Genomic DNA, 72,089 nt, shown 5'->3' on the forward strand with positions numbered 1-72,089 from the left:
CTCTCCTGGACAAGAAAAGAAAGTATTATTACTCAGAAGTTGAGAATGCTAGGAGAAACAAGAGATTGAGGGAGGTTAGATGGTCTGAATATTCTTTCATGCAACCTGAGAGACAAGGTACTTCAAGGAGAAATTTGCATGGAAGCTCAAGTACAAAAAGAGAATTGCCATCTCCCAACCCTCCACGAAGAAATCTAAGGGAGAGTATAAGTATGAGAAGAGAGATGGCAGTGCCTAATGCTGAAGTGGAAAGAAATGGCAGGATTGCAAACATTGGTTACAATAAGAGAAGTGCCACTTTTACATTGAAAAATTCTGAAGGAAAAGTTTTAGGAATTAATAAAAATGACTCAGAGCTGGAGTTTATACATATTAGAGATCCCATAGACATCAAAGAATGGGAGATACCACTAGATCACCCAGACCATGCTGAATTAGATATGTTCCAGCAAAGAGCTACAGCAGTACGAAACAGGAAGATAAACGGGACTAAGAGACATGAACAATGGTAAGGTTACAAGTATCATACTGAAATGATCACTTGAATATTGCTTGTAATTTTGTCTTACTCTTTAATTTTTATGCTTTCTGTACTTGATGTGTAATGCCCTTGAGGCCAAATTTGCTTATGTAATGTAATGAAATTTGATTTTAGTTTGAAATTTGATGTGTATTTAAACAAAGTGTAGGTAATACAGGTTTTTTTTGGTGCATGTGAGCTTGTTCCAATCTAGGGGGAGATTGTTGGACCAGAAAATTAACAAGGAAGATTGGAATCTTCTCAACCTCCTCAGAAAATGGCTAAGTATGGAACTCGAGCAAGCTTGGACCTTCGAACATGACTTCTATTAGCTCAAGCACGATATCTTACTCGCGTAAGGTTATCTTCTAGAAATTCTTCTAAGTGTTTTAAGCTTCAAGCAAGCTACACTTCATGAAGCAAGGATATTCTTCATCAAGCACAGTTTGCTATTCAAGCAAACACTTGATTTATCCAAGCTTAAACCAAGATTACAAGTGTTTTGGTTGAGCATGGATATAATAAAGGATGATCTCAAGAATGTTCTAAGTAAAATTACGAGCATAGTTCAATCTCGAGCAAGCTTCAGTACCCGAGTATACTGGAATTGTTCTCAATAAACCTTAGTGAAGATTGAAGAGATCAAAAAGAATATGTTTGCTCGTGGGATTTGTCCGAGCAAAGTTGGGATAAGTTATGAAGAATGAAGTTTGCTGGAGTAAAATATTTTCTAAGAAAAATATTCTAAGTAAAGTTTACTCAAAGAAATACTTCGAGCATACTCAAGGTTACATGTCTACTCGACAGAGATAAATCATACTCGAAGACCTAAATTTACACTTATGCTTATTTTTATTGTATTTTGTAATCATTAGGGTTTCTAAAAGGAACTCATATGAGCCTATATAAAGGATACTAGGGTTATATCATTGGTACGCGTGCATAAACGATTAATGAGAAACTAAGACCTTATCCCATGCAAACCTAGTACGTCAGCCGTCATTAAGAAAAACCCTAGACGTTCCATGCAACAACCCTAAAAAGCTTTCTTGAGTGAATATTCTAATATATATTGAAAATCTTTTGAGTGAATTGTGTGTGTTATAACTACAATCATACTGCTATACCAACATCCTGATTATATCTGATTCTGCTGGATATTTTCAGTGGGTCTTTACAAACCGATCTCGTGTTTATTCTTGTCAACTGTTTGTGTTGCACGAGATCCTCGTCCTGACAAATTTGTTGGTAGAAATCTAACTATATTATTAAAGCAACAAGTTGTCCACATCGCATTTAACTAGGCACTCCACATAGAATGCCAAGTAGATGCCTTGTCACTATTTCCTATTATATTATGACCAATGATTCGTTTTCCTATTATAACCCATGACCCGTAAGGCTTTATAAAATTTTGAAAAATTAGTCATTGTGTGATAGGGGTTTCGAACCCAAGACCTCATGTTTCAAACTAAATGTGCTTACCAACTCCACTAAAATGGTAATTGTGTCTAATATATAAATGTGATTTCTTTTCAAGTATAAACCAAAATTATATTTAATTGTTAACATTTTTATAATTCACAATATCATGTTGTCTTCTCATATCTTTTTAACACAATTATTTAAGACTGCTCATCGTTTCTCTCTTTATTTCAAGATTTGAGTTTCAACTTAAAATTATAGTGCATAATATATCACTAACTTAATAGAAAAAGTCATAAATAAAAATTATTATACGAAACAATTGAATTTATGTATTACGTATAATATTTTTTTTAGTATATTTTTCAACCGTGTGAAACTCGGGCTCTAACCTAGTTTATATATAGATAGATATATAGATGTGTATGTAAGAAGGGCCCACCCTTCTTGTCCGCACCATTGTTTACATAAACAAACTTCTCCACCCAGACCTTGGCACCCTAATACGGACTTCTTGCTTCCACGTCCGTTGCATCGACACATCACCACGGATATTGGGCATTAAGGCACGTTGTGATGCTTTTAAATACATTAATATATTATTATACTAGGTTAGGTACCCGTATAGAACACGGGCTAGAATTAATAAATTTATTTAAATAATAATACAATGCATGTGAAATATAAAAAAATACGTTCAACATATAAAAAATATATATATGGTAGAATAAATTATACAATACACAATATGAAAATAAAAAGCTGAAAATTCATAAATCTTTAAATACTTCTTTGTATACAATATTTGTAATTTAATTTGTAACTTTATCTTTCATATTAAAATTTGTATTTTCACTTTGTTTTTGGTTTCAACTATAAATAATGGAACACATAACTGACCATGCGTTTAAACATGTTATCTAAAAAAAATAAACAAACCATTTAAAGCGATTGCCTTAGATTTTATTAATTTTCATTGCAAAACATACATTAAGTGAAAATTTCTTTCTTTGAAATTTGAAATTAATTATTTTATCTAAATCAACGTGAAAATTCGTTACTAATAAAAGCTTAATATTAATAACTAATAAAATATATTTATGTAAAACTAAATTGTATATTTATGTTGATATTAAATTTTTTAAACCATTAAATAATTATTAAAAGAGAAAATAACAAACCAAATAGAAAAAAGAATAAAATATCAAACTATTAATAAGAAAAAGAAATATATATTTAATATGAGAGAGAGGTTGAAGAATTTTGTAAGAATCACTTACATGTAATAACATATGGCATTAAGACCCGTGTAGAACATGGGTTATAATAAATAAATTATTTAAATAATAACACATGTGAAATACAAAAAAATTTGTTCAAAACATATAAAGATATAATATATGGCAGAATAAATTACACATGACACAATATGGAAATAAATAGTTGAATATTCATAAATCTCTAAAATATTTTTTTGTATACAATATTTGTAATTTTAACCTCTATACCAAAATTAATAGCTTTTTTGGTTTTTGTTTTCAACTTTAGATAATAACACACATAACTTACCATGCGTTAAAACAGGTTGTCCAAAAAACAAATCAACCATCTATAGTGATTGGTCTTAGTTTTATTAATCTTTATTGCAAAACAAACATAAAATGAAAATTTCTTTATTTGAAATTTGAAATTAATTATGTTATTTAAATCAACATGAAATTTTTCATTACTTATAAAAGCTTAATATTAATAACTAATACAATATATTTATATAAAACTAAATAATATATTTATGCTGTATTAAATTTTTTATATCAAAAAATAATTATTAAAAAGAAAAAATAATAGATTAAAAGGAAAAAAAATTAAATATAAACTATTAATAAGAAAGAAAATTGCATTTAATAAGAGAGAGAGGTGGGAAAATTTTGTAAGAAGTTATTTTGTGTGATGTCATGTGTCATTGACAAAACTTTATTTATTATATAGTATAGATTATATTTTTAAATTTTGTTTTTGAACAACTAATATTTATTTTCCACTAATTTTGCTTCTTGTAAGACTTGAATTGTAGTTTTTGATAGGTAACACCAACACCTTTATCGCAACATCAAAGAAGCGAGACATATTATACATTTTAACTAAAGTAACAACTTAAAATATATATAATTTTTAAACCGGGGGGGGGGGGGAGGGGGCATTGCATTAATTCATATAATAATTTCCTTCCTTGAAACAAACGCATAAAGACACGAATAATAATCAAACAAACCATTTAAATTCAAATTTAACGTGGTCCATTTGAACATAGCCTATAGCCGTTAAATATCTCTTTATTATAATTTTTTTTTTTATTCCACCCTTTTACTTTATTCGTATTCACCAAACAAACCCTAACCCAAATTCAAATACTTAAAACCGCCACAACGTTACACCCAATTTCAAATCCCATTTTCACAAAGTCAAACACTGCACCATAAAACATGGATTATTGTTGTTGTTGTTGTCTGCATTTGCCATCAATACAATAATTCGAGCCCTAATTTGAGTGAGTAAGTGACTTCTGGATCAGCATCCATTGATTCGATCGTTTTCGATAACAAATTGAGCTCAAATCTATGAAACACAACCGTTCGATTCGATAAAACAATTTCAGGAGTTGGTGCTAGATTCGGAATAATATTTCTCACTTCATCAGTCAGGTATGCATCCGATGTCTTTCGTTTACTTTCGATTGCTTATTACTTGTTTCGGTTACTCATTTAGTTTCAATTTGAATCAGAATGTTGCGAGATTACAAGTTTTCGCGTCGGAGTTCGGGTAAAAGCCCTGATTTAGACGAACCGGAAAATGTACCGGTAAATGTGAAGGTTCGTGAGGTATCGGTATCTCAGACAAGTTCGGATTCGTCGTCTAGGCCTCCGTTGAATGCAATTCAAGAAGCTGTGCAAAATCCTAGCAAAGTTAATAGGACACCGACTAAGGTCGATGGCGGTAGGCATTCGGAGTCCGTGATGCCGATGAGAACTCCGGAAAAGCAAGGGGGTTTGGGAACGAGTAGGTATGGGTGGGGTTCGGATTCGAGGAATGTGAATGTGAATTTGAATATGAATGTGAATACTCCTAGGTCGTGTAGAACGGTTGGGAGAGCTCCGAGTTCGGGTTATTCGGAGGTTAATTCTACACAGAATACACCTACAAAGAGTGTGAATAAGCCTCCGAATCCAGGGCTGCTTCATGGCGGTAGTTTGAAGCCGCCTGCTGGTGGAAGTGCTCGTGGTTACGGAAGTGTTGCAGCTTTGTCTAGAGGGTCTCCGAGTACTTACACTACTGTAAATACAGTTGAGGTACCGCATTTTGACCTCAAAGAAGATCCATCATTCTGGATGGATCATAATGTACAAGTGAGTTTCATTTTCAACATGATTACATTTGTAATGATTACAAAATAATTTGATGTAAATAAGATTTAACTCATGTTATTTGACTTTTTTCTTAGGTTTTGATACGAATTCGTCCACTTAACAACATGGAGCTTAGTACTCATGGTTATAACCGGTGCTTAAAACAAGAAAGTGCACAAAGCGTGACCTTTGTAGGGCATCCGGAAACAAGATTTACCTTTGACCATGTTGCATGCGAAACTATTGACCAGGTTTTTATTGTACACTGGCACGGTTTTTTCAACTGCACTATGCTCACATTAAGTCATGAATTGTATATTTGTGCAGGAAACACTTTTCCGGATGGCAGGTCTGCCAATGGTAGAGAATTGCTTGTCAGGTTATAATAGTTGTATCTTTGCGTATGGGCAGGTAATTTGATATGCAATTGGTTATAATTAGATAATAATATATCATAAAACTTATAGTCTGGAAACAGATATAACTCTGTACATGCGTACTGAATTACTCGTTTACTCATGTAGACAGGAAGTGGAAAAACACACACCATGCTTGGTGAAATAAATGAGCTTGAAGTTAAACCTAGTCCATATCGGGGAATGACTCCACGAATGTTTGAGTTCTTGTTTGCTAGAATAATTGCGGTAATTTTCCAATACTATTGATAAAAACAGATTTTTGGTCACACACTTCATAAGCAATTTTACCTTAAACTTCATTTTTCCACATATGTACAGGAAGAGGAAAGCCGTGTAGATGAAAGATTAACATATAATTGCAAGTGTTCATTTCTAGAGATATACAACGAGCAAATTACTGATCTACTTGACCCTTCATCTACAAATTTGCAAGTAAGTTTAATCCTTTAGTGAGCTTACAAGTATTCTAATAAGATGTTGTTTCTTGTGCTAACCTTTTCTTTTCAGCTACGAGAAGATGTTAAGAAGGGTGTTTATGTGGAAAATTTGACCGAAATTGAAGTTCACACTGTGGGTGATATCCTGAGGCTTCTAAGTCGGGTACTCTATGATCTCCTATATAAGTGGATTACTTTGCTATCTTTACTTTTTCTCTGATCACTATGTTATTTTACAGGGTTCTGCAAATAGGAGAGTTGCTGCAACAAATATGAACAGAGAAAGCAGTCGTTCTCATTGTGTTTTCACGTTTGTAATTGAAAGTAGGTGGGATAAAGATTCAACTTCCAACCTACGATTTGCAAGGCTGAACCTCGTTGATCTAGCTGGTTCAGAAAGGTGTTGCATATGAATTTGACCAGTATTAATCTTACTTATTGTTTTTATTATGCCTTTTTGTGATCTGGCTTATCTTCTCCTAACAGGCAAAAAACTTCGGGTGCTGAAGGTGAGCGTTTAAAGGAGGCTGCAAACATAAACAAATCGTTATCCACTCTAGGGTATGAAAATCTTACATGGTGTTTTCTTCTTGTTATGTTGAGGTGGCTAGATGGACATGTCGGGTAATGGGTCAATCTAGTAACTTACGTGTCAGGGAGAGTAACAACTCTTTTTTGTGTATAATTTTTATTTGATAATAGATGGTTAGTGTGTTAAATAGGATTATAAATTGAGTTAGTAATGTTTTTTAGCAAACCCATGCTAGAGCTTTTTGACATGTTTGCATTTTTGCTAACTTTTTTTTTTATTTTACTTGTCTGATGACCCATTAGAGATGTAGGGTAAGCCAAATCAAACCATTTATAAACAGATGGTCAAAAGTCCACCTCTACTATTTTGTGTTCCCATTTTGTAATCATAAATTCACTTGTCTAGGCATGTAATAATGGTTCTAGTAGACGGTGCTCATGCAAGGACACGACATATTCCTTATAGAGACTCAAGACTGACGTTTCTTCTACAGGTATTACATAAGACCTACCTTTTCTATTTATGGTGAAATTTGGACTTCTTTTAATTTGCTAATGCTTACAAAATATATTCTGCAGGACTCACTAGGTGGAAATTCGAAAACAATGATAATTGCTAATGTCAGTCCCTCCATATGGTATGTTTGTACTTTGTATGTCTTATTTTTTGTACTTGTGTTCAGAACCTTTAACTAACTTTTTTTGTTTTTTGGATTTGCCAGTTCTGCCACTGAAACGTTAAACACTCTAAAGTTTGCGCAGCGTGCAAAACTTATTCAGAACAATGTAAGCGTTATAATAATTTGTAAAGAGTGATTATATTTGCACATTTATTCATCTCAGTTTTAATATTTTCATCTTGTTTTGTCATCTCAAAGGCTGTGGTAAATGAAGATGCCTCAGGAGATGTCATGGCACTTCAACACCAGATACAACTTCTAAAGGCAAATCTTTTTTTTTTTTTTTGTTGTGACTGAATTCAATAAGATTAGACAATTCTATATCAAATAAACTGTTTTTTTTATTTAACAGGAAGAGCTTTCTGTCCTTAAGAGGCAGAATGTATCCAGATCTTTAACATTTGGTCCAAAACTCATTGAAGAGACCAGGCAAGAACACGAAAGTGATTTCGATAATACGATTGGACACGAGAACAAAACAATGAGGGTTTCCTCTAAACAGGTATATTAAGTTTCATTTTTTTGTTTCTCAACTAAAAATTATAATTTTAGTGAATGCATGTTTTGATTAAAAGACATAAAAAAGTAGTGACTTTGTGTCAGTATGAAAAAAAGTGAGTTTGGTAATTGATATACAACATTGTAGAGTGATTAAAAAACTTGCAAACAAATTGCATTCTGTTATATATTTTTGTATACCTGTGTAGTGCTTTTAATTTACTTTTATTCATTATGTTCCTCAGCTAAAATCTTTAGAGACCTCTTTGACTGGAGCATTGAGGAGAGAGCAAATGTCAGAAACTGCTATTAAACAGCTTGAAGCAGAAATAGAACAGTTAAACCATCTTGTAAGTATTGTTTCTCCTTTATGTGTAATCAAACATTCAGAATTTATATTTGGTGCATATGGGTTTTGGTATTTAAAACGAAATTTGTGTGCAGGTTCGTCAAAGGGAAGAGGACAATAAGTGCACCAAGATGATGTTGAAGTTTAGAGAAGTTAAAATTCAAAGGATGGAGTCTGTTGTTTCTGGATCAATACCTGCTGACTCATACTTGCTAGAAGAAAATAAGATGCTTATTGAAGAAATTCAGATGCTTCGTGCCAAAGTTGATAGGAATCCAGAAGTTACACGATTTGCTTTGGAAAACATTAGGCTTCTTGAACAAGTTAGAAGGTAAATTAAACAAAGAACAAAATTTTTACAACAAAAGAATAAAAGTATGTTGTTGTACTCATCACTCATGCATTGCATTTCAATTTTAGATTGCAAGACTTTTACGAAGAAGGTGAGAGAGAAATGCTGTTAACTGAAATATCTGAACTGAGGAATCAGGTACTTGTACATGTGCATTTTATTTCAAAACTCTTGATTCTGCTGTATTGTATTCTTAGTAACTAAAATTGTTTGGCAATTGGTTCTTGCTCTTGATGAGAATTCCAAGCAAGATGATCATACACAAAAGGTAAGATATAAAAATTTTGATTTTTAACTTATCTATCATGTTTAGACTTTAGACACTCATACATTATTTGATAATGGATACAGGAAGCTGCACATGGCACTAAAGAAAACATCTCTCTTCAATTGGAGGTTGCACTATCTTTTCTTGATAAGTTATGAAAACTTGTCATCTATTTAATGTTGGATTTTCTATCTGATTTCAGTTGGAAAGGAGCCATGAAGAGCTAGAGAAATGCAGGAACAACCTAAATTCTTGCTTAGAGCAAAATGTGAAGCTCCGTAGGGAAATTGAGGATCTAAATGCTTTACTAAGAAACCAGAAATCTGCAGTGCATGAGCATGATGATGGTATTGAGGTCATAAAGGTAACCTTTAGTTATCATAAGAAACGATTATTGTGCAATACATTATACGCAATTATGATCTGTCTTGACGATAGGTTCTTTTGGTAAGTACTAAGCAGTATAAGATGTTTTTTAGGAGCCCATTTTGGAAGCTTCTTCTGTAGATAATCGGTCATTCCATATAACCCAAAAGACATCTGAAACTCATGTGGAGCATCCTGAAGAAGATATGGATATGCAATTGGACGTAAGTTTTCTATTTATTATTAACTGAATTTTCATTAATTGTAAATTGTAATGATCTGATGTCAGATATTAGTAAAAATAGGCAACAATGGTATTTCCTTATTCAAAATAAAAGGCAATAACTATAGCATAATCAAAACATGTAGCTCTACAGAAACGAATCAATAGAAGTTAAGTAGCATATTTGATTTGATTGGATTATTATATATTGGTTGAATCGAGACCCTCCATAGTCATTTATATATGATATTGTTTCAGGGGTCCATACAGTTGTCTCATACACTTCTAAAGAACAATGAGGATCCTGCAAAGTACATTGAAGAAGTCATTAATCTTCAACTGAGAGTAGACATTCTAGAGACGAGTTTAAAGGAAGAGAGCTCGTCTTGTAAGGAAATTGAGGAAAAATATGTCTTAGTAATGGAACAATATAAAGATTTGAAGGAAGAGCTTGAGGAAGCAAGATCTGTAATCGAGGCTCTTGAGACTCAACAACTAATGTCTATCAACGAGCTTGAAGATCTTAGAAACAATAATAACATATTTTCTCAAGAACTGCATGAAAAAGAACTTCAAATCAAATCTTTGAATGATAAGATTCTTATTCAAGAGTCAATGCACTTGCCACCATCATCAAATGAAGCTGACCGTGTTCAAGAAAAGATGATCAAGATGCAGGATTCTCTTGAAAAAGCTAGGAGAACAAATAAATGGTACAAAACTGAACGTGAATGTAATGCTGTTAATGAAGAAGAAATGGATGAAGTGAGGAAACAAGTCGAGGCTGAAACTGCTGAGGTCATCGTTTGTTTGCAAGAAGAAATAAGCAGTCTTCAGGAGCAACTGCTTGACAGTAGCACTAAAGAAACCGAGCTCAAACAAGAGTTGCACGTTTTGCAAGCGAAGTTGACTACCATGACTGAATGCAATGAAGCTTTAAGGGAAAGCTATGAAGAAAAAGAAAGAGAACTGAACCTGTTGACTAATGAGATCCAGGAGGTTCTTACTATGGGTCACGAGGCACTTGAAGATGCCTTGAATGATCTTGACGATATTACTATCAGTGAGCAATTACAAATGATCACAAAAAACATCTTTGAAAAAGATTCAAGAATAAAGGAACTAAATTTGTGTTTAGAAGACGCGAAAAACAAAGGTACCGAAATGGAGGGCATGCTAAGGTCATTAAAAGGGGCAACTTTAGTTATGTCAGAAGCACACCAACAAGATTGCAATGAAAAAGAGAAAGTAATCTTTCAGCTGTCATCACGGTTGAGTGAAAAAAGTTGCGTGATAGATCAGTTAAATCATGCAATTAAAGAAAAAGAACAGCAAATCAAGAAGATATAACATTGTGCAACGGGTGCATTTGTGATCGTGGACAGGCTCTCTGAGATTAAAGACGGATTTCAAACGACATTGACACAGAAAGAAGCGGAGCTTGAAGAATTAAAAAAAACTCACATGGTAACATTTTTAACAAACTGATTAGATATATTGCTTTAAGTTTCAAGTTTCAAGTTTTAGTATTGTGCTTATGAAACATTTATAGGTTCAGACTTGCAGGAGTTCAAGAGATGTGAGTCGCAGGGATGACACCATTAGTCTTTTGAAGAAGGAGCTTGAGACTGCACTCAAGAGTCTTGATGGAGTGAAAGCCGAGATGGCTAGACTACGTTCTGAGAAAGAAGTAATTAGGCTTTCCGAGAAACAGAGTCGCCAAAGTATTGAAGTCCTTGTGCCACATGTTCTTGCATTACAAACTACTGTAGACAGCTTTGAAAAACAAACTGAAGTAGCAATGGTTTCTTTGGATCACAAGATTCAAACTGTTGAAGGAATTTTACAGGAATCATGCAAATCCTGCCACCAGAAAAGAAAGGTACATCTCCTTTACATATAATGCTGAAATTTATTCACGCCAAGAAATTGTAACATTTGTTGCTCGTTATTTTTAGTAGGAATGTAGGATGTAAGATAGAGGTGCACATCGAAACAATTTGGGATCCGAAACCATTTCCTAAACCAAAACTGATCTGACCCAGAAATCAGGTTGAAACTGGTTATATCTCGGTTTTTAATATGTTTGAGAACTCATCCGTTGAAAGCAGTTTGAAACAGTTAAACTCAATCCAATTCGGTTTAAAAATCGGTTTCAAACAGATCTGATCCTTTTCCCCTTATAAACTGGTTGGGGCCAAACTGGTTTTGTGCATCTCTATGTAGAGGTTTCAAAATAGGCAGGTAACATGAGTTTGGAAATGAATCAAATTGAGTTGGGCTGATCCAGAAAACCTTTTTGTCCAATTTATTTTCTTTTTCTATAAATGTCTAATTTATCAGATATGATTATAAAGGATTAAAAGTTCTATAATATCATTAGTAATCTATAATTATATTAAAATGATTTAGGATTTTTTTGCATTAAAGTACCTTGGACTACTTAGTGATCAAATATAACCAAAATAATTCATTGAGCATAACCTCTAGATGTATAAAGTAGCAGAACATGTCTCAACAATTCATGTGTTTTACTTCTATCCATTTTCTCCATTGAGGCATTTTTCCAAAGTGACTGATATTTTTAATGCACACAGCTTTACGAGCATGAACTTATGGACGCCAAGGTGAATGCAGCAGAATCATCTTGTATCTATGCCAAATTTGCAGAGGCCCAATACACCATCAAAGAAGCAGGTGTTTTACTTCTATCCATTTTCTCCATTGAGGCATTTTTCCAAAGTGACTGATATTTTTAATGCACACAGCTTTACGAGCATGAACTTATGGACGCCAAGGTGAATGCAGCAGAATCATCTTGTATCTATGCCAAATTTGCAGAGGCCCAATACACCATCAAAGAAGCAGATGTTATGATCAACGAGCTACTGATTGCAAATGAATCCATGAAGCTTGACATTGAATCTCTGAAGAAAAAAGAGGTTATTTTAATGAATGAGAGGGATATGATTTTGCAACAGTTTGAAGCTGATACTATGGGAATGAAGAAAGAAATAGAGGAGCTTGAGGGTATGATTTTTCAGACCCATTGTGTTGTAGATCAAGATCTGATTCCAATAGCCTCTGATTTTCTGTGCATCAAGTCTCAAATTCAAGACTCTAGCAAGTTAATTCAGTCATGGATTGAAGACATATGGTCTGAGATAATTGCAAAAGACTGCGTTGTCTCTGTTTTACGTGTCTGTCACATGGGAATACTTCTGGAAATGGTAGCTGGATTAAATGCAGAGAACGGGCTCCTTAACCACGGGTTATGCGAGTCAAGTTCTCTAGTGTCACAATTAAGGGAACACAATTCCAAGTCAAGAAATGAGCTAGAAATGTGCAGAAAAATTCAAGGGAAGTTATTGGCTGACATCAAGAATAGTTTCGATCGTGTATCAAAGGGTACAGAGGAAACTGATATTCTTTCTGTCAAGCTAGCAACTTTTGAGGAAAAGATACTAAATTTACAGGCTCAAGAAGAAGCAATGGTGGAAAGATCAAAATGCATGGGATCTGAGCTTTCTGCTCTAGTGAAGGAATTAAATGCCATGGATAAAGATGAAGAGCTTAGATTTCTTGAAGAAACGTTCATGGTAGATTTGCTAGAGAAAGACATCAGGCTCATTATTCTGTCAGCAAAACTGAAAGAAGAAGATTCACAAATAAAGGATCTTGAGAGAGAGAATAAAAACCTGTGTATGGTTATTGAGAAGTTTAAGGAGGACATGATTACATCCGATATGGATATCCAATCGAAAGATTCCATCTTGTTAGACAAAGAGGCCGAGGTTGCCTCTTTGCACACAGAAATTAAGGAAAAAGAAAGTCAAATGCTTGAAAAAAGTCACAGTATTGAAGTGTTGTCATGCAAATTCAAAGAGGAGTTGGAAATTAAAGATAAGGAGCTGAGGAACACGACGCTACGTGAGGAGAATTTAAAATCTGCCATCAGACAACGTGAAGCGTCTAATGATTTGCACGCAAAAGAGTGTGTTAATTTGTTGAGTACTATGGATAAGAAGACTAACAAAGTGTTCAGTTTATTAAGTGAGAAAATTGTATCACTTGAGCAAAATTTTGAAGAAATTAGTGGGAGTACTGAACAGACGAGTATGTATATAGAAGAACTCAAGTGTTTAGAAAGCCATGCTAAATATTTGATTTCTGAATACTTGAATCTTCAAAGTGAGATGGACATGAAGGAGGAAGTTCTTGAAAGTTTGAAAGCTTCTTTGGAGGTTTTAGAGGATGAGCTACGGTTGTTGAAGGAATTCTCATCTAATAAACAGGATCAGAAAGGTGAAATTGAAGAACTTAAAGCTTCCTTTGAAGTTTTAAAGGATGAGCTAAATAAGAGTGATGTAAAAAGCAAAGTGCTTGAATCTCAACTAAAGGTGAAAGCTGCAACAATTACCATGCTTGAAGCAGATGTTTCAAGAGAGAGTGATTTGGTAAAATCACTATTTTCTGAGATTGAGAAACTGACAGAAAGTGTTAAAGATGCTTTGAAAGCAAAAGAGATGTGCGAAATGGAGTTGGTTGAAGCAAAGGAAGTTAATGAGAGCTTGGAAATGGAGTTGGCTCAGTTGAAATCTGATCTTTCTGAAATGAATAAACTGGTTGAATTAAGAACCATTGATCTAAAAAGTGTTGGTTGTAAAAGAGATAATCTCCACAACCAACTTCTTGAAGTAAGAAAGGAGTTAGAGATGGCACAAGCTCTTGCTGAAGAAAATGAAGCAATTGCTACAGAAGCCTTACAGGTAGTTTATTTTAGTATTATTCAAGACTTAGACTGATAGCTCTTTAAATTGAAAAATCTCATTTATTTTATATTTTTTATTTAAACCGTTTAGATGGCTGAGACGAGTAGACTGCATGCTGAAGAGAAAGATGAAGAGGTGAAGTTATATGAGAAATCTGTTGAAGAGCTTGAGTTTATTGTGAATGCCCTCGAGAGCCAGGTGAGCGTTAATTTATAATTCAACATTTTTTGGGGGGAACTTTACAGTTTACATAATCTCTTTCAATGTTATCATGATGGTACTGATTTGTTGTATGTTTAGGTTGACATGGTCAAAGGAGAGGCTGAAAGGCAACGATTGCAACGTGAGGAGCTAGAAGTAGAGTTTCAAGCTTTTAAACAGCAGATTCACATGGTCCAAAGTAATGACTCGGACATAAAAAGGTTCGATAACATAATACTGAAATGACATTATGATATAAGCAAAAAGTATATTAATTGCTTACTTTTTCTGACACATGAATTTTGAGTCTTACAGGCTTCTAGATGAAAAGGAGAAGTGTCTTCAGGAGGTCCTTCAACATGTCCAAATTCTGGAGAAGGAGATTGCGACCAAGGATACAGAGGTGCATGCTCTTCCATGTTTCTTTTTAAGCTTTTTGCTTAAGCATTTGTATAGATTTATGTCATAACTGCTTTCTTGTTTTCCATTTTTGTAGATTCTCCAACATAAAGCTCACATCAGTGAGCTCAATCTGCATGCTGAAGCTCAAGCTAGAGAGTATAAACAAACGGTAAATGAAAGATTGCCCAAAGTTCTAATATTTTGGGAATTAGAAGATAATTTTCTCATGTTTTTTAATATTTTGTGTTATCTTGATTCTGGAAAACAGTTTAAGACACTGGAGGCAATGGCTGATCAAGTTAAATCTGATAATCCTGCTCCACTAATCTCAAATTCGCCATCAAAGAAGCTTGAAAAGAATGCATCAAGAACAAGGGGTTCTGGTTCTCCTTTTAAATGCATTGGTATAGGTTTAGTACAACAAATGAAGTCTGAGAGAGACGAAGAGCTTGCAGCTGCAAAACGTAAAATTGAAGAACTTGAAACATTGGCTGCAGATCGGCAAAAAGAGGCATAGTTTTTTCAACACTTATAGAAAAATTCCATCTTTTTGTTGGTTTCATGTCTTATATGCATTTTTATTTTCAGATATTCGCATTGAACGCAAAGTTGGCTATGTCTGGGAGCATGACTCATGATGTGTTGCGTGATTTATTGGGCATAAAGAAGGACATGACTACTTATTCGGTATAAAGCCATAAACTTGTTTCTTTTTATACTCCAATGCAAAATGTGTTTTTGGGTTTTTAAGGTTAATCCTTAACCCCTCGTGGTATGTTTGTGTTTAATGACAGTCTTTAGTAAACGGCCACCAAATTGAGGAAGTAAATGAAAAGGTTCAGATTCATAATGCTGAGGTAAAATTCAAGGTATACTCTTCTTCTTACAAAATATTTAATGTTTTTATCCCGTGGGTCATTATATGACCCGAGAAAATGGTATATATGAGTTGTTAGAGATATCTATTTGTAGAATAATGTTTGATGTAGGGCATTAAAAGAACCGAACGGACCCTCGTTCACGTTCGCTCATTTAGCGGACAAACGAACGGTTCATGAACACGGACTTAACGGAATTTATTGTTTGTGTGGTTCGTTAAGATTTTGTTCGTGTTCGTTCGCTAATTTCTTGAACGAACATAAACAAGCAAACAAACACAAACCATTCAACACTCTCAAAACTCAAGTATTAAACATTATCACCCAAAATATATTTAAATTGAAGTACTAGGTTTTTAGTATAAAAGTTAGCATGATAAACTAATAAAAATTAAAAAAGATATACACAAAACCTTTAATTACCGAATATAAACAAATGAATATGAACAAACGTAAATGAGCGTAAATGAACGAGCATAAACGAACACAACAAAATGAGCGTGCCTTCTATTCATGTTCGTTCATTTAATTAACCGAATGGAATTTCTTGTTTATGTTCATTCATTTAAATGAACGAACGTAAATCAACTTCCAGCTTGTTAAGCGTTTGTCATCTACAGCCTTGATTGATGGTATCGTACTGTTAGTTGTATTAGTACTTTATTTAGCACATCCTTGGATATAATGAGGTCACTCAAAAGTTATATTCCTGAAATTCAGTTTATGTAACATCATTGACGTTTCTTTATTATTACAGGAAGAGGAGGTTATCAAGCTTAAGAAACAACTGAATGAATTAGTCATTGAACGAAAAGGGTAAATTAGGCATTTCAGTAACAGTGTTTTATTTGAGGACATTAGCATTAACATGGCTATTTTGTATAACTAGGTGGCTGGAGGAAATTGAAAGAAAACAAGGTGAGATGATTGCAGCACAGGTGGCGTTAGAACAACTCCGTCAAAGGGATCGATTACTTTCAACTGAAAACAACATGTTCAAGGTTCGAAATCCTAAAGAAATACTCTTGGTGTATTTTTCCTTCTGGCATACTTATGCTAACTTGCTCTTCATATTTCTAGACTGAAATTAGTAATCACAAGAAGAAGGTGATTGAACTTGAAACTGAAGTAACCAAGTTATCAGGCCAACAAAATCTTCAACAAAGAATTCATCATCATACCAAAATAAAGGTAAAATCCCATTTCTTAATAACAGTTTGGTCAGATATGTCATTTCTATCGATAAGCTTTTTTATTTCATTTTTAAATAATAATTACAGGAGGAGAACAATGCATTAAAAGCTCAGAATGAAGAACTAAGTCGTAAGCTGAAAAGAAGTGATGCTATCCTAAACCGTGTTAAGGAAGAATTTGCTAGCCTACGTGCAGCCCACGGGAAGAAAGCATATTATGTGGAAACTGAGCTACAACTTGCTGAAAATCTTAAGGTCTTTATCCAAATCATGATCTTAAAAAGTTTAGACTTTCTTAAGAAATATTAACTTATATTTTGGTTTAACCGTTACAGGGAACTGAAGAAGAGAGGGACCAGTTAGCTGGGAAGTTGGCAGCCTTATGCACCAGCATTTTAAAGGTTAGTGAGTTAGTCTAGTATATATTAATTATATAGTTATTAGTGTGTTATTATTAGGTTTATTAGTATATGACCCATAGGCCTAAAATAAGTTTTGCTTAAGGTTCTTTCTTATATATTGAGGTTCCCCTACACTCTAATTACAGAATTAAGATATTTTCATCGCGTTTACTTATAGCTTTGCTATTGGTGGGATTTTCCACTGGGTATGATTGATTGATTGATTGATTGATTGAAGTCAAAACTATTAGAATTTTTGATAAGTTTTGAGTTAATAATTATAAAGAACAGCAGAAACAGTTTGATTAACAAATCTTTTGTCATATTAAAAAATCTTAAAAATTAAATAATTTCAAAATCAATATATGGATATGTGTGCACATACAGTATTTAAAAGAAAACAATTTTTAAACGAAAACCGAACGAAGAGAAAAAAAAAGTAAGTAAATATAGCTAAAAAGTCTGTATTGTTTAAATCGTGTTTCCCTAAATATCTTATTCTTAATAAGAAATTTTTTGACAAATAGATTCTGCATTTTAACTTACTTTTTAAGAATTTGAAATTCTTTTTTAAGCTTTACAAATTATAATTTTGTTTTCTCAAATATTTAAAATTAATATTAGTTAATTTTATCCAATAAGACTAGGAGTTAAAAAGAAAACTTTTTAAAAAACATCCATTTTTATAAATATTTTTTCCACTAGCGCTCTTTTGGAAAGAAACAAAAGAATTCTACTACATTATACATGGGTTGGATACAGTCAAGTGGGACCATGTTTGGTTGCCCATAATAGTTTTTGTTTTTTTTTTCTTTCAAATTTGTCTAGTTTATTATAAAATTATTAAATAATATATCTGCCATTGAGTCATGACTACCCATTTGACCTGTTTTCTTTATAGCTATATTTTCTTGTATTATTTGTTTTGATAGTCAACTTATATTAAAGAAAAAAAATACATAAATTCAACAGGCAGCTGGAGTAAACAGGCCGACATCCGATGTTAGTGTTAGCATGGCTGAGGAAGCGTTGGAGCAGTTTGAGAGTCGCGTGGCCACACTGGAAAGGGAACTACATGATCTGCAATACAAGGTAAATAATATATAATCACTGCCCTTTTGGGTTCAACTTCAAGCCTATGAGAAACTAATGCACTTGTGAATGGATTTAACAGAATCGGATCAGTAATGAACGAGCAAGATTGTCTGACCTCCTGCCACAAATATCTGATGAAAGCAGCAGATCTTCCACTCGTAGTCCGTTTCTTTCTTCTTTAGATCGGTAAAGATCATAAGAAAAGTTGAAACTGGAATTATATCTTTAAAATTCAAGATTTCAAAGGTTTATGTTGTATAGTTAATGTGAAATAGGCACCAATTGTTTGTAATTTGTATATACAACATATGTAAAATCCGAATTCGGTTTTGTATGTTTTCAAGTTCAAAATTTTTAATGAGTTATACAGGTTTTATGTATGAAAAGTTTTGTGTCCTGTTGGCCTTGCCGGTTGTTGTATGAATATAAGTTGCAATAAGTAGAACCAAAAAGTCAGATAAGTAAACACTGACCACTCTTATTAAGTACTTGCTAAGAAATAAAATCGAGTCCCAATGATAATCAAACCGCATAACATGTGGATTTGAAAATCAAGTCAGACAAGAAAAGTAATTGGTACCAGGTTTTGAACACGAACACATAGATTACAATCTCTAAACCTCAAAGCACGGGTATTTATAATTTAACCTATCACGTTTAGACTACAACTAGGATTGCTAAATAATAGGACATGATAATTATACTAACAATGAAATCTGAGCACATTTAATTGCTTCATTTAATTGTAACGTTCATGAACCGAAATCCCCAACAATCACCCCCGAAATTTCGAACTCGAAACCGACTAGTCTTTAACTCCAAGTAATTCTCACATCTCCTTGAATTTGATTCTCCCAAGAGCCTTCGTCAAGATATTGGCATATTGCTTAACACCACTAACATGCTCGACACTTACTTCTTCACGATCAACACATTCCCGAATATAGTGAAACCGAGATTTAATGTGTTTGGTCCTTCCATGGAAAACCGGATTCTTCACGAGTGCTATTGCTGATGTATTATCGATACGTAACACCACTGCTGGAATTTCCTTGTCGAATAACTCACTTATCAATTCCCTTAGCCAAATCGCCTGACACGCGGCTGCGCTTGCCGCCATGTACTCTGCTTCACACGATGAGAGAGCAGCTGTACCTTGTTTCTGAGAACACCAATTAATTGATGAAGACCTAAGATAAAATACGTGCCCCGTAGTGCTTCTGCCATCGTCTTGGTCAATGTTATGGCTACTATCACTATAACCAACTAACACGTTTTTCCCACGAGTGTAAGAAATACCAAAACCGTGAGTACCTTAACTATAACGAAGAATTTGCTTTATAAGAGTTGCATGAGATTGCTTCGGGCTTTGCATATACCGGCTTACGACTCCAACCGAATACGCCAAGTCGGGACGAGTTTGTAAAAGGTACTGGAGACACCCGACAATCTTTCGGTATCTCGTAGCATCAAAATCTTCTTCATCTTCAAATTTAGAAACTTTTATACTCAGATCCAATGGAATTTGAGTAGAATTGCAAATCTCCATTCATGCTTCAACTAAAATTTTCTTCGCATACGCTTCTTGCTTGATTTTTATCCCATCCTTGCTTTGTGAAACTTCAATTTTCGAGATAATAAGTTAGCTTTCCCAAATCCGACATCTCAAAGTTTAAAGCCATCTCGCGCTTAAACTCCATTATTAAGTTTAAATTGGAACCCGTCACGATTAAGTCGTCAACGTACACACCGACTGTTAAGAGATCAGTTCCAATTTTCTTTCGATATACCGCTTGTTCTTGCGTGCACCGGTGAAACTTCATATTTAACAAAATACCGTTTAGCTTTGTATTCCACACCCTCGGAGCTTGCCTTAAGCCATACTATGCTTTGGAACAAAACCATGCGGTTGAGTAACAAATACTTCTTTTAGCTCACCATTTAGGAACACGGATTTGACATCGAGGTGATGCAATTCCCAACCTTCATTCGCTGCGAGAGATAATACAAACCGTTTCGAGTCTAGCCACTGGTGCGAAAACCTCATCAAAATTGACTCCGGGTTGCTGAACATAACCCTTTGCCACAAGTCTCGCCTTATGTTTATTAAGCGAGCTGTCCGCGTTTCTTTTAACCTTGAAAACCCACTTCAAACCAATCGCCTTTGCACCACGTGGTAACTAGGTCAACGCGCACGTATTATTTTTATTTATCGAATCAATTTCGATACGCATATGCTTTCACCCACTTCGGTTTTGATTTTGCATCATCAAAACAAACTGGTTCATATCAGCAAGCAATAAAATCTCTTCATCAATCATACTCGAATTCAAGATATAATCATTAAAACGTACCAGGGTAACCGTGGCTCGAGAAAATCTCCGAACAGCCGGCTCAGGTGTAACCATGTTGCTTGTACCATCCGGGCTTGTTGGAGCATTTTCGACTATCGGTTCTTCATTGTCTTTCTCACCCCCGTCACCACTTGAACTCGTAGAGTTTGACCCAGGGCTCGACCCGATGTTTTCGGTATTAACGATTCCTTCTCCGGTGTCGATTTCATCACCAAAGTTCACCCAATACATACCAGGTGATCGATCCTACTCGTCGATTATTTCGGTACTTTTACCCCAATTCCAACCTTGTTTTTCATTAAACTCCGTGTCACCCGCTCAACTCACAACAATTTTCCTAGTCGATGGATTGTATAAACGATACGCCACCGAACCTTTCTCGCTTCTGAGATAAACTAAACGAGTCGAACGACCGTCTAATTTCTTAATATTTCCACCAAGTACTTTTGAATACGCACACATCCAAAAACTTAAAGAAATCTAAGATCCGATTTCTTTCGCTTTAACATCTCATACGGTGTTTTGTCTTTTAACGCTCGAGTTGGAATTTTATTAATCACGTCGTTCGAATGCCTCACCGCTTCTCCCCACATATAATTCGGAACTTGTCTCGCTTTTAATATACTCCGAGTCATATCCAATATCGTGCAGTTCCGCCTCTCCATAACACCGTTTTGTTGTGGTATATAAGGAGCAGTTAAATGCCGAATAAAACCCTCTTTTTCAGAGAACCGATTGAAATCAGAGAAAAAAGATGCATTAACATAAGACCAGTCAGTTTTTGTTGCTCCCCCGTTTTACCGACTAGCAATATCGACCCTTTCCTGCAAATATTAACATAAGACCCATCTCCAAATTTAACTTTGCCACCAACCCGCTTATTTAATTCAGAGAAAAAAGATACATTACCCGTCATATGGTTGCTTGCCCCGTTATCCAAATGCCACAAGTCTTGTTCGTCCGAACCACCCTCATAATCTTTTGGTATAACCTTCTGTTCATTCAAGTACACTTTTTCTTGAACACACTGCACCATATAGAGGGACGGGTCTTTTTCTTTTGCATCAACCAAATTTGCTTGTTTATCCTTCTTTCGTTCTGGACACCTCGAGACGAAGTGACCATATTCATCACCGAAAGCATTGAACTTCCGAATATCCTTTTTAACCTTTCGTTTATCCCCTTCAATGGACCCTCCTTGTGAACCACGGTTCTGATTGCCAGGTCCACCACCACGTCCACTACCACGTCCTAGGTTCGAACCTTTCTCGCGACCCCTGCTCGATTCGCGTGAAACCTGCCTCGAACTCGAAGAGGGTTTCATATGATTAAACAAAAGTTTGCCTTTTTCAGATCGCAATACGTGTCCTTTGATACACTCCTCATAATTCTTCAACCTCCCGACAACATCCTCAAAACCGACTGTTTTAAGGTCTAACACTTGCTCAAGGGATGCTACAACTTGGATAAAACGGCTCGGCAGGCTTGTGAAGAATTTCTGAACTAGCTTCCTTTCTTCATATGGTTGTCCAAGTGTGGCTGCTTTTAGAAGAGATTGCGGTTATTCTCGAGGCATACTCGTCAGTTGTTTCGGTTTCTTTCATCATCAAACCATCAAATTCACGTATTAACGTATGAAGTCTAGCATCCTTCACACTTCGATTGTAGCACACGCCGACAAGCACCATCGATTAACTGATCGCCGGTGGGAGTTCCTTCACGTCGTAGGTCACTCCAGTCTTCAATTGCCCAGGTCCGACCTTTAAGCCGGTTCCAAGGTATGTCGAACGCTCTGATACCAATTAATGTAATTGGTACTAGATTTTGAACATGAACACGAACACACAGACGTGTTTGTTATTGAGAAACTTCACAAAACTCAATTACTCATATTACAATCTTTAAACCCCAAAGCACGGGTATTTATAATCTAACATATCACGTTTAGACTACAACTAGGATTGTTAAATAATAGGACATGATAATTATACTAACAATGAAATCTGAGCACATTTAATTGTTTATAATTATCCACTCCTTAAATCATGTTACTTAGCCTTGCACGCCAAGTAACGTTCATGAACCGAAATTCCCAGCAAACACTGACCACTCTTATTAAGTACTTGTGTATGTTAATCAGCAAATATCTCAAAACTGATTACAATTCTCTTGATGGATTTATGACTCGAATCATCTATATAAACTAATAAACTAACCAAACTTGCTAGCCATGCAAACCTATTTTAACACAAAACGAATAGCTAGCTAACATGAGATTAACTTATTTGTTTAATCCTAATCCTTATTTCAACTGTCGTTCAAAAAAGGAGCATGTTTGTGATTGAGTTTGAAAAATGCTTATTAGATTATTGGCTTTTTCAAAAAGCCAGGATTTGGAGCTTTTAGAAAAGTGCGTTTTAACCATTTCAAAAAACTAAAATATGAAAGATTTTTGTGATTGCCAAATACATTTAATTTATATGCTTTTTTAAAAACACCAATAAGCTAATAAGCATTTTTCAAACTCAATCTCAAGCATGCTCGAATATCCTTATACCAACCAACTTGTTGAATAAGTCACATTTATACCAACCCGTTTCTTGGGCCATACAACAATTGAGCCAACATAAAATCAACAAACAAGAATTCTCTTTTTGACAAGCTAAAAACAAAGCTGATCTATAATTTTTTTAAGTAATTTGTTGTAACACTTGATCACGCATATAATTGAAATGATGAGCAAAATTATTTTTTTTATTGTTATTGTTATATATTTCTAAATCTAGCCGGTCTAACTTGATCTACCTGTATCATTTATGAGGGAAGCTTTCTCTTTACCTTTTGTGGAAGAACCAAGAATAGTAATTCTAGCTATCAAGCCAATTTGAAGCAACTTTTGACCCGCATAACCTTGATCAATCCATTTGATTCGAGTCAATTTTTCTTAGACCTGTTTTGACCCTTTAAAATTGGCATTTCTATTGCTTGTGTAAATAAAGAATTTTTGATCTGTTTCCATAGTGCTATTATTCATATTGAATGCAACGCAAACAAACTTGTATAGAGTGGCCCAACTCGTGGGTTGATTTCACTAAATTAGTGTTAATGAAAAATGTCATTCACCGCAATAACATTACAACTGATACAAATAATAATAATAATAAATAACGGTTATAAAATATTACATACTATCATTAATACAAATAGGATCTGTGGTGCAATGGTAGCGCGTCTGACTCCAGATTAGAAGGTTGTGTGTTCGATTCACGTCAGGTTCATTTTTTTCGGCCCAAAGTAATTGGCCTACGCAGCATTAACTTCCAAATAATATCAGATTAAAAAAAAAAACTATTGCTTTTTTCAAACATGTGAGCACAAGTAGTGTCGTCTTTTAAGGATTGATCACAACTAAGTTTTTGTTTTCTTTTTTTTATTTTTAAATTGCTATTGGCGATTTGCTGTTGGAGGTGTAGGTGTAGGTGTAGGTGTAGGTGTAGGTGTATAAGACGTGCAGAGAAGGAGTGTAGGGAATCTCTGAAAAGGTAAAAAATATCGCCATTGATAACAGCGATTTATTCCAAAAAAGTGACTTTTGCCACTGCAATTGGCAATTTTTGGCAAAAAAAAAAGAAAACATTACCAATGCAACTGACGATTTCTAGCCGATGGCAATTCTTTATATTTCAAGTATTTTATTGTGATGATATATACATGTCATTTATCAAACATAAAACTATATAGACATTGAAACAGAAGGAAAAAAATATATTTGAAAACCTCAGTGCATATGCTTTAATAAACTAATAGGTATACCTAACACCCACGGTTATACTTGATACCCGATGGGTAATCACTTGAAGAATACACGAGTTTTGAGCCGGGTATGAAAATGGTTTTACAATTAGATATGGAGCTATCAGAGCTACCAATGCTCATTTCTGCTACTACAAAAGCCCAACTTGTATTATACGTTATTCTCAAAACATATGCATACTTGTCCCACATCAAATAACAGGAACATAATAAAATGATGTTTGCTTTAAAATTTAGTTCTAGTGCATTGTAGAAATTATTTCAAACTGACAGCACTCAGTTTAATTCGATTATGACACACCATAATCAAAGCCAACCCATTTATTTTCAATTAATCGGTTATTGCTTGGCCAAACCATAAGTTAATTGTTCGGTTCAGTTAATTCGATTATTTGCCCGCCCCTCTGTTCTTGAACTAGGCACAAAACCGACAAGAGTGCGAAGGACCAAAAGATGAGTGATCACAGGAGATGGAGAAAGAGTGGGATATTTTTAGGTTAATCAAGATATGGCAGTGTTGCTACAAAGGTCTTTATGTAACTAATGAAGTTGAGAACCAAATTTATAAGATCAAGCGATAATACCATTCGTGCAATTAACTCTAGAGTAAATAAAAGATTAGAAAAGTCACATGAACTGTTTCGAAGTCGACAAAGATCTTTATGTTCATGTTTCTTGAAAGAACATAATCTAGTACTACACTTGTACAATACCTTGGCTCCCTCAGCTACAATAGATACCCACAGGCCTACAGTTTGTAACTTCTTTACCCGATTCACTAGTTGGTCAATGGTCGACTCTCATCATCAACCATAGCTACCAGACTGCTCTCCTGAAAATCCACTGCCATACGAAGCAGATCCCGTTTGTACACTACCATATGATGCAGCTCCTGTTTGTATACTTCCAGCAGCAACTCTTGCCTTTCTTAGCTGCCTTATCTTGAAAGCATCTTTAGGCAGCGGTTGACTTTGAACAGTGCTTGTGTCATCATCATCTTGCCCTAAACAGTTCAAATAAAGTCAAATCGACCCATTTGTTTACAAACAGGTCATTATTGCCCATTTGTACATAAACGAGTCGTCAAATACATCATAGAGTATATAAACGAGTCAGGTCAAACAGCGTAAATAAAAAGGTCAACATAATCCAGATTGACCCATTTGTATAAAAACTGGCATAATTGCCCATTTGCCATTTGTATATAAACAGGTCTTTATTGCCCATTTGTACATAAATGGGTTGTCATATACATCATTTAAGTATATAAACGGGTCAAGCCAAAACAGAGTAAATAAAATGTCAACATAATCCAGATTGATCCATTTGTATATAAACAAGTCACGATTGCCCATTTGTATATAAGCGGGTCACTACTGCTACCTTTTTTTAACAGATATAGACAAAGAAATGGTTAATAACATACTGTCTGCATCTCGTTTTTTCCCTTTTTGTCGGTCTCTTGGTTTGAACAAATGGGATTTGCTTGATCCCGACACATCACTTGAAGTCGGGCCTACTTGTGGCTGAGTCACTAATTTCCCGGGCTCCACGACGGGTAAAGTGCTTTGCAAACATATTGATGGAACATAATCAACATCAGGCAATGGACCTGAAAGATGACGCACAAATGGTCAAAATAAGTCAACATCAAGTCAAAGTCAACATGATTAAACGTCATTACCGTCTGCAGGAGGCAAACTTGCTATAAACGCTGCCAGAGCAGGCGGTAAAGCTTTTGGAATAATATTTGGGACAGCTGGCACTCCGCTAGTGGTTAACAATACTGGTGCAGTAGAACTAGGCAATGGAGTAGCAGTAGATGGAAGACCAGGTGTAGTTAACCCTGAGAAAAGATAATAAGTATAAATAAAAAACAAAAATAATAACTAAATATATCAGATTGACATTGTAACATACCGGGTTTTTGCCTCGGGTCATAGACCACCATCCTTGAGGTGTCTGGATAAATAAGTTTGGACGATATGCTTGAACTTAAAAGTGGTCCCGATGTTTTATCTGCATTCAGGTATAATCAGTAACTATAAATAAATATCATTTAAAAAAAAGGTATAATAGTAAGTTAATAACTACAACACCTGCTTCATTTCCCGGAATTAATTTCTCAACTTTCTTTTTCATGTTATTTGAAAGCCACTGAAACAAAGCAAATAATCTGGTAAAATTTCCACACGCGCACGTACTCTATTGAATATTGATATTAAAACTTTAATAAGAAAATACGTGTACTCTATTGAATATTGATATTAAAACTTTAATAAGAAAATAGCGTACATCTTGACGAGATAAATGTTCGAGTTCATTTGAAGAGCACGGCCATAAATCCATAAAACTATATCTTGAAACTACATCTTGTAATGAGCTCTCTAAAGCTGATGATCCTTCATCACTTGTTCTTGCAAGGGCTTCTTTCCTTCTTTGTTCCACCTGTATTACAAAAAAAAATTATATTGGAAATATAAAATAGATATAAAGTATGTGAAATTACCTTTAACATGCTAGCAAGATCTCCATATGTCTGCTCAAATTTAGAGAATCTCTTCCAAACCTACAACGCAATCAATTAATAATTTAATTATTATTATTATTATACTAGATACAATTATAGTGATGGAGAATGCACCTCAACAGACTCTTCAGGTGGAAGCGAGCTTAAAGCCCGTTCAAATAAAGCCCTAATATTCCTATGATCGTTCAAACGTGACAAAAAATCTGCATACCTGTAATGAAGTAAAAGAATTATTATGCATAAACTACAATTTGACCTACAAATGCAATCTTTAAAAGGACGCATACTTACTCAAGAATGTATCCAGGCTCATGCATAAATCTTTTCAACCCTACTTCAAACACATTATGTGCAATCTGTTTTTACAAAAGAAAATGCTTATATTGTAAAATGTGGTGGTCAAAGTCAAAGAGAATCACTTGCCTTCGCATCCTTATCCATACAAAATGCCATTGTTGCATAAGCAACATAAACATGGTAAGTACAATTTGGAGATTTGCGTGCATCCAAAAAATACTTTTTAGCTGCTTCAACGCCTTCCGTTCTTCTTAAGAATCTAATAAACTGCAAGGATTATAAAACATAGAAATTGAGAACAAAGTAAGTTTTTCTTTAAATATATGACATATTCACATGCCATTATTACAAATATACCTGTATATGTGATAATGCAGTTGCATTAGCACCATCACCTAAGAGGCTTTCATATACTTTTTGGCAGCCTGAAAGACAAGAAAGTTAGAAAATGGATTATCACATATGGCATACTCATGTTCCATTATTAGTATAATACCTGAATTGCCCCTCGGGATTCCTCAAGTTCAGCATAAGCATACCTTAGCATTGCACAATCTACACATGAGGTAGTCAGCTCAGTTGACTATGTGTAGTTTATAAAATAATAAAGATATACAGTTCTACTTTTAATTATAAATGTCAAACTGCATTACCAGGAAGGGCCTTCAAAGACCGTTGATATACTTTGATTGCAGAATCTATTGAACCACTTTTTGCATGCCACGTGGCATAGTCAAACCATATATCCGGATAATGGTATAAATACATGAGGCACTAGAATAAGAGAAATTAAAAAGTTAATATTTGGAGAAAGAAAAAATAAATAAATAAATAACTGGCATAGCTTGAAGAGATGTCACTAACACCCTTGTTAATCAAACACACATCTGCCTTTTAATTACAGTAAAGTACTATTACGATTAAAATAATAAAAACTAACTTAATATACCTGCTCATATGTAAATGAGATGCGTTTGTTAGCAGACACGGTATCTATCCTTTGAGGATTTTCCCTGAAAAATTAAATATTTGTATTGAAGAGATGAACTACACAGCCTTGAAGTTAAAACATATTTCATGCTAAAATAATATAAATGCAATACATGCAAGATCATAATAACAAGAAAAGCATGCTTCTTGCTTACTTCTCGAAGGCTAAGAATCTCTTCCATGCTGTCCACTGCGACTCTTCCTATCAAAGCAGGAAAACTATTAAAACAATTATATAAACAACAAAGAGAAAAATATATAAACAATAAAAGAATAGACGGTAAATTACCTTAACAGTACCAAGCATGTTCCAATCAATTTCATCAAAGTATTTCTTTCTCTCTCTATAAACAGCCCTTGCACTGTTATATTTTGGCTGATACTCAGATACCAGTCCTTTGGCCTGCATTATATATAATATCATCAATCAAGATATATAGCTATCATCAAAGTCATTACAAACGGGGCCGAACAAAGTTACCAGAGCACGGCTAACTGAATTTTCAAAATTCTCATAGTCTCTCCAGTGTTGCTCAATATGATGCGTAGGTGTAACAATAGCTTTTTGGTAAACTTTCCTCACAGCAATCATTCTCTGTGACTCTTCTTGTGGATTTTGAGCCTGCAACATCACATTTTTATATAGTTGACAGAAATAATGATACAATTTGTTAATGTGTAGAAAACCAAAAATAGCTTACTAACCGGTAAAGATTTTAAAAAGTTAATATAATCAGTCCACACAGGTCCAGAACTAACGTCAGATCCTGCTCATAAAGACATGAAAACAAATCAATAATATATATGAATAGTAGCAAAAAACAAAACGATACTTGTGTCGTTTCAGATAACAAGGAAAGAAACCAACCAACATAACCGAGCATAAAATCAAAAGCTTTCCTGGTTTCCTCTTGACCCTCTAACCCCTTCTTCTCATTGACTTTCCTGATAAAATTAATATAGCACCGCCTACAAAACGCGTAATAAATCAGAATAATCCCATATATATTAGCACCAAAGAATCATACAAGCACATAATAAAAGAATGATGGCATACCATAGAGGTATTTGCAGGCAATTCAATAGGCATCTACTAAATATCTGTTTTGTTGCATCATCATTACTGACAGCCATATGTGCTTCTACATATTGTTTCCAATATTTTGCCTGAAACCAAACACGCAATGAAAGTCTGACTAAATTGATAGCGGTAAACCTATTCAAAAGGGGATTGGGTCTGGGCCAATTATGAAATATGGGTCAAGGGACAAAATGGACCAGTGGGCACGGGTTGAAGTTAATTCAGGTGGAGCCCCATGAGGGAGGCTGAAGAATCCATGGGTTTTTCAATACTCACGTTGCCACCATGAGTGGGTTATCCCCATTCCCTTTTCAGTTTTCATGTTACTGCATTTTGTTTAAGAGTTGGCTAGTTGCTCTTTATGCTTTTTAATTAGTACTTTGTTTTTCCTAGAATTAGAACGTGGGTAGGGTTTTGCTTCCTATATGTACTGTTCTTTTTATTCAATGAAGGTGGTGAATTTTATGTTAACTTTTCTTTGGTTTTTCTCTCTCGTGAATAACCAGTAAGCCTTTTCCATTGCTAGCACAAAATTGGCTTCTTTGTGTGGTGTTCTTTGGATTTGATTTTTAAACTAAGGTGGTGATTCTGTACCCTTAGAGTTAAATCGAGTAGCCCTAACGAGTTCTCGTGTGGTGTTTCTGTATCACGGTGTTTGTTAGTCTCCGATTTCCTTTCATATTCGAATTTCCTATCCGTTACCAGTTTGGAGCATATCATCTGGTATCAGAGCCGAAACTGATCGTTTCGACTCGTAATCTCACTACCTGTTAGTGTTCAAATTGCTCTTGCATCCCCTCAATATCTGCTGCCTTTTTTTGTCACCTGATTTGTGTAATAATGGCTTACGAGACCAGAACTGTTGAACAACAACTAAGAGAATTGCAAGACCAATTTCGTGAACTATCCATCGCCATGCAACAACAGCGGGGCCGGGAACGAACCCCTCCTAGATACCAACCAGAAGATGAAGATGATGATGTTCGTTCAGATGCCAGGGATTACAACCCCTATGGTCGCCGGCACCGTGAAGCCTATCACAACAATGATATCAAAGTAGACATACCTGAGTACGATGGACGCTTGGATCCAGATGAGTTTATCGATTGGTTACACACATTTGAACGAGTGTTCGACAACAAACAAACACCGGAGGAAAAACGGGTAAAGTTGGTCGCTTTGAAACTGCGAAAATACGCCTCAACATGGTGGGCTAATATCAGTTCACAACGGGAGGAATTGGGTAAAAGTAAGGTCCGTTCATGGTATAAAATGTAGAAGTTGCTGAAAGCCAAATTCATGCCGGTGTATTACCTCCAAGAGAACTTCTCTAAGCTCCATAATATCAAGCAAGGAACAAGAACCATTCAACAGCTTTCCCAGGAGTTTGAACACCTTCTTATGAAGTGTGATTTGAACCATGATGACCCGCAAACCCTTGTGAGATATCTAGGAGCAATAGAACCAAGAATTGCTAATGTGATCGAGTTGCAATCATACTCAACCTTGGCTGAACTCATCCTCCTGGCACACAAAGTCGAGGCTCAACAGAAGGCTCGAGGCAAGTTGGAGATGTCCAAGTCTTTAGTTAAAGCTGCAGTACCTACACCAAACACTCCTTCCCTTACACCTGCTGTTACCATTCCGTCGAAGACGAATGATTCACCCGAGAGTTCAAACACTGCATCAAAACACTCAAGGCGTTGTTTTCATTGCCAAGGATTTGGACATATTGCATCCGAATGCCCCAACAACGTGTCATTACTTTAACCGAGTTTGAAGCCTTGACTGGGCCCCATTATAATGACAAACAGATCCAACAACAACCTGCAGAAGAGGTAGTAGTAGGACCTGATGAAGGGGACTGTTTGATGGTGCAACGGGTGTTAAGTGGAACCACAATTCAAGGTGATAATGTACAACGAGAGTTCTTGTTTCGTACTCGCTGCAATATACGGAACAAGGTATGTTCACTTACTGTCGACAGTGGAAGCTGTACTAATGCTGCGTCACAAACCCTGACTCAAAATTGAATCTACCAACTGAACGTCATCCTTCACCATATGATCTCCAGTGGCTCAACCAAGGCAAAGGCTTGAGAGTCGCAACAAGAGTTCTCATACCATTTACCATTGGACAGAAGTACAAGGAAGAGATTTGGTGTGACATCCTTCCCATGGACGCATGTCATGTGTTATTGGGTCGACCACGGTTATTTGATAGGAGAGTCATACATGATGGGCATAAGAACACCTGCTCGTTTATTAAAGATGGCCAGAAAATTACCTTACTACCCCTATCACCCGATGACCGTGGTCAGCGAGCTCTTTTGGTATCTTCTTTTGGCAAGTCGTCTGTACTCGAGTCGTCTGTACTCGAGTTTAAACCTACTACATCAAGTTTGAGGGCAAACTTTCTCAAAGGTGGAGGGGATGATAGCGGTAAACCTATTCAAAAGGGGATTGGGTCTGGGCCAATTATGAAATATGGGTCAAGTGGACAAAATGGACCAGTGGGCAACGGGTTGAAGTTAATTCAGGTGGAGCCTCATGAGGGAGGTTGAAGAATCCATGGGTTTTTCAATACCCATGTTTCCACCATGAGTGGGTTATCCCCACTCCTTTTTCAGTTTTCATGTTACTGCATTTTGTTTAAGAGTTGGCTAGTTGCTCTTTATGCTTTTTAACTAGTATTTTGTTTTTCCTAGAATTAGAACGTGGGTAGGGTTTTGCTTCCTATATGTACTGTTCTTTTTATTCAATGAAGGTGGTGAATTTTATGTTAACTTTTCTTTGGTTTTTCTCTCTCGTGAATAACAAGTAAGCCTTTACCATTGCTAGCACAAAATTGGCTTCTTTGTGTGGTGTTCTTTGGATTCGATTTTAAAACTAAGGTGGTGATTCTGTATCCTTAGAGTTAAATCGAGTAGCCCTAACAAGTTCTCGTGTGGTGTTTCTGTATCACGGTGTTCGTTAGTCTCCGATTTCCTTTCATATTCGAATTTCCTATCGTCACCAGTTTGGAGTATATCATAAATGCAAATCATTTTCCAACAGTTGATACTTTTAATTAAGGCTCCCACTGACCAGACACCAGCACCACTACCTTATGCCCAAATACCATGTGTCATCTATACGACTCGTATATGACTATATGAGTTGTATAAGTTCAGCCCTTTGTCAGACATCGTTGACCGTTAAATACGCGAGTCGTATATTTCTATAAGAGTCATACAAGGAAAATAGTTCATCCACAAAGAAGTGTATAAGTTGTATAGGACCTATACGAGGCATGTAGTTCTTCAGTTGATCAGGGTCTATATGAGGCATTTCGTGCATTTGATCTCTATTCTATACGAGTCTGCCTGGCGTATGGTTATCACATCCCCTAACTAAACCCTAACATTGAAATCTAAAAAGTAACCCTAAAAAAATAATTCTGATAATAATAATAATGAACTTACAGCAGTGGGAAAAGTGGCCAGAAGCTGCTCATATACAGGCACCGCCTCCGATATCGGCAGCCGCTAGAAACAACAAAATCACATAAACCAAAATAACAATAACAAAAACAAAAAATAAATTAATATAATAAAATTGCATAAAAGCTCACCGATGCTTCGTTGGCAAGTGCTTCTGCAGATTCAACACTGTACTTATCCTCCTCCATCATAATCCAGTTTTAATACTTGGTGATTTGGAATTCGAATTGCTAGGGTTTTACGGAGAATTTGAGATACAAGTATCAATAAAGAAGTGCACCGCCGTATCGCGGTTGCGGAATACGGCGGCCGGTAAATTTGAGCGGTCAGCACGCAAAGAAAGAATATTCAAGTAGCCAATTTTTAACGCATGGTCAAACATACCAGTTTACGTTTTATTTGTTTCTCAAAATTCACATCCTTTTCTACTTTTCTTTTCCTACACATTTATAAATTTCTATTGTTTGTATATGTTTTGCTTATTATTTGTTTTTATGTCTCTTTCCTTCTATACACATGTTACTTGTCCTCTTAGATTTACTTCGTTTCCACGGTATTGTCAATACTTTTCGTAAATCTTATATTATTATTATTGTTGTAAGAAAAAAAGAATTTTATTGTGAGAATGATTCGATGATTGAAATTGAAGTGTTTTGAGTATATGTTGGTTCTTTATCTATTCAATTTTGTAGATTCATCATTTGATTAGCCTTCTACTTCGATGACGTTTATCCATATGTCTAGTCCACTAGAATGGGACATCCTCGATAACTTTACTCGTGTCTTATCATAGCTAATGGATAAACAACAACATCGCATACACATGATGATGATTTACCATCACAAGGTGAATGAAAGGGGATGCACTCGGCATAAATGCCATGCTCTGGAATCATTTCAAACAATCATTGGTGTGTCAAACTAAAGAGCAATTTACGCCGTCACAATTGATATCATATCTTACATTTGATTTTAATGTTACTTATTTACCAAAATGTAATTATGTTACAATGATTATAGACATCTTAAGGAGGTACTCGACTATTAAAATGTTACACTCATCATATAATTTGAAGACATATTTAACTAAACTCTTAACCAACATGATTCGTATAACCAACAACACTATAGAGAGAATCTTCCCCTGGTAGGTAGTTGCAAATTAACATTTAAATACATTGCGGTCCTTTGACGTCTCATTAGCTTTCCAAGGAGCACTAGGGGGTGTGATATGTCTAAGCGGACCAAATAGCGATGACACACCACGTTTCTTATGCTTTTTTAATTTTTATGGACTTCAAAACATGGCTTATATTGCATTCAGGATTTAAGTATATTTTTCAAAATAGGTCTTGTGGGATCACACGTGAAATTATCGGAACAAATAACCTATGTAAAAATTAACTAGTATGTTTTAGCTTTCGTAAATTGTAATACATTGTAATAACTTGGCACGTGCAATCGAACAACCAATGGCATGAATCATGCGTATCATCTGTATTGTCTCACTAAATCGATGTGATGGTTTTTAAGCGGTACAAATGTTAGCATTCAAAATGATTGGCTTCAAATGTTATAACTGCGGGATAACTGGCATTACTAATAACATGCGAGCCACATAATATATACCAGATAGTATTCACCTAGGAGTTGATTTACATGAACACAATGAGACGATTAATTTTCATTATTTGTCATTTGGAGATATTAATTTTAATTATCTTTCTATTTTGTTAATTAACAGAGTTTAGTAAATCAAACATTATTCTTTTGTTTCTTTATAAAGTAGCATGCATCTATTATGTAAGCAGAATACCATTAACTTCACAAGAAGAAGATCAATACTTTCAATGACCCTAAGATAATATTTTGGATCAAGAACTAATTTTTTAAATCCATAAACTTTTAACACAGCATTTCCATAAGCCTAATGATAAGGGTTGAGTCGGGCCACTTGCAATGGCAAACCGAAAGGAAGAAAAACAAAGAAGCTAGAGTTCATAGAACCACAACAACTCAGTCATTTATACAACAATTATCATTTTATGACTTATGAGTGCAATACAAGTATAAACACAAGCTGGCATTTCGTGGCATATGATGACAGTTACAAGGGCGTATATGTAAAACTCACATTGCGTATATAATCTCCCCACTGCTGTCAATATCGAGGTCTGGATCACTTTCCAGGTCCTCGTCCATGTCATCATCGATATCCAGGCTGCCCGTAAGGTACTGGTTGAGGTTGTTGGCCCCAGCCGCAGGGATAGTCGCTTCAGCAATTATCTGCATGATCTCATCAACACTTTGGGCCAGTAGCTCGGGTCCCCAAACTGATCCATTGCATTCTCATTGACTAGGCCACCCGGAAGGTTCCTCATAAACCACTCGTGGTTTCTAATCTCTTCCATGGTTATCCGCTGTTTTACGTTACAGGGAATTATATCAGTAACTAACAAAGTGATGATGTTTAAACAAACAAAAAATAATGGAGTTTACAAAGTCAGCCACAAACATGTGGGTTGGGTTATGGGTCAAAACGGGTTTTGGGCAAATATGACAACAAAAGTTATTTATCTAAATTTTTAATTAATTGAAAATACACTTTAGGCGAGTTTTGACCAATTTGACTACTTTTATCAATTAACCCGTTTCTTTTTTGTCTTTTTATAAGTAAACGGGTTGAAATTGACACCTAAGCTTGTAGACAAACCGACCAAACATGAACGGAGCATGTTCATTCGTTTAACTTTAAGCGAGCAAACGACGATACATGAACAACTAAACAAATATGGTTTTGCTGTGTGTGTTCGTTCGTAAGAAAATGTGTGTGTTTGTGTTTGTGTTAGTTTATGTTCATTCAAATAAATGAACTGTTCACGGACGTAAACGAACGAACATAACTAAGTTAAAACCAATTAAAGTAAATGTGAACAACACTTGCTGGGCCTAAAAAGTTATTAAACTAGAATAAAATGTAATGGGCCTAAAAAGTTATTAAAACTAGAATAAAATGTAATGGGCCTTAAAAATTTAAATGAATATATTAAAGAAAATGAAAGCATTTGTGTTCGTGTTTGTTTATGCTCATTCATTCACAATATAAACAAACTGTTGATGAACGAAAACGAATGAACATAACTGAACTAAAACAATTAAAAGTAAATGTGAACAACAAATTTGGGCTCAAAAGGTTATTAAAACTAGAATAAATTGTAATGGGCCTAAAATTTTTAAATGAATATATTAACGAACATAAACGAGCGAACCAAAACAAACGTAAAATAATAAGCATACATGACTGCAAACACACAAACAAGATGTGTTCATGTTCGTTCGTTTAACTAAATAAACCAAAACTTTTGTTCGCGTTCATTCGCTTATTAAATTTACGGCCTTCCCACCAAACAATACATTGGACGTTTGGTTCATTTACAAGCCATTGACACCACATAGAGTATGCATAAATATATGAAAATGTAACACATATAGTATACAGACCTTAGCGGGATCGGCTACAAAGATTTTGGACATCAATTGGCGGCACCCTGTGGATATATGAACATAGGACGGAATCGAGTACTGAACATTGAGAATCCTCTGCAAAAACAAGCTATCAATTTGAGTCAAATAACTGCAAACGGGGCGTTTGAGTGTTTGTGACCTTCCTAAAATACCATAAACATTGCAAAAAGAAGACTAATACTTTTAATGATCCTGACCTGTATTGTCTTTCGAAAATTCTTAGGCTCCTCAGGGTCTTCAAACGGGTATGCTCCCACTAGCATCACGTATAACGTTACACCACACGACCACACATCTGCCATCTGATTTCATAATATTATTTGCACCATAATATAGTCATAAATGAAAATCATTTTTTAAGAAATTGTTGATGGATTTACCTTGCCATCATATTCTTTCTTAAGCAAGACTTCTGGAGCAATATATGCAGGCGTTCCAACCGTTGATTTTGGTTGTGAATGCAGAACAGAGGACTGAATACATAAAACAAAGAATACAAGGGTTAGAACTAAAGATTAATGAACAGAAGAATGATATGATAATTAGTACCTTTGAATATCCAAAATCACAAATCTTGAGCCTTGGAGATTGGCTACCGTCTAGAAGTGTGTTTTCCAGTTTCAAGTCCCGATGGCATACTTGCTACATGGTACAAAAACCATGTTTTGCATTATGCACTTAAGAAAAAAGATCATCAATACATTTGTGTGAAGACAGTCTTAGTTAAATACCATATTGTGACAGTAACCCACTCCTGATACGAGTTGCTGGAAAAAGAAATGCGCCTACAACACAACACATCATTGATGTTTTTTTTAATACAAACAACACAAAAGACAACAACGCAAATTATGTGTCATATACAAACTTCATCTTCTGGAAAACGGCCAGCATTGCATATCCGCTCAAATAGTTCGCCTCCAGATGCATATTCCATTACAATGGCCAGATGTGTTGGTGTCAAAAGGACCTAGATATCCACTTGAAAATATTATATATGATTGTTTTGAAAAATTACTATTTTAACCTTTCGAATGTGTTCTGAAAAAAAAAGTGTTAAGAAAGAACCTCTTTGAATCTGACGATGTTGGGGTGTCTTAGTGATCTGTGGTTGATGATTTCCCTTTGCACATTTTCATCTATCTGTTAGATTCATGATAAGGGAGTCAAGTAACAGTCTGTATAGGTATGATATTGTACATGGTAGTCTTTTATATAAATACAAATTAGTTATAATATTAGACCACCTAACCAATATTTATGCCATCACTTGTCACCCCTGTTACCAGTACTCACTTAACAACAATCATGCATGCCGAATCTCATACCACAGTAGCTAATTCTAAACAAAAATGGGATTTAGATAACCTTAATTGAGTCTCTTTTTAGGCAGGATGAACGTTGAAACAATCAATTTCACTAGAACTTGTAAACAGTGAATCCATCAAATCAACAAGATGAAGTGACTGTCCTGTTATTGACTTCTTTTCAGGTGAATTAATAGCAGCTTATGGTGTTTGGATGCTAGTTCAAACCAATCATCAAGACTTGTTTGTGAGCAATAACCGAACCGAACCAAAAACCGACGAAACCGAATCGAAATTAACCGATAGCCGAAAAGTGGTTACTGGTTAACCGAAATTAACCGAACCGAACAATTTATGTTTTCATATATTGTAGCTATTATACCTCAATTTCATGTTTTATACCACCATTTTATGTATTTATATCTTCATTTCATGTATTTCTAAGTAAAAAACTAAAGCCCAAATTTGGTTTTGGTTATTAACTGAACCGAAAACCGAACAAACCAAGCCGATCAACCTAAAAACCTATCAATCACTTTCAAAGTGACCACATGAACATGCTAACTATTACAACAACTTAACTCCCTCTCTAATTAGGACATCAATTTCCATCTATTTCAAGGGCTATCATAGCAGATCAGACACGACACGATTACCAGTGACGCTAGAGACGAACACGATCTTAATCGTGCCATGTTTTCCAAACACGAACCTGCTTTAGGCACACGATAAACATCACACATGTAGCGAAGCAAAAGTTGCCAAAAGTTCATAATAATAATAATAATAATAATAATAATAGTCTTAAATATTTGAAAAAAAAATCCATAACAACCTAAAATCAAATCATGACGTGAACATCCAGTAAGCAGAACATATATTTAAAATTTTAAAATAATAATAATAATAATAAGAGACAGAGAGTAAGTAAGTAACCTTGTGACCTCTCTCAATATACTTAACCGCAACAAGCTCATTGGTGTGCTTATCCCTCATCAGCCTGGCGACTCCAAAGTTACCGGAGCCGATATCCTTGACAAGCTCATAGCGATCGGTATCGTGCATATCCATACCTGGACCAATCGATCGATGGGCCATGTATGTATATATATAAATAGCAGAAACTTGTATTCAGTGAACCAGAAGCACCTGGTAGCATCATGTGATGGTGAAGATATTATTGTTGTTATTATGAAGGTGATGAAAACGGTTGGACGTGGCAAGAGAAGGATGACTCGGATGGATTATGAGTTGGTAAAGCGAGATGGAGATGGAGATGGAGATGGAGATGGAAGGCAGAAACACAAAGATGAATGATATCCCGCTCAAACCACTTGGCTTAGGGTAATATGATTTAATATTGATCATCAGTTTAATGAAAGTTTTTATTAATTGTATGATTGCTTTTTATTTCGTAAATTTAAACCTTACGAAATGATGCTTGGTTTCTTATATCAACATAGGCGACACGCCAACTTTGGCAGCTTAATTAATAATGGGTTACAAGTTTCAACTACACATTTTCTCTTAATCTTAAATTCTCTTTTAAAGCCTTTAATAATAATAATAGTATATCTCCTTATTGAGAAATGGTATAAACTCATATATGAAATAAGGAGATATTATATCTCCTTAAGCACAACAATAGACCAAACCATAATTCCCAGTACTACAACATGTGGGAACCATAAATGGTTGTGACCTCCAAATAAACACGATTAAAAAAAACATTAGTTTATATCCCATGTCTTTTTCCTAGGCGTAATATGCAAAGATGTAATAAAAATATACCATAATAGAATATGTAAGACCATGTGTAGTGGTTCAAGTCCTTTAGGGGTATTTTCTGCTATACGAATACCATGTCAACATGTGAATTTTTAGCCAAAAAATAGTGTAGTGGTTCAAGCTCCTTTCATGCCCCTTCAAATAATAATTAGATACTTTTATAATATTTTTATCCAATTGTTTTCTAAATTAAAACGAAACCTAAAAATCCTTAATAAAAGACCTAAAATACACCATTAAAAAAATACAAACTTAATAAAACATAAAGCATTTCATCGAAATTAAAAAAAAAAGCATATAGCCAATAAAAATAAAATATTCCGTTCGTCACCATCGAAACCATATTTGTTTTTGATTCGTTCATGCAATTTTAAGGCGATGTCACGTTTCAGTCCTGGAACATCGAGGATGGGTTTCGGCAAAATTTCAAGATTCATAGCCATTTGTCGATCTTTTTTTAGTTTAAGAGGCTCTTTATTTTCCATTTCTTGTTTTAACATCCATAGCCATTTCATGAATCAATGTGTAATGGTTATGTGGTGTGTTCTAGTGTAAAATATGTTGTTTAACGCCCCATTGCACATGGTGTAATAGAAGAATCAAACAAAATAAGTAGAATAAGATTTGATTAATATCTCGTGATAGAAACTCCCTCAAAAACACTTGGCATATATTCAGGGCATAATAGCCGAGCACTAGTAATGATTCTAACAACACAAGTAAATTGAAAGTGTTTTTGGATGTCATGCTATCTATCATTTTCTTAAAATAGAACCGGAATATGTTCCATATGTTTTGAGCAAGAGCGACAGCTATTGACATGATCCGAACCTGACATGAAAAAACCAAAAAAACAAGTATGAATTAACTAACACGACCCATTTAAAATACGAGGTTTTATTGTTTTAAATAGAAGAATATTTGTTTTTATCTCTTATTTTTACAATATCTTTTTATTATTTTGTGTTTATATTGTTTCCTATTTTATTTTAGATTTGTTTAGTAGACTTGTTTGGTATTTTGATAAGCATTAGAAGCTTATCAAAATACTAGTGACTTATTATATATATTAAGGTGTTTATATTGTTTCCTTTTACACTATATTTATATAATATCTATATATTTTTTATAAATATAAATCTAATGCTTATCAAAATATCATCTAAATTTTCATTTGTGACCCGTAACAAATTTTGACCCAAATGTAATTAACTTGTACCAAACAATGTATTTACCAACTTTTAACTCATAAAATCAAATTTAACTTCCACAAAAAACCCAAAACAATTTTTCATTTGAGAAACATGTTGTTGATTTTTGGAATTCACCAAATATTTTGAATTATATAGTAAAATAATATGTTAATATTTATATTTATAAAAAATATATAGATATTATATAAATATAGTGTAAAAGGAAAGTGAATAATTATTGATTTATTATATATATTAAGGTATATTAGTTTTGAAGGGAAAAAATTTGTAAGAATTAACCAAAACATGACAAATATCCTTATTTATTTTACTTTATTAGAATAGGTAGGTTTGATGTGGGTGGTGTTTGTGGAGTTATATGTACGCAAATCAAAATATTTTATAGAATCCAAACACAGACGTGCAACTTATGTAAGCTATATGAACCCAAAAACTTAGTTGAGACAAATATGCTTTAACCAGATTTTAAAAAATATTTTATATATTAATTCCCTAAACTTATAAGCAATTAAAAAAAGGTATATTGTTTTTTAAATAATCCTAATTATCACATTTTGGCCCCTGTCGGTCTTAACTAACGAAATGACTGGTGACAGTCCCACCTTTTAACACGTTTGCTTCCAACGATCCATGACTAATGGCAGGCCCGGCCAAAGGGAAGGGTGAGGAGGGTGACGGACCCAGGCCCACTCTCCCGAGAAGCCTATAATTGTTAAAAGATAAAATTTATATTTTATATATAATTTTGTTTTAATAACAAAGCATACAAAATGACTATTTGGTTGAATGAAAAGTGTTCTATACTTTTGAAAACAAAGCTCATGAGTTCAATTCCTACAATTAGTGTTCTTTTTTTTATATAGAAAAAAAAATTTATTTGTTTTATATGAGCTATTTTAGTAGCATGTTTATTATTATTTGTTTGTTTTGAACTTTTTAAAAAAGCAACCTTATTGATAAAATTGTCAAATTATCTATTATTACATAATTGAGAACGCGATTTTTGTAGGCCGTTTTCTTACTCGTTCAAGGCCCCAAAATTTTAAGGGGTTCTCGAAGACAGCCCTGACTGACAGAAGCGTAACTTCGTTAGTCTCCGGCCGCGGGAAACGATTTTTTTGTCAGAAAACACCATCACTGTTGCCGACCGTCAACCACCACATGAACACCACCACTGCTTGAACACCATAGTTGACTTGCTTGAAGCTGGGGCGCGTCTGGTGGTATCGTATATAACACCACCACCACTGCGACCACCACCATGTAACACACCACCACCGATGAATTCCACCTGAAGGATTTTTTTGTTGACCATCACCTAGGGTTCAAACGACCTCAATAATTGGAGTATTTACTAAAAAAATGTTCGTAAAGGTCCGATCTAAGGTTTCAAAGAGGTTTGGGACGAAAAAGTGAGTTTTCCGGCAACCGGAGACTAACGTTGGAAGCAAACATTTTAAAATATAGAAATGTCACCAGCCATTTCATTAGTTAGATTGACAACGACCGAAATATGATAGTTAAGATAATTTAGAAAACTAAAGGTATATGGTTAAGATAATTTAGAAAACAATATACCGGTGCGTTTGGTTCGCAGAATGTTTAGGAATTGGAATTTGAATGGAAATGGAATTTGAATTGGAATTCATTGGAATTCCTTAAAAATCCGATGTGTGTTTAGTTGTATATTTGGTAATGGAATTGGAATGAGGAAATGTTTTAAAAAGACAAAATTGACCCTTCCAAACAACATGTATTACCCACCGTCATCCCATATTTATTTTTTAGTAAAGCAACACCACCTGCAACTTGCCTTCAGCCATGGCCGGCGACCACTTTCAGCCATCTCCGACGACCACCTTCAGCCTTCTCTGGCCATAACTTGCCTCTCTCTTTCTCACTTCAATCTCTCCCTTTCTTTTCTCTCATTTCAGCTTGTTTAATCTCATAAGCTACTGGGTTATGAAAACCTAGATCTGAAATATGTGATCTGTCCACCATAGGTGGATGTGAGCTTCACCTGCCCATCTCCGGCAACCAGTGGCAATCACAATCGGTAAAGGAAAATCCGGCTTTCGGTGGTTCATATCTGGCCGGAAATGTTTAGCCGGAAAAAACGAAGGGCGGCGATGCTCAGGTAACGTTATAGCCGGAAAAACGGGTTCAGACGTCACCGGAATTAGGTTTGGTCGTGGTGGCCGGAGATTTAATGTTGGTGGTGGCCGGAGATAAAGTTGGCAGGTGGAGATTAGGGAACCATGGATATTTTGGTAATGTTGCAAACATTCCATAGATTATTCAACTTTTCATCCAGATGTTGAGGGATTTTGAATTCCATTATTTGGAGGATTTGGTTGGAATTGAAATCAAATTCCGAAGTCTCTATTAGCCAACCAAACAAGTTAAGAAATGGAATTTAAATTCCAATTACAATGAAATCCTAAAAATTCCATTTGGAAAACACATATTAACATACAGGTAGCGTGTTCACTTGTTCAAGGACCAAAATTTACAAATGGGTGCAAAAGAAAGGGCAATTATATAAATAGGTAAGAAGATAAACATACGCGACGAACCGAGTGAAAGAAATATATACAGAATCTACACTTTTTATTAATTATTATTATTTCTTCTTCTTCTTCCATCCAGATTCCTTTCTCCATCCTCCATTTTCACACACACCATCAATCAATCTATCCATGTTCTAATATTCCGATCACCAATCGATAAGCTTTTGATGGGTAAATTCATCTCACCCCCTGAACCCACTTTCGATTTCCACCCCAAATTCATCACTCACTTTTTGGACCGAATCGCGATCGGTGAATCCGATAACAAGATGTTGAAACTTGAAGATCTTCTTACCAGGTTGGAATCGGAGGTTCAAAAGATCTACGCCTTTAAACGCGAGCTTCCTCTCTGCATGATTCTCATGAACGATGGTTTGTAATTTCTTTATTAAATTCGTTGTTAGGGTTTTTGATGTTTCGATGTATTTACTGTTACATTGTTTTGTTTTGTAAACCATTAATTAGATGTGGGCCACCGATCATTAAGATATTTGCAGAGAATTGAAACAATTGGATTATTATTTTGTTGATGTCTGCCAAGTGTTCGAAGAAATGCTTGAATGGGGGTTGATTTGTTTTTGTGTGATTTTTTTTTTTTTTTTGTTTTAGCGATTGCTGCCTTGAAAGAGGAGTTAATGGTGTTTAGGAAACCGATGAATCGGCCGGTGCTTGAAGAGTTTATACCCCTTAAGAAAACTTGTGATGAAGATCCGAAAGATGGAACAGATTGTAGTGATAAGAGGAGTTGGTTGAGTTCTACTCAGTTATGGAACACAAATCAAAAGGTAAAAATTCAAGTGTGTTTGACATTGCAACTATTAATTTGCTAATGAATTTGTATGTTTGACTTGGTTACAGATAGCTGAAGAACAACATAGTGGGATGATTCATGATCATAATAATAATGGGAGTTTTGTGAAAGGGTTTATCCCATTTAATGGGTACTCGCGGTTTCCGGTTCAAGATAAGGAAGAAACACATGTTTCTGGGCTTTCCCTTGTTACACCTGGAATCAATAATCCAATTACTGCAAACCTTTTTCCCAAGACAATGGGTGCTGATTCCAATAGTAATAATAATAATAAGGTTCCTTCTTCGGATAATATACAGATTGGTAGACCTCAGGTTCAGCCACCACAACTTCAAACATCAAGGAAACCAAGAAGATGCTGGTCAACCGAGTTGCATAGACGCTTTGTTAACGCGCTGCAACAACTTGGTGGCTCAAAAGGTTTGATCTTGATAAGTTAATGTTCAGTTGATTATAAGCATGCCAGATTCTAGTTTCTAACTATCAAGATTGGTTCAAATTGTCTGGCAGCTGCTACCCCGAAGCAGATTAGAGAACTTATGTGTGTAGACGGTCTAACCAATGATGAAGTCAAGAGCCATTTGCAGGTAAATCTATTTTTTTTTAACAAAGTTCTAAAATACAAAGTTTTAGCTTTGTAACTAATCTTGTTTATACTGTCAATTGTAGAAATATCGTCTTCATACAAAACGGTTTCCATCCGGTAACGAGTCTCCAAATTCATCCAATGTTGTTTCGAGTGGTTTATTGGCCCAGCCATGTGATCTTTATGTTGAAAAGCAGTTAACTTCTCAATCGGGTTCTCCTGATGGACCGCTACTGAACTGCTCCACCACGGGTGGTGACAGTATGAATGATGGTGAAGATGAGAAATCTGAGAATAATGCATAGATTTTTATATATCTATATAGAAAAATAGTATATTGAGGGAGTTGTTGAATGTAGGAGAGTTTATAAAAGATTTAAAATACTAAAACCAAAAATATATACAGAAAGAGTGAAAATTTTGCAGGATTAGTTGATTTGTTTAATCTTGGTTGATGGCATTTTATTGGATTTATGTGAGGGAACATGATGATTTCAACAGTGAATTATTATTTTAAGATGTTATTCCTAGATGAAATCTTGAATCTTTTGTCTTGACTGTACTTGGCTGGTACAATTGGATCTCATAAGGGTAGTTTGGTACTTTGGTGTGTGTAATCATAAGGTTAGTGTGTGTACTGCTGGGTACTTACTAACATGTAAAAGACTGCAAGAGTGAGTATGGGGCAAGATATTGGCTTTTGAGAAAGAGAAAAGAAGTCTTTTTGCATTTAGCAAAGGCCATCTTTTTTATTTCACAAATCACAATGCTCTTTTAGGTCAAAGATAATATGCCAAAAAAAAATAAAAATAGAAGCATGCCAAAATTATAGCACACATTACACAATAATAATATTGTAGGTAACTATTATTTATTTTAATAAAATGTTTTGTCAAAGTATGCACATGCATTAGCATATCTAATTTTGGGCATAGGTCCGGTCATTATTATATTGATGAGGTTACTTTTTCAGCTTTAGAATTATTAAATTCAAGATTAAAATCCTAGTATCCTACGCGTGAATCTTTGTTTATGGCAATGGCTTAATTTACTTGAGGTCTAATAATCGTTTCATGTAAATAGTGACAATATAAACAAGAGTAGAAAGTTGGTTAACTATTGATTATATTTTGAACTAAAAGTGTTGAATTCGCGGTAACAAAATAAAAGTAAATGCACTAGAAAATGAACCTTTGATTTGTTTAGAGGTATATAGTTTGCGTAATGTATCGGTCTTTGTTATAAAATTAGGCATTTTGCCTGTCTTGACTCCCACTTTTGACAATTTCTTCTAAATTTTATACTTTTGACGGATTTTTATAATTTTGATTGTAGAAGCACGTTCTCTTAATCTTAATTGCTTATATTAGTTTTAACCTCCCAAGAGTAAAATGACTTGATTTTAGAAGTTGGTTATAGAAAGAAATTTTATATAATAGTTCACTCATAAAAATTATATTAACTCTCTTAAAAAGTGAATTTTCGTTACCATGATTCTGATCCACCACACAAAGTTACAAATACAATGATATAATTTATAATAATATTTAATTAATTATAAGTATTAGAATTTAGCAAAAAAAAGAAAAATGTTTATGATTCATTCCTACCCGATTTTATATGTAACAACAATTTGCGAGTTTTAATATATTACATAACATATATACTTTCGGTGCGCACATATAATGTATATATATGTGAACCCTCAGGTGGGCATAAGTGAAAAATTGCACTAATTTTGACGTTATTTTACTAATCTCGTGAAAATAACGTTAATAGTGGTGGTAATCAGGCATCATGTGGTGGTGCTGATAGCCGAAAGACAAGGGTACATGCACCAATCGGCCGGTGTGCCGATGGTTGAGTGTTATGTGCCTTATGTCCAAGGCTTGATGCAAAACTACTATCGAGCCGGGGGTCTCACCGGAAGCAGCCTCTCTATTCCTACGGGGTAGAGGTAAGGCTGTCTACATCTTACCCTCCTCAGACCCTACCATAGCTTTGCTATTGATGGGATATACTGAATACGATGATGATGATATTTGACCGACATTATCGACATGTCTGAATTGAACAATTTATCACTCGATATGTCTGTCCCGTCCAAACCGAAATAAAATTTTGTCACATGAAAAATGTCACATTATCATCAATTTTAGTGCCTTTTTATTAATGCATTCATAACTTTTAAACCGTCCAATTTATTGTCCTTTTAAAAGATACCTTTTAACTACCATTCAAAAATTATTTGTACTTATCCTTGGTGAGAATATTTGGTAAGAAAGAAGATTCTTTTTTTATATATGTTTTAAATCTGTGTTGGATGAGTATAAACTCAACATCACCAATCCAGTCAGTCAAGATTCGAGATCTTTATTTACGTGGCGTTGGTAGTTTGAAAAGATTTGAATAACTAATGTAATATTTCTTCCATTTTCGCCTTCTCCATAGGCGATCTCCTCAGCAGCCATAAATTTTTTGTATGCAAATATTTTTAACTAAATTAAATCGTAAATTACTTAGTTGTGTTGTATTACACGGGTGGTTGATATAATGCTCATACACAACAAGATATATATGTTGCTTGTATTATCGTTAATTTGATTTTGTGTTCTTTTTGAATGAATGTTCTCCGATCATATGCAACAATGAACTTTCTAAAGGGGTTAAATATTAGTTTTTTTAGTTGAACGAACAAACATGAACACATATCGCATTTGTTCATTTACGCTTGTTAGTTTACGTTTGTTTATTTTATGTTTGCTCGCTTATGTATTCATTTTATACTCGTTCATCTATGTTCATTTATATTAGTTCATTTATTTTAGTGAACCGTTCGATTAAACTATTAGCAAACAAACATAAACGAACATGAATACACTCATTTTCTTAACAAATGAACACAAAGAAAACTATGCTCATTTAACTGCTCGACCAATTTAAGATAAAAAATAACCCAAATCCGGCCGATTTATTTTAAAAAGGGACGGAAGTGGCAAAACAAACGTATATCCAAAAAACATACATCAACTTCAGCATCTTTTGATCCATGGAAATGTTGTTGTTTACATTTTTCGTTTATATTATTGTGAATATATATTTTTTATATTTTAATATAATTTATTGTAAGAAATTTGGTCTTATGCATATGGTTTTTGAGCTGGGGGTCTCTCTAGAAGCAACATTTCTATTATTTGGAATGGAGGTACGATTTGTCTATATCACACCTTCCCCAGAGGTACGTTTATATTATTATGAATATAATGTTGTTTTTACATTTATAATCATTAGTCATAACAAACTACTTAAAAAATAAAGGTAAAGATTATTAGCAATACAATAAGTAACTATTTTTGTCGTTGGAACCCAATTATGCAATCAAGAAGTCTCAGCTCTCAAGCTCTTAAAAGAGAGGAGAAATTATATATATATATGAAATGTTTAATAGACATGCATATTCTCAAATTGTCCTTGAACCATAAATCATTTAAAACTAATGTAAATTGATACTTTTATTACAATTTTTCTTTGTGACCTATATCACCATGCGATGTCACTAAAAATCATGTAAAATGTATGACTATTGCCATGAGTGTGTACGCTTGGAAAGCTTACCTCAATCACGGTTGAATTAGAGAGACCTCATAAGAAAGCAACATGAATGATGTGCTTGAGTGTTTAGTTGTGCTTCAGCAGGTACTTCACCCAAGAACCAAAAAGAATTGCAAAAATTTGACTAAGTGGTCAAATTACTCTATTCTTTTGCTCCAAAAATAATTTACCAAAAAATTAATACCGTGATCATATTTTTTAAAAAGCCAATTGCAGTGCCTTTGATATTCTAAAAATTACCTTGCCCAATATCTATTGTGCTACGTAACATATATAGATTATATAGATTGCTTTATGATGTGCTAAAAGTAGTTATATAAAAACACGCTAATCTAGACACTAAGTAATAAATTCTAGACTCTTAAACTTAACTAAAACTACTAACCGGCAAGTGAACTGGTCGGTCGACTATAGTACAACTAAGTAAGTCCGGATATCGAACCCACGAGACTCTTTTAATTACGTTAACTAGCTAAATTAGACTCAACTACAGATATAACTATTTCTTTATTATTATTGGGGGGTTTTATTTAAAACTAAGATTAACCTAATATTAAAACTAATTAATAAAACTAAAGACGACTTAACTTAGGACTTGGATTTAACTCAGGTAATGATAAACAACCACCTAGGCTAGATTCCATAATGTATCAATTATCAATTAATTGGAAAATGCATGTTAAGAAACCAGGATCTTAAATTAGTCACTTAAAGAAAACCCGAACAGGACTCCTGACCCTTCTCAAGAAGACACCTATGGATCTCTATTAAGTTCTTAAAAACATCAGTTTAATTAACTCGCTTACGGTCACTAATTTATTTTATGACAAGTACCTCTATAAGAAACCCTACCTTACAGCGTGGAAATCAAAGGTAGTTTAAAGTATTCACTCGACTAGATAAACGAGGCTGAAAAATCAAACCTAGACGGATTCCTTACGAAGAACTAAATCTAGCAATCTTAAACAACCAAGACTTATCATATAATCTATCACCTCTCAGCTATTTAGATTAGCAGCACACTTAAGTCTATTTGATTAATTATTATTGTTCCTATGGTTTTGTTGCAAGTCAACCATAAACTAGTCAAAAACACACAGTAGATGACCTAACAGAATCCTATTATATGAAACAATCACCAAGGAAACTGTGAAACAATAAAACTCGTCAAACAATCCTAAGCACACATATGCATCGAATAAATAACAAGAAACCTCTTGCTTAATCATAAACCATAAATAAAAGCAAAATCCAAACTAAAATCCAATATCAACAAAAGTTCATCATAAACCTAGGTGGTATAAGGGTTTAGCAAACAACCATACTCAAGACCAAAAGAAAATAAACAAGTTCAAACAGTAAATTCATGACGAAAATAATAAATTCAAACCGAATAATAAGAATGTTTGGATGAATAGGTGTTGAACCCAAACGCTCCCTGCTCAAACCCAAAGGCTTCCTCTCCTCTCCTTACGCCTGCCTCCTGGTCGAACTCCCTTCTGCCTCCAGGGTCTGTATTCCCAGTCAATATTATATAGATGATGTTTTCTTGTTTTCCAATCATATGGCGGCTCCAATAAATCTGCCCACAATCCCCCACCGAATAATTGTTATGAACGTGGTGATATATTGCCTTATATTATATTATTACCAAAATTAATAACACCACAAGATTGGATTCCAAATCCAACGAACTTCTTTTTTTTTCTTTTTTCATCTCACAATTATTATTATTATTATTATTAACATACGTTCATTAGAGTTTATTTCTCTTTTTTTTAATACTACAATCATAGTTAATTAGCATAATAATAAAAATTAGTAATATATAACATATGCTCGACCCTCTTTCGCTGGTCTCAATTTTAGTAAAAAGTGCTCCATTTTAGCTCATATTCTCTAGAAATCATTAAACTCACATGTGAATCAAATATTAAAAATATTTAATAAAAACTTAGCTTAAAAACACTTAAAAGTATAGAAATTATTTATATAATAATATGTATAAATGACACCAAATCACTTTAACTCCACAAAATCAAAATTAGAGCTAAATGAATGTTTATCACTAAATACTTTTGGAGTAGGTCCAAAGTTATAAAATGCAACAGCAATGAAATAAACTAAAAAAATATTCGTTTGTAAAGTACTTGCAGCCAACGTATATTATAAAGTTCGCACATTAATGCAACCCGGATCCTGTTATCTCTATCGAAATAAATTGTTTCGCCAAAAAATGGTCTTTTAAAAAATAGTAAATATTATAAACCTATTAGTAATATAGAGAGAATGGGAGGAATGGTTTTTATTCATATATCAATATGGAGTACAAAACCTCTATATATTGGCTCACTAGGTTAGGTACTCGTGTCTTACACGGGTTGGACAACTTAAATTCTGTAAGTGATAAAATTTGTTAAATAAAGTTCAGTAATACATTAAATAAGTATGAAGTTAAAATACATTTGCTATTCACAAACATAAAAATAAATCAAAAATCTCTAAATACTTCTTCGATACAATATTAAATGATACAATAAAAATATGGTAGCAACTAAAGGAAATTAGCATTATGAGAACATAAACGATACAATCGGAACAATAAATATGGTACCCGTGTCTCACACGGGTTGGACAACTTAAATTCTGTAAGTGATAAAGTTTGTTAAATAAAGTTGAGCAATACATTAAATAAGTACGAAGTTAAAATACAGTTGCTATTCACAAACTTAAAAATAAATCAAAAATCTCTAAATACTTCTTTCGATACAACATTAAATAATACACTAAAAATATGATAGCAACTAAAGGAAATTAGCATTATGAGAACATAAACGGTACACTTGGAACAATAAGAACCAGCCTATAAGTTAAAGAATATACAATAAAAGAGAATCAATAAGGTTTTGATCGACATACATGAATGGAAAGAAAGAGCTTACGGTTACATGGGAAAAGAACGTGGGTCGGGTTCAGTTAAAGATCCACGTGTTTTTAACAATGAACCCGCTGAGTAAGTTTTAGGAGCTAAAATGTTTCATATATGTGTAAATGTTTTCTTATATATGAAAATGTTTTATAAATAAACCTAACATTTTTTTAAATATAAAATACGTTTGGAAAAAACAATTAGAGAAATTATTAAACAAAAATATATATTAAAAGAACTTTAAAAAGTATGTATAATTAATAGGAGAGAGGCGGAAAAAAAATAGTAAGAATGCATAAGAGAACAACATGTGGCACGAGCAAACTTTTATTTATTATATAGTATAGATTACATTAATTATAAAGAGAAGCTAAGTACATGGAGAGTCCTAATATTATGGCATACTTGTATGTAGATAGTCACTATTAATGATAATTTATAACATTCCCCCTTAACTATCCACATGATCAAATACGTTTGTTGATGCTGCCTCATTAAAAACCTTGTTAGGAAAACCCAATGGGATAAAACCATAGCTAAAGAAAAAAGAGTGCAGCGCGTATTATTCCCCCCTGATGATTTTAGCTCCTTAAAGTCGACGCATCCCGATCCTGTGAACTAATTTCTTGAATGTTGAGATCGGAAGTGATTTAGTAAACAGGTCTGTCAAATTTTCGCTAGAGCGAATCTGTTAGAACGATTCAAAATGGCACTGGGCTTCGTTTGTAGGCTTTGTCGATTTTAAATTGTAAGTTGGAAGCAATGTAACATCCGTATTTTGAGAATAATAAATAACGGGAAGTTTTATTACTATCGGTGTGTCTTTAGTTTGGTTGCGTGTGTGCTTGTATTTTGGATAAGATTGGAATGGAGGTGAATGGTGGGGCCCATGCCCCCCTATATAAGGCCATCCCCCATCCTTCACCCATTTTCTTTACACAACACACACACACTAGAAAACACACACACTTTCTCTCTAGCATTTCAGATTCGGGTCCAAGCAAGAGTAAGGAAGATTTTGGTGTTCAAGTGCCGTCGAATAGCAAGAACACGTCCAGATCTACGATCTGAACCAAACCCGAAGCAAAAAGGTGAGTTTTGGTTTATTAAGTTTTTACGGTTAGTCTTGACATGCAAACCGATAGAAGGATAGATCGGGGTGTAAGATGGAAGAAAAACATGAACTTGATAAGTTATAACCCCACGAGAGTGTTATATGGTAAAAATGTGATGTTCGGGTCTTATAAAACGCAAGTATACAAAGTTGATACAACCCAAAACCCATAAAAAGAGTAGAATATGGTCCTAAGGAAGAGACAAAGGGAAAAATGGCTTTAAAATGGTGAAATCAACGAAAGGCAGGAATTTCGCATCGCACAGTCATGCGAAGCGAAAAAGTTATTTCGCATCGCATGACCTTGCGAAGCGAAAAAGGTAATTTCGCATCGCACAGCATGCGAAGTGAAAAAGTTATTTAGCATCGCACGACCATGCGAAGCGAAAAAGGTAATTTCGCATCGCACAGTTATGCGAAGCGAAAAAGCATGCGAAGCGAAAAAGTTCCATGCGAAACGAAATTCCCATGCGAAATTTCATGAAATTAATTTTCTGATGCGTTTTTGTTAAAGGACCGTCAACCCCAGCCAGGGGTGCTGCCCCGGACCCCCGTTAGTTAAGGGTTTCATTAACTTAGATGTAAGTAGTAGTAGTAATGGTTAATTGATGCGCATAATGTATTGTACAGTTAGCCGTGCGCAGCTAAGGAAGGGCGTTACCATTAACGGCGAGAGAAATCGTCTCCAGGTGAGTTCTAGCCCCATTTCTCTTTGAGATGGTTTCGGGGCTGTGTGCATACTTGTAAGAATAGTAACCTATATACGTATGTGCTTAACGTGAATGATTAATGCAAGAATGAAAGAAATATATATATATCTATGTGATTCAACACAAATGATTAATGTAAGAATGAAAGAAAGATGTTAGAACTTGTATATGTTAGTTGTTTAACTCAACATGTTTGTAAGAATCTAGAAGGAATGTGAAGTAAGAGTCAGGGTGGCAGGCCCTTCTAATACCTGGGCAAGAATAGAGTGACCGACTCTACGATATCGGTGCAAGAAGTTGGGTGGCAGACCCTTATAATATCTGTGCAAGAATGTATGAATAGTTGTATGTTTGTAAGAATGTGTAAGAATAATCCTGTAAATTGTTAAACTAGATTCACTCAGCGTAACTGACCTTTAGTATGCATGCAGGCAAATAGGCTGAGGCAGCTGGCGTGAGGTGAGACACATGGCAGGGATTGGAGAGACTAGCATCTTGGAATAGAAGTGTTATGAAATGTGGTGTTATGTTAAGACAATTCAACTTTTGTTTAAGACAAGAATTATTGTTTTTTTTGTAATGTGATGGTGAATGTTTAATTATTCTGCGAAAGTTTTCTGATTTTAGAATTGTGTTATGAGTAAATCCAACGCCAAAGTAGGGTTACCGGGAACGGGGCCTTACAAGCAAGCCCCATTGAGCAGAAAACAAGACCGGCTCAACGAATGTGGAGGCCTAAATCGAAACAAGATTTTGGGCCTTTTCTTGGCAATTATTAAGAACCAAGCCTATCACCACACCAGTACATTATTTTGAGTTTACTTTACCTATTATAATATATCTATATATAATGTTTTTATGGACTTGGAGGCCTTAACTAAGTGTGAATCTAAAACCCTAACTTGTTTTCGCTGTCCCACAAGACACCCCTGGCAGAAAGTAACAACTTTCCTACATGACATTTGTGATCACATAACCATATCATATTGCTTTAAGATATACACTTCGGATGTTATAAAACTACTTTATACATTCATTATTATCATTCGTCAAGTCTAAAATTTAATTTATTTAATAAGCAAGTGCGCTATTATCGTTCCTCCTTATCTCTTCTTTGTTACAATTTTTAAAATTAGTCTCATACCCAGTCCCAGATCCAAGTAGCTGTTTCATTAGCATCCCAGGTATTCATGGAATTATCCTATCGGTTTTGGAAATTTATATTTAGTTTTTAAAACACACACACATATATATACACCAAGTTATATATATATATATATATATATATATTTCAATTTTGACCAAATAGCAATTATTGACGACTAGTCAACTGGGTACCAATTAGCGATTAATCGACACCTACGCATGATTTTTACAATAGAGGTTGAGATACCATTATCATTTCTCTGTATCCCTTCCTATTGGAAAATGCTCTAACTTGGATTGGGGCTTTGTGGATAAACGGGCCAACAAATGTGTGTGACATATAATTGGATGTTAGGCTGAAATTCTGATGGGAGAGAAGCATCTTTTTATATATAAACATATTTATACCTTTTCAAAATTTTTACTTAATTAATTCGTTTTTTAAAATGGTCCTCAAAGATTTTTTTTCTGACAAAATATAAAAATGCTATATATAATTACTCATATAGCCGTGGTTACATAGATGCCTTATGGGATATTCTTAACAACGGGATGAGAAATTCACTCCTTTTTTATAGATGATTAATTGATTGAATTCAAATCGGAGTTGGGAGTAGGTTGAATTAGGGGTGTGCAACGGGTACGACCCGGACCAACCCGGACCAGAACCGGTTCAAACCCGGAACCGTTTAGAAGAGATTTTCAAACCCGGAACCGGACCATTTACACATGGGCCGGTCCGGGTTTTAAACGGGTTCTGGAACGGGTTCTAAACGGGTTACCCACGAAACCGTTTTGCATGATTTTCTGGCCCGTTTCTTGATGACATGCACATGTCAAAAAATGTGATTTTCTACATAAACATGTGATTTTGTGCTTTAAGAAACAAGTGTTGTACCATCAAACTAGTATATGAGCTTATGCACTTTGCAAATAGAAAATCAAAGATCTCAAACCTGTGATGTGAACAAGCACAATTCATCCTAACAAACAGGAGGCTGCAAACAATTTAACTAAAAAACAAATGCAATCACATGGTTACATGATATTACATAGTACAATGTTTCAAAAAAAATGTTCAAACCACAAAGGCATAAAGCTATTACGAAGAATAACACATTAATATGGAAAGTCGTATACGAATAAGTATTATGTCACATGAATAAGCGGATCTTGAATGTGAAAATATAATATTATGCCATATAATGTTAATCAACATAAACTTTAGGCAAATGAGAGGAGAAGAAGTGAAAGATTGCTTCTATATATTAAGATTTAACCGGAGAAAAATTGCTTAGCGGACTCGCAGGTTCCATTATTGTTCCGCCGGGTACGACCCGGACCAGACCATTTCCTGTTTAGATGAAACTTTCAAACCCGGAACCCGGACCATATATGGAATACGGGTTTGTTCCACGGGTTTAACGGGATGGGTTCACGGGTTTGACGGGTGTGACCCGTGAAACGCTCACCCCTAGGTTGAATTATATATGCTAAAAACAAAACAAGAGATTTCGATTCGTTTGCTGGTGAGGCAGCACCTAGTAGAGAGGGGAGGGTTTGCTTGTAACATCCTAAAAAATCCCATATTTATTTTTGACTAAAAATGTCAACTTTGAAAGTTGAAGGATTAAAAATATTCACAAGACAAATAATGAGAAAAAAATGAGATAAGGAAAATAAAGATATCTTATGTTAAGAAAATAAGGAAATTCCATCCCACATGGAAATATGGAAGAAAATGGAGGCATTCTACATGGTATAAATAAGGAAGATAACTTTCATCCCACATGGAAACAAGAAAAGAAATTGAGGCTCTTTATCAGGAAGCAAGTTTCCATAGAAATGTTTTAATGTGGCTAACCACTCTCCATAGTCCTAGCAAAGGGTGTAAAACACCCGACGCGCACGTTCACGGACTTGGACGGTGGGCGTAATGTGGAGTTTTGATGGCGCACTTTGCACTTCGCACACTCGCATCGCCGTGGTACGCGATGGTATATGATGACGCCACAGACACGTGTCGCGTCTGGGGGACACGTGGCAAACGCTAGGGCTGAGTCAGCATAACACGTGTCGTTTTCTGACATCGCGCTACGCCACTCCCCAAAATCAGCTATAAAATGGGAGGTTCATGGCACATTCTAACTCACACCAAACACTTTCACTTACACACCCTTTTCTGACATCCCGAACCTTTCGATATTATCAAAATGATGAATTTTATGTTACATATTTGTTTTATAGTTGTTGGATCTGAAAAAAACACCCTTTTCGGTTCTTAAAATGCCCCGAAAACGCTCAAAACGAACTCTAGGGACTAAAACTATCAAAATGGAGACTTAAAGGACACATTTGTAGTTTGTGCTTTCTTGGGTCTATAACCAACCCATTTTCATGCAACACCCTTTATAAAAGACCCATTCAACTTACCCTATATATATACACCCATCTTCTTCGTTTGTGCTTGCTCATTTCCTCATTTCTCTCTCAAATTCTTGAATTATAAGGTTGTTTTTCATAAGCTAATATTTCATTTTAACTAACTTCTCAATACTTAAAGCTTGATGTTACAACATATAGATAATATACACTCCTTGTTTACCTTCGGTCTTTCATTTCTCCGGTCTCGGCCGGTTGAAATGTCGGGCTAGTAAGGCAAGGTTACATGGAGGACTTTGTAGTCCTTGTTTATATATTTAACAAATCTAACCATATAACTTGTTATACTTGCTTAACTTCTGCATATTTTAGTTTATTGTTCATATTTGTCAAGTTCCATGGTATTGGGTATGTGGTGACTAGCCTCGGTTTCACCCCGAGTTGAGAACCGAACCAAAAACCGAACTTTTGTTTAAAAGCTTTATTGTTAACTTTTTGAATGTAAAACTTGAGTATTATTATTTATAAGTTATTTTACAAGTTCTATGGTAATTGGGTATGTGGTAACCATCCTCGACCTTATTCCGAGTCAAGGACCGAACCAAAAACCGAACTAAACCGAGTTCACTCACTTAAGACACACAAGTGTGTTTTTAGCCACCAAAACTCATTTTTTTTTTCAAGATTATATTTTAAATCAACTTTAGTTAATTTCTAAACATACTTGGCATGTCGGTAACCAACTTGATCTTATAACAAGTTCGGACCGATAAAGTCGTATACTCGCTTAGCGACCATTAAGGTTCTTCACAATAGAACTACAAACTTGGTTAAGTCTATTTTGATTTTATTGAGTTATCTCATAACATTTATTATTTTGGGAAGTTAACTTTGAGCTTGGTCAATTATCAAGTCTCGAACCGACAAACCCGAACACTCGTTTAAACCTCGTTTTAATATTCTTATAACCAAGGGTTTTGCAATATTGCATTTTAACCCACATTATTACTTAACATAAGTTGAGTAAAAAAAAGAAAAAAAACTAATGAATAGAATACCGAGACCCGGTTTTGAGTAAACGTATTTTACAAAACTCGTTTCTTTAATTTCTCAAATATTTACATTTTAAATCCTAAACTTTATTTATTTACTTTATTTGTCAATGTATTTTATTTTAAACCCTTCGAAGACTACGTAGTAACACAAGACCCGTTTAATATAGGCCTTGCTCGTTAAACCAATCTCTTCGATTATTCACGACACTATCTTTCAAGTTACTTGTTAATGTGAGTACTTTTTCATCCCCCGTTTTCCATCTTTCGTTTTGGGGGTGGCATTGCATACTTATTCAAATTCAAATGATTTATACTTGAGTCTTAAACCACAACACTTACTGTATATGTTTACTTAAATAAATGCTCGATTTGGTGTTATATGCTTTACATGATTATGTGCAAATTCTTGAATGCTAAGGCGGGTAGCCTCATCAAAGTATGATCATACGTTAATTTCTAGTATATATGGTATCCCCATATAGAAAGGTGTCGTCAATGTATTGTTATTGACGATTTCATTATTGTCGTCAATGTATTCTTATTGACGGTTCGTCAAGGTATTCTTATTGATGGTTTTATTATCTAAATTGTTGCTACTATTTATTGTTTTCATATACTAGTTGTGGATTTCATACTATATACTTATTGTCCAAAACTATGAAAATTGCTCACCAACCTTTGTGTTGACAAACTCTATTTTATGCAATGTTACAGGTTTGATGTTAGCTTGATTGGATTACTTGAAGAAACTTATCATCTTGGCTTTAGGATATTAGAAAATGAAAGAACAAGTTATTTGTTTATCTATCTATTTGGCATTTTGTATGAACAATTGTTGTGTTATTTATGATGATATGGATTTAAATGAGTTGTTTAAATATTGTAACTTTATAGTGTCGTTGTGCAATGAGCAATCATGTCGCGCCTCGACGTTTCCGCCTTCATTGGTCGGGGTGTGACAGATTGGTATCAAAGCCATCGACTATAGGATAGTGGTTAGACGTAAAAGCCTAGTATAGTTTATGCTCTAGGGTCCTTATACGTGTGCTCATACGTGTTTACCCTACTTGATTGTTTATTGCTTTTATTTAATTATTTATAAACTTGTTTAAAAATCTATCTCATCATAAATGTACACATACACACACTTTCAATAGTATTCTAAGGTATTTTTACCTTAAAACAAAACATTAGTTTTTATATTGTGTTTTATGGATCACAAGCTTAACTTGGATCTCGTTGTTTACAATCTCCTTAAAGCTAGGTTCTATAATTTGTTTTGTGATGACCGTAGGGAACGAAACACTTGATTCGATCATTTGACAAAAAGATTCCAAAAATCGAAGGTGATTTACTTACCTGGGATGATTGGGTTTAGTGTTGGTTTCTAGGTCAAGCAACTCGAGTTATATGAGCCGACACTTTAAGTTGTGAATACGAGCGTTCCAGTCGCCTCCTTATTTATGGTGTTGAAAACATAAAAGCCACGGTGATACGTGGACAAGTGTTTTTAACATCTCGTTGTATCTCCGTTTTATTGTATGTTATTATCATGATTTGAGTCAACAACATGAAAGACGCGGTGATACGTGCACATGTTCGACTCCATATATATTACTTTTACATAAGTTTTTATTACCGGGATATCAAATCATGGTGGTTCATATACATTTTCCCGACTATATATATGTTTACAAGAAATTTTGTTATTTTTTTTTCGGAATATCAAATCATGGTGGTTCATGTACGATTTTTCCAACTGTATACAAATTTCAACACTTCAAAACGTCCAAATTTTAAATTCTCGAAACTTTGAAACATATACTTATATATACGTTTTTATCATTTGGTTTATGTATAAACTTTATTTCTACTAACATTCTCATCCTCATGACACTAGGATTCACGTAAAAAAAATGGTTACATACATCTTCTATTTTAAACTCAATGCCCTCAAACTCACTACAATTCTTTATAATTTTTAGAATGCCTCCAGTACGACGCCACTACCGCAAGGACTCCAAGCGCAAGATGGCCTCTTTAGTAGCCGAACAAGTCGCCGCTGTGATTCCCGAACTCCTAACTCACTTGCAAGCAAACCAACCTCCACCCGTTGTAGCACCCGTTGAACCCACACCCGCTCCCTACTTGTACAAACAATTTACCGGTGCTAACCCAACCAAATTCCTTGGTACGAACTGTGCGACTACCTTGTTGCAATGGTTTGAAAAGATGGAAAGTGTGTTCCGACACAGCGAGTGCCCCGAAGCGAAGAAAGCTAATTTCGCTTCGAGCATGTTTGAGGAAACCGCTCTTACATGGTGGGGTAATGTTATGCATCTCCAAGGGGTGGAAATCGCCATGGCTCTCCCATGGACTGAGCTTAAAGAACTTATGATGAAGAAGTTCTGCCCAAAAACACGAGCTCCAAAAGCTCGAAGTCGAGTTTTGGGAACTTAAGCAAGAAAGTGGTGATATCGCCGCCTACTCACTCCGTTTTCACGAGTTGAGCACTCTTGTTCCTCACTTAGTCACCCCGCTCGAACGCAAAATTGACAAATACATCGGGGGTTTGCCCATGCTAATCCGTGACTTGGTAATGAGTAGTAAACCGGCAAACCTTGAAGACGCTATTACGCTGGCCGGAGCCCTCTCCAAAAACCATGTCAAGGCGGGTATACTTTCGATCAAGGAAAAGTGTGACAAGAGTAAACTCGAACCAACCCCTCAAATCAAAGTTGATCCACCTCCTCAAGCCATAAATTACTCCAACTCATCCCACCAAGCCAAGAAGAAATTCAAGCCCAATCACCGAAACTATGCCGTCACCCACCCACAACAAACCCAACAACAATCTCAAGCTCCTCCAAACCGAAAACCCTACACTGGTCCTCATCCATTATGCAAAAAATGTCAATTTCACCATCCCTCAAACATGACTTGTCGCCATTGCACCATTTGCAACCGTTATGGTCACTTCAACACCACATGTCGAAACACACCTCGTGGACATCCCGCTCCACCAAGAAACAACCCGAAAATCCTGCAAAACCCACAACAACCCCGAGCTTGCTATAACTGTGGAGACCCTAACCCTTTCCGCAACAATTGTCCCTGGCTCGTTTACGCAAACCAAGCCCAAGCTGTAACCGTGCCTTATTACCAAACCCAAGCTTACCAAGTCCAAACTTAACAACCTCAAATCCCACAACTAAATGCACCTCTCATCCAACCAATTCAAGTCATCCAAGCACCTCTTCCTCCACCCCAAGCACCACAAGGAAATCCCGGTAACCAAGGGCGTGCTTTCATGATAAACGCCAATCAAGCTCAAGTCGCAAACGACGTTGTGAACGGTATGTTTCTAGTGAACGAACATTTGGCTTCAATTTTATTTGACACTGGTGCCGATAGGAGTTTTATTTCATTAAAATTTGAGTCTATACTTGCCGTACCTCGCACAAAAATCTCTAGACCTTTTTCCGTCGAAGTCGCCAACGGAAATTCCATCACAATCAACTCGGTCATTCGTGATTGTATTCTCACTCTTTGTAAGCGAAAATTTTCGATCGATCTTATCCCGATGCAAATGGGAAGTTTTGATGTCATAGTAGGCATGGATTGGTTATCTTTGCACCGTGCCGAAGTCGTTTGTTACGATAAAATCATTCGAATCCCGCTTGTAAACGGTAAAACACTCAAGGTCCACGGCAAGACTACTCCTAAAAGGCTCAACCTTATGTCATACTCTCAATCCCAAAAATATTTGCGCCAAACGTATGTTCCGTTCCTAGCTCAAGTGGTGGTTAAAGACCTTAAGGAACGAAAAATCCAAGACATCTCCATCGTCTGTGATTTCCTTGATGTCTTTCCCGAAAGACGTCACCGGTCTTCCACCCATTCGCCCGGTAGAATTCCGAATCGATCTTGTGCCCGGAGCAATGCTCGTAGCCAAAGTTCCTTACTGTTTAGCCCCGTCGAAAATGCAAGAGTTATCAAACCAACTCGAAGAACTTTCCGACAAAGGCTTTATTTGTCCAAGCTCATCTCCTTGGGGCGCTCCCGTCCTCTTCGTGAAAAAGATAGATGGTTCGTTTCGTATGTGCATCGATTATCGTGAGCTTAACAAACTTACTATTAAAAATCGTTATCCTTTGCCACGAATCGACGACCTCTTCGATCAACTTCAAGGCGCAACGTGTTTCTCAAAAATCGATCTTCGACCGGGATATCACCAATTGTGTATTCGCGAAGAAGACATCCCAAAAACCGCATTCCGTACTCGATATGAACATTTCGAATTTCTAGTCATGCCTTTCGGTTTAACCAACGCACCCGCGGTATTTATGGATCTCATGAACCGCATTTGCAAACCATTTCTAGATAAATTCGTCATTGTCTTTAATGATGACATCCTCATCTTTTCCAAAACCAAGGCCGAACATGAGTATCACTTGCGTTCCATTCTCGAAGTCTTAAGAAACGAACGACTTTACGCCAAATTCTCAAAATGTGAATTTTGGCTAGAGGAAGTTCAATTTTTGGGACACATCGTCAACGACAAGGGTATCCATGTTGATCCTGCAAAAATCGAAGCCGTCAAAGATTAGAAGACTCCGACTACACCCACGAAAATACGATCTTTCCTCGGTTTGGCCAGATATTATCGGCGTTTCATCCAAAATTTTTCCAAGATCTCTTTACCCCTCACTTCCCTAACTCACAAATGAAAGCCTTATGAATGGGGATCCAAACAAGAAGAAGCATTTAATACTCTTAAACACATGCTTTGCAATGCTCCCGTTCTAACCCTTCCCGATGGAAACGACGACTTTGTAGTATTTTGCGATGCTTCTCATCAAGGTCTCGGTTGCGTTCTCATGCAACGAGGTCAAGTTATCGCGTATGCTTCAAGGCAACTCAAGGTCAACGAGAAGAACTACACGACTCACGATCTTGAACTTGGTGCCGTCGTTTTCGCACTCAAAATTTGGAGACATTACCTTTACGGAACGAAATGTGTGGTTTTTACCGATCACAAAAGCCTTCAACACATTTTTGACCAAAAAGATCTCAACATGAGACAACGAAGATGGGCTGAGTTACTTAGTGACTACGATTGCGAGATTCGCTACCATCCTGGTAAAGCGAATGTCGTGGCCGATGCCCTTAGTCAAAAGGTTAATGCCAAATCCGTCTTGTTTCTTAGCGTCACCGTTTAAACCGATCTCCAAGCCAAAATCTATCAAGCCCAACGTACCTCCGTTGACGAAGGCAACATGTACGACGAAATGTCATGTGGAGCCGAGCTTCAACTCGAAACAAAACCTGATGGCTTATTGTATTATTTCAATCGTTTATGGGTTCCCGATCGTGATGACCTTCGTACTTGCATACTCGACGAAACTCACAAGTCACGATATTCTGTTCATCCCGGTGCGGATAAAATGTATTTCGACCTTCGTTCTACCTTTTGGTGGACGGGTATGAAGAAAGACGTAGCAACGTACATTTCGAAATGTCTTACTTGCTCTAAAGTCAAAGCCGAACATCAAAAACCCTTTGGGTTACTTGAGCAACCACCGATTCCTATATGGAAATGGGAAGACATTGCTATGGACTTTATAATGAAACTATCCACTACTCAAAAAGGCAACGATAGCATTTGGGTGATTATTGACCGATTAACCAAGTCCGCTCACTTTATTCCAATTCGAGAAAAATACTCCGTTGAGCAACTTGCCCAAATCTACGTTCGCGAAATCGTGTTTCGCCACGGTTTACCTTTGACTATCATCTCCGATCGCGATGCTCGATTCACGTCTCATTTTTGGCGATCACTTCAAGAAACCTTGGGAACTCGTCTTGATCTTAGCACCGCTTATCATCCTCAAACGGATGGACAATCCGAACGTACGATTCAAACACTTGAGGACATGCTTCGAGCATGTGTACTCGATTTCGGTGGGAATTGGGATTCTCACATTCCTTACATTGAATTCTCTTACAATAACAGTTTCCATTTTTGCATCGGTATGCTTCCTTTCGAAGCTCTCAACGGTCTCAAATGTCGTTCCCCGATTAGTTGAAACGAAATCGATGAAGCTCAAATTACCGGACCCGAAATGGTCCAAGAAGCCACCGACCGTATCAACCAAATCCGCAAGAACCTACTTGCCGCTAGAAGTCAACAAAAGAGGTACGCCGACAAACGGCGAAAACCGATCGCATTCAATGTCGACGATCTCGTCCTTCTCAAGGTATCCCCTTGGAAAGGAGTTGTTCGTTTTGGAAAGAAAGGAAAACTAGCTCCCCGTTTCGTAGGCCCATTCAAGATTCTTGAGCGAGTCGGAAAAGTAGCCTACCGACTCGAACTACCGGAAGAACTCACCGGTGTTCATCCGACCTTTCATGTTTCAAATCTCAAGAAGTGCTTAGCTGAAGGTAGTCTCCATATACCTCTCGACGAAGTACAAGTCAATGAATCAATGATTATGGTTGAACGACCCGTTGAAATCATGGACCGCAATGAAAAGAAAACCAAGCGAAGTCGCATCAAGTTAGTTAAAGTTTGATGGGAATCACGGCGTGGCGTGGAGTTTACCTGGGAACGAGAAGACTCGATGAAGGAGAAATATCATTTGTTTACATCATCTTAATTTCGGGACGAAATTTTCTAAAGTAGGGGATACTGTGACATTTGTCAATTTCGGGTTATTTTATACTTGTATTCTTAATGTAAACCCGACCCGTTTTGTATCCCGAACCTTTCGAAATTATCAAAATGATGAATTTTATGTTACATATTTGTTTTATAGTTGTTGGATGTGAAAAAAACACCCTTTTCGGCTCTTAAAATGCCCCGAAAACGCTCAAAACGAACTCTAGGGACTAAAACTACCAGAATGGAGACTTAAAGGACCCATTTGTAGTTTGTGCTTTCTTGGGTCTATAACCAACCCATTTTCATGCAACACCCTTTATAAAAGACCCATTTAACTTACCCTATATATATACACCCATCTTCTTCGTTTGTGCTTGCTCATTTCCTCATTTCTCTCTCAAATTCTTGAATTATAAGGTTGTTTTTCATAAGCTAATATTTCATTTTAACTAACTTCTCAATACTTAAAGCTTGATGTTACAACATATAGATAATATACACTCCTTGTTTACCTTCGGTCTTTCATTTCTCCGGTCTCGGCCGGTTGAAATGTCGGGCTAGTAAGGCAAGGTTACATGAAGGACTTTGTAGTCCTTGTTTATATATTTAACAAATCTAACCATATAACTTGTTATACTTGCTTAACTTCTGCATATTTTAGTTTACTGTTCATATTTGTCAAGTTCCATGGTATTGGGTATGTGGTGACTAGCCTCGGTTTCACCCCGAGTTGAGAACCGAACCAAAAACCGAACTTTTGTTTAAAAGCTTTATTGTTAACTTTTTGAATGTAAAACTTAAGTATTATTATTTATAAGTTATTTTACAAGTTCCATAGTAATTGGGTATGTGATAACCATCCTCGGTCTTATTCCGAGTCAAGGACCGAACCAAAAACCGAACTAAACCGAGTTCACTCGCTTAAGACACACAAGTGTGTTTTTAGCCACCAAAACTCATATTTTTTTTCAAGATTATATTTTAAATCAACTTTAGTTAATTTCTAAACATACTTGGCATGTCGGTAACCAACTTGATCTTATAACAAGTTCGGACCGATAAAGTCGTATACTCGCTTAACGAACGTTAAGGTTCTTCATAATAGAACTACATACTTGGTTAAGTCTATTTTGATTTTATTGAGTTATCTCATAACATTTATTATTTTGGGAAGTTAACTTTGAGCTTGGTCAATTATCAAGTCTCGAACCGACAAACCCGAACACTTGTTTAAACCTCGTTTTGGTATTCTTATAACCAAGGGTTTTGCAATATTGCATTTTAACCCACATTATTACTTAACATAGGTTGAGTAAAAAAAAGAAAAAAAAAACTAATGAATAGAATATCGAGACCCGGTTTCGAGTAAACGTATTTTACAAAACTCGTTTCTTTAATTTCTCAAATATTTACATTTTAAATCCTAAACTTTATTTATTTACTTTATTTGTCATGTATTTTATTTAAACCCTTCGAAGATTACCTAGTAACACAAGACCCGTTTAATATAGGCCTTGCTCGTTAAACCAATCTCTCCGATTATTCACGACACTATCTTTCAAGTTACTTGTTAATGTGAGTACTTTTTCATCCCCCGTTTTCCATCTTTCGTTTTGGGGGTGGCATTGCATACTTATTCAAATTCAAATGATTTATACTTGAGTCTTAAACTACAACACTTGTTGTATATGTTTACTTAAATAAATGCTCGATTTGGTGTTATATGTTTTACATGATTAGGTGCAAATTCTTGAATGCTAAGGCGGGTAGCCTCTTGAAGGCTAAGGCGGGTAGCCTCATCAAAGTATGATCATACGTTAATTCCTAGTATATATGGTATCCCCATATAGAAATGTGTCGTCAATGTATTGTTATTGACGATTTCATTATTGTCAATATATTCTTATTGACGGTTTTATTATCTAAATTGTTGTTATTATTTATTGTTTTCATATACTAGTTGTGGATTTCATACTATATACTTGTTGTCCAAAACTATGAAAATTGCTCACCAACCTTTGTGTTGACAAACTCTATTTTATGCAATGTTACAGGTTTGACGTTAGCTTAATTGGATTACTTGAAGAAACTTATCATCTTGGCTTTAGGATATTAGAAAATGAAAGAACAAGTTATTTGTTTATCTATCTATTTGACATTTTGTATGAACAATTGTTGTGTTATTTATGATGATATGGATTTAAATGAGTTGTTTAAATATTGTAACTTTATAGTGTCGTTGTGCGATGAGCAATCATGTCGTGCCTCGACGTTTCCGCCTTAATTGGTCGGGGTGTGACACAAGTATTTACATACAAAGGATATAGTTAAAATAATATTTCTTTATGATTAAGGAATGTAACATTAACAGATTATAGTTGAGATAATGTTTCTTCATGATTAAGAAACATAAGCTTTTACATACAAGAAGATATAAGTCAGAAATAGTTTCTTCACAATTAAGAAACATTATATGCAAAAAATATAGTTAAAATTTATGTTTCTTTGCGACTAAGAAACGTAAGACTTTACATACTAGGATTATAGTCTTTCAATGTTTCTTTTTGAAGAAGAAACTCAACACATGATTTGTAAACAAATGAAAAGACTACGGGTCTAAATATTTTAGTCAAACAAACGATCAGTCAAGGTTTAAAACTATCAAAACCAGACTAAAGGTCTGTAGCTGGATCAAGAGACGATCCAGATAATTATATAAACCTATTTTATTGTAGGTCAATCATCATTCATTATAAAGGTTTTCAAACGAGATCACCACATCATTCAGATAGTCAATCACAGGTGAATACGTTCAACCTTTTTATAACGTGAATACGTTAAACCTTTACAATCAGTCAAAACATGTTTATACTCTATAAGATGAGCAGATTGTTTGTCTTAAAGAGTCAGTCAAACGTTTACATGAGATTACGCTCTAAAACGTTATAATACAAATTAGAGAACAAACCAACTCAGACCGAATACGCATGTGTCTAGATCCAAACATAACTGTTCAGCCTAAACAATCAAAGGCTACGTGGCCGCGGGCTAACGGTCATATCTTGTCCTCCGGAATAGGCTACGTGGCTTGGAGACTTGTATGTGTATAGGGCAGTGTTACAAATACCGGGTATAGCAATATATCTGCTGGGATATGTTGAGCAATCTATATTTGTATTATAATTGTTATTTAAATGCTTTTAGAGTCAACGATTCACCAGCTTATCGCTGACGTATTTTTCCCTACATTACAGGAAAACAAGCATAGTACAGATAGCAAGGCATAAGAGTCATTTATAGGGTTAGATGCTCGCAGATGGAGATGGCTCAGTTTTAAATAATTAAAACAAGAATAAACAAGGTTTGTAAACTAAATACTTGGATATTTATTATCCAAGAGATTTTCAAATTAAATTATTATTTTATTATAAACAAAGACTTCCGCTAATAACCCGCAACTCTGATATATTTACAAAACAGGTACCAACTATTGGTCACATGCCTAGGCCCAGATTTGGGGTGTGACATTGCTTGTTGGGCCTATTTTCGAAAACTGAAATCTAAACCCAAACCAAAATCCAAATAAACCGATCCGAATTCTTATTTCGATATTGGGTCGGATCAATCCAAATATCCGAATAACTAATTCGGATTCAGATCGGATTCGGATATAGAATTTTAAAAAACCCGGATTGTTCGGATTATTCGGATATCCGCATAATCCGGATAAAAAACATGTTTTTAGTGTTATCTTCCAGTTTTGTATGCTTATTTAGACTGTTGTTTGAAGTTTGAACTTTAAATTTATGTTCAAGACTAGTTTCTATTTTTCGGTTTTGTATGTTTATTGTGATTCTAAGCATGTAAAAAATATTTGGGGACCAAATATTAATTATGAGTTATTAAATGACAACATACCTGGTCATAATTTCCAGAAACTGGTTCATTAACTTCCATGTCCAATCAGTTTTGAAATCAAATAATCTGCAATTTGACAATAGGGAAATCGTAAGAGATCAAGAATGACTAATTACAACTTTGATAGGCTTCCAGCATGAAAGAAATCTTAATTCTTATATATTTAATATAGGTTGGAACCATAGTTACCTGTACATAGGGCATACAAATTTTACTTCAGCATACAATCTGATATCAACACTTCCCGCAGTATAAGCAAAAGGTTAGTAATTAATATAAAAATAACTATTTTCAAGTTTTTTTTATAATGAAAAATGCATATGATTACACCTATCAAAATAGAACATATACCATAGACAAACATAAAGAACAACACCCAAACATACTTAAAAGAACAATACCCAAACATACTTATAGACTATCAAGTCCCTAAACTTAAAATGACAATAAATTTGCTTGTTAGATGGATTGAAAACAAGTTGCTATAAAAAGACTTCTTTGTTTGTGTAATTATATATAGAGTGGCAAAAGTATTAATATTTTTGGTTAGTTGCTTAAACATAGAAAGTATTTTCTGAAATATACATTTTAAAATAAAACAGCTGTATTGTATTATAAAAATGCATTTCATTTAAAAAAACGGATATATATTAAAGTGAATGGTCAAATCTTGGTTGAAAAGTTACTATATTTTCTAAAAATATAAACAAAAAAATAAGAAATGTTAAACCGAGATTTGAGTAGATTAGTTTTAAAAAATGAAACAACTAATTTAATAAGATATAATTAGTTGTTTCTAAATATATAAAGTGAATGAATGTTTTAAATTTCCGAAAGTTAGTGTAAATTACACACCCAAAATTCATTATTAAGAAAATGATTTAGGAAGTTTATTAAGAAAATGGTAATTCATACCATCATATATATAATTTAAACTTGAAATTACATATTATTATTATTACTACTACTACGTGAAGTTTTAAAAATGGTGAAATCACATCAAAACAAAATATTTTGGAGTTATATCCAGCAACAACATTAAAACAGGTTATTATGCGTAAAGATTAAAGAGCATTTCATCAAACACTTGGTGGACATGATATTAAAATTAAAGAAATCCCAAAGATCCCCTAAAATTGATGTACATAATCTATCATAATAGGGGTTTGTGCTAGTGGAGCACAAAATCAATAACAATGGTCACGAGCTCAAGAAAATGCAGTTTGTTTCGTCAATAAAAAGATAATCGATTTACATAATATAAGCAATCTGTAGGCATTGATTTACACGATATACACAAATAAGAAATTGTAGGGGCTGCTTCTTCTAATCGATTTATTCAATATGCATAAAGAAGCCATTCAGAATGTGAAAAAGGATAATAATAATACTTACAATTAAGGCATGGATTAATTCATTCAAAGATTCGACACACGAGTAATCTCATATGGTAAGAAACACAAAGAAGAAGCAGAGAGGAAGAAACGTTGAACATGATGTGTTATGTCGGCTTGAAGGAATAATTAGGGTTAGACAGGTTTACAATGGGTTACGAGTTTATGACGGGTTAGAAAAATACTATAAACGGGTCCGTCCATTTGTGACTATTATATTTTAATTTTTAATTAGAAGAAAATTCTAAGAATACAATATATTTATTTATGAGCCAACAGCAATTGTACGTACATGTGTAATTTTTTTAATAGTAGTATAGATAGATTGTAATTACATTTAATCCAACTCATTGCAATGCAAAATTACCAAAACAGCCTTTTATAAAATTTAACATAACAGCAAACTAAAATTAGTAAGAAGAAAAAAGAAAGACTTTTAGAGCGCCAAAAGTGGAATGGTATTTAAATTTCTTACAAAATAAAGAGAAAAGCATGGCAACTTCTTCGGTCCAATTCAACTCCTTCACCAAATCTATGTTAATCAAAAGCAAACACCAAAAAAATGGAAGAAAAATCACAAGAAAACAATAATAATAAAGAAAAAGAAATGACACCCAAGAAAGATGAGATATCAAATTCCAATTCCAATTCCAATTCTTTTAAATTCAATGCGCATGCACCTGAATTTGTTCCCAGTTCCCATACCCAGATTCCGGTCTCCGGTTATTTCTACCCGTGTTTTAATTATGTGGGAGTGGGTGATGTGAATGGTTCACCTGATTGGGTTTATGTTGGTGGTGCTGATCAAGATCATCAAGTCCAGTTTTTTTCCAACCCGGATATTGTCATCCCTGCGAACGTCCTTACGGAAGATCTTCAACAGAAGATCATTAAACAGGTTGTGTTTTGGGCTCAAACGAACCAAAGATTCGGTTTTTGGAGTTTTCGGTTTTCATAATGGGTTTTGGTTTTTTCGGTTTTGTCAATTAGGATTGAAATTTTTAGGCTGAAAAAAGCGATTCCAAGTAATGTTTGGTGATGAAACTTTAGGCCTAAACTATTGGGTTAATTAATGATTAGTTGGTTATTACAAAGTCAACCTGTATATATATTTTTGTTCTTCATAAGTTTATAAATTTATATTAATTACTTAGTATTCAAAAATTAAAATTTTAATCCATCATTTCATTAACAAAAGTTGGTTTCATCGGTTTTTATGGGTTCGGTTCGGTTATAAAAGTCGGTTAAGTTGTTACTGTTCAATTCGGTATATGCAAAATAGAAACCGAACAGAAAACTCGGTCTTTGGAAAAACATAAAACTAAACCGTCGGTTTGGTGATGGGTTCAGTCATTTCGGTTCGGTTATGGGTCATTTATTTCGGTTTCATGCACACCCCTAGTTTATAACAACTTGTTTATGTGAATAAGTTATGTTTTGGACATTTGGTTGGTTAATACGTGTTTGAAATTGCATGTATGTTTTAACAGGTGGAGTATCAATTCAGTGGCCTGAGCCTGCTTGCAAATGAATCCTTGGTGAAACACATTAGTAAGGACCCTGAGGGATATGGTAAGATCACAAACACCTTATCAGTTTCATTTACGGGTCATTTTTGAATGATGAGAATCACAAAATAAAATAAAATTAAATTAATATTGTATATGATTATTATCCATGGTGTTACAGTTCCTATATCTGTAATTGCATCCATGAAGAAAATCAAATCCTGCATCACTAATAACCAATTGCTTGCTCAAGCTCTTTGCTCTTCTTCAAAGCTGGTAAGTTCTTTAACATTTGACTGATTACAATACGGTTCGCTTGACTAATGTAGTCATCGTTAGGTCGTAAGCAATGATGGCAAAAAGGTTAGGCGTAAGCACCCCTTCACTGAGAAAGATAAAGAAGAACTGCAGGTTGGTCAAGTTGTTGACCTTTTGACTTTTTTACGTGTTCTTGGAATCCTAGTTAATGATGTTTGGTTTGCTAATTGGCGTGCAGTCTCGTACTGTTGTTGCTGAGAATTTACCTGAAGAACATTCTCATCAAAACCTTGAGAAAATCTTTAGTGTGGTCCGAAGGTATATCTTGTGACCGTAACTAGTTTTGAGTTTCGTTTATTAATTTATGTAAATGTTTATTGTGTAGTGTCAAAGCCATACGTATATGCCACCCTCAAGAGCCCAATTCTTCGCGTTCTAGAGGCGATTACGTTTTTAGTAACAAGGTATTAACCCACAATATGATTTGATCTTGTGCATTTTGTAAATGATCATTGGTCAAATAATCAGTTTTACATAGCTGCTACAAATCTTGCTATTTAGGTAATCTAAATTGTTTCTTTAAATTTGAGGGACATTTACTTCCACTTTTTAAAACAATGTAATTTATTTCATTTTAT

The 72,089-nt window shown here is 35.0% G+C and overlaps 2 protein-coding genes, 1 non-coding gene and 3 pseudogenes across 6 annotated transcripts in view; 4 read left to right on the forward strand and 2 right to left on the reverse strand.

Moving 5' to 3' along the window:
- The first annotated feature begins 4,728 nt into the window (after positions 1 to 4,728).
- LOC143549333 (kinesin-like protein KIN-12D) lies at positions 4,729 to 18,616 on the forward strand (annotated as a pseudogene). Its single transcript, XR_013138124.1, has 38 exons — positions 4,729 to 5,349; positions 5,445 to 5,600; positions 5,677 to 5,760; positions 5,874 to 5,993; positions 6,087 to 6,200; positions 6,276 to 6,368; positions 6,445 to 6,605; positions 6,692 to 6,766; positions 7,143 to 7,230; positions 7,316 to 7,374; positions 7,459 to 7,522; positions 7,615 to 7,680; positions 7,769 to 7,918; positions 8,160 to 8,264; positions 8,359 to 8,594; positions 8,684 to 8,750; positions 8,830 to 8,883; positions 8,967 to 9,011; positions 9,086 to 9,247; positions 9,363 to 9,473; positions 9,731 to 10,939; positions 11,025 to 11,354; positions 12,070 to 12,121; positions 12,281 to 14,241; positions 14,335 to 14,442; positions 14,545 to 14,666; positions 14,761 to 14,848; positions 14,942 to 15,016; positions 15,116 to 15,358; positions 15,436 to 15,534; positions 15,642 to 15,716; positions 16,483 to 16,541; positions 16,615 to 16,726; positions 16,806 to 16,916; positions 17,006 to 17,173; positions 17,254 to 17,319; positions 18,292 to 18,411; positions 18,494 to 18,616. The product of XR_013138124.1 is annotated as a kinesin-like protein KIN-12D (transcript).
- A 5,358-nt stretch (positions 18,617 to 23,974) lies between these two features.
- Positions 23,975 to 24,046, forward strand: TRNAW-CCA (transfer RNA tryptophan (anticodon CCA)). Its single transcript has one exon. It is a non-coding gene; the product is annotated as a tRNA-Trp (tRNA).
- A 1,256-nt stretch (positions 24,047 to 25,302) lies between these two features.
- LOC143549318 (cleavage stimulation factor subunit 77-like) lies at positions 25,303 to 33,151 on the reverse strand (annotated as a pseudogene). Its single transcript, XR_013138119.1, has 22 exons — positions 33,092 to 33,151; positions 32,943 to 33,005; positions 29,456 to 29,565; positions 29,267 to 29,367; positions 29,104 to 29,165; positions 28,880 to 29,020; positions 28,688 to 28,801; positions 28,554 to 28,600; positions 28,358 to 28,421; positions 28,062 to 28,182; positions 27,880 to 27,963; positions 27,766 to 27,833; positions 27,535 to 27,675; positions 27,403 to 27,467; positions 27,226 to 27,322; positions 27,091 to 27,150; positions 26,877 to 27,029; positions 26,681 to 26,738; positions 26,502 to 26,600; positions 26,266 to 26,427; positions 26,008 to 26,193; positions 25,303 to 25,584 (listed from the first exon to the last, which is right to left on the reverse strand). The product of XR_013138119.1 is annotated as a cleavage stimulation factor subunit 77-like (transcript).
- A 1,935-nt stretch (positions 33,152 to 35,086) lies between these two features.
- Positions 35,087 to 38,857, reverse strand: LOC143549319 (serine/threonine-protein kinase SRK2E-like; annotated as a pseudogene). The gene is made up of 9 exons (XR_013138120.1): positions 38,729 to 38,857; positions 37,554 to 37,628; positions 37,354 to 37,455; positions 37,217 to 37,270; positions 37,035 to 37,127; positions 36,866 to 36,958; positions 36,683 to 36,787; positions 36,462 to 36,560; positions 35,087 to 35,380 (listed from the first exon to the last, which is right to left on the reverse strand). The product of XR_013138120.1 is annotated as a serine/threonine-protein kinase SRK2E-like (transcript).
- A 4,674-nt stretch (positions 38,858 to 43,531) lies between these two features.
- On the forward strand, positions 43,532 to 45,137 carry LOC143549320 (myb family transcription factor EFM-like). The gene is made up of 5 exons (XM_077040239.1): positions 43,532 to 43,736; positions 43,974 to 44,149; positions 44,223 to 44,595; positions 44,686 to 44,762; positions 44,845 to 45,137. Exons 1-5 carry the CDS (start codon positions 43,532 to 43,534, stop codon positions 45,064 to 45,066), a joined length of 1,053 nt encoding a protein of 350 aa, XP_076896354.1. The 3' UTR covers positions 45,067 to 45,137.
- Positions 45,138 to 70,292: 25,155 nt separating this feature from the next.
- LOC143549321 (la-related protein 6C-like) overlaps positions 70,293 to 72,089 on the forward strand; it is a 3,042-nt gene continuing 1,245 nt past the window's right edge. The window contains exons 1-6 of the mRNA XM_077040240.1: positions 70,293 to 70,583; positions 71,176 to 71,257; positions 71,375 to 71,469; positions 71,533 to 71,604; positions 71,690 to 71,769; positions 71,837 to 71,915. Coding sequence (XP_076896355.1) covers positions 70,293 to 70,583; positions 71,176 to 71,257; positions 71,375 to 71,469; positions 71,533 to 71,604; positions 71,690 to 71,769; positions 71,837 to 71,915 — 699 coding nt within the window. The remainder of the gene's footprint in view (positions 70,584 to 71,175; positions 71,258 to 71,374; positions 71,470 to 71,532; positions 71,605 to 71,689; positions 71,770 to 71,836; positions 71,916 to 72,089) is intronic.

The sequence above is a fragment of the Bidens hawaiensis genome, unplaced genomic scaffold (genome assembly GCF_021521415.1).
Source record: "Bidens hawaiensis isolate Kalapana, Puna unplaced genomic scaffold, B.hawaiensis_p1.1 tig00015542_1, whole genome shotgun sequence".
Lineage (NCBI taxonomy): Eukaryota > Viridiplantae > Streptophyta > Magnoliopsida > Asterales > Asteraceae > Bidens > Bidens hawaiensis.

Excerpts from the sequence above, each read along its gene's own strand:
- LOC143549320 (XM_077040239.1), top strand. The coding sequence starts at position 43,532 with ATGGGTAAATTCATCTCACCCCCTGAACCCACTTTCGATTTCCACCCC. Across the intron at positions 44,150-44,222 it reads TATGGAACACAAATCAAAAG|ATAGCTGAAGAACAACATAG; the intron begins GTAAAAATTCAA and ends ACTTGGTTACAG. Across the intron at positions 44,763-44,844 it reads AAGTCAAGAGCCATTTGCAG|AAATATCGTCTTCATACAAA; the intron begins GTAAATCTATTT and ends TGTCAATTGTAG.